General features: G+C 41.0%; 2 protein-coding genes, 1 long non-coding RNA gene and 1 other non-coding gene across 8 annotated transcripts; 1 reads left to right on the top strand and 3 right to left on the bottom strand.

Annotated features, from left to right (window-relative positions):
* Nucleotides 1-2,341: 2,341 nt before the first annotated feature.
* On the bottom strand, nucleotides 2,342-12,863 carry RBMX (RNA binding motif protein X-linked). 5 transcript variants are annotated; one of them, XM_054641149.2, is made up of 9 exons: nucleotides 12,757-12,863; nucleotides 11,390-11,519; nucleotides 11,086-11,192; nucleotides 5,482-5,653; nucleotides 4,285-4,401; nucleotides 3,819-3,933; nucleotides 3,577-3,702; nucleotides 3,397-3,500; nucleotides 2,342-2,891 (listed from the first exon to the last, which is right to left on the bottom strand). In XM_054641149.2, exons 2-9 carry the CDS (start codon nucleotides 11,496-11,498, stop codon nucleotides 2,584-2,586), a joined length of 1,158 nt encoding a protein of 385 aa, XP_054497124.1. In that variant the 5' UTR covers nucleotides 11,499-11,519; nucleotides 12,757-12,863; the 3' UTR covers nucleotides 2,342-2,583. The 5 variants fall into 5 exon arrangements, with proteins under 5 accessions (XP_054497124.1, XP_077042348.1, XP_054497125.1 ...); XM_077186233.1 differs by having other exon boundaries at nucleotides 3,397-3,485; XM_054641150.2 differs by having other exon boundaries at nucleotides 11,390-11,516; nucleotides 12,757-12,856.
* On the bottom strand, nucleotides 6,828-9,281 carry LOC143695243 (uncharacterized). Its single transcript, XR_013184334.1, has 2 exons — nucleotides 9,133-9,281; nucleotides 6,828-8,555 (listed from the first exon to the last, which is right to left on the bottom strand). It is a non-coding gene; the product is annotated as an uncharacterized LOC143695243 (long non-coding RNA).
* On the bottom strand, nucleotides 11,266-11,337 carry LOC129126052 (small nucleolar RNA SNORD61). Its single transcript, XR_008535038.1, has one exon. It is a non-coding gene; the product is annotated as a small nucleolar RNA SNORD61 (small nucleolar RNA).
* Nucleotides 12,864-15,865: 3,002 nt separating the features above from the next.
* LOC129125675 (transmembrane 9 superfamily member 2-like) lies at nucleotides 15,866-43,550 on the top strand. The gene is made up of 17 exons (XM_054641228.2): nucleotides 15,866-16,086; nucleotides 16,461-16,528; nucleotides 17,822-17,915; nucleotides 19,499-19,626; nucleotides 19,851-19,980; nucleotides 20,935-21,062; nucleotides 22,254-22,365; nucleotides 24,490-24,569; nucleotides 25,430-25,538; nucleotides 28,711-28,843; nucleotides 29,839-29,958; nucleotides 30,136-30,193; nucleotides 33,033-33,192; nucleotides 33,836-33,987; nucleotides 34,946-35,057; nucleotides 35,473-35,644; nucleotides 42,911-43,550. The coding sequence occupies exons 1-17, from the start codon at nucleotides 15,970-15,972 to the stop codon at nucleotides 42,976-42,978; spliced, it is 1,941 nt and encodes a 646-aa protein (XP_054497203.2). The 5' UTR covers nucleotides 15,866-15,969; the 3' UTR covers nucleotides 42,979-43,550.
* The last annotated feature ends 17,398 nt before the right edge of the window (nucleotides 43,551-60,948 follow it).

The following is a 60,948-nucleotide window of genomic DNA, read 5'->3' as shown; positions in this document are numbered from 1 at the left end:
GCTAGATTAACATGACAGCCACTACCACCTTTTTTCTTCTGAGTTTTCAGAGAAATAGGAGCAAGTCACACTTTCACATAAAATCCAAAGACTACTGCTCTTCAATCTTCTTGAAAAATTATTTTAATTATTTTAATTTTAAAATTAATTAATTTTAATTAATATTAAAATAATAGGATTTAGAGCCAAGAAACACAGCTGTTCTACAGTCTCAAACCATTCTGGAGGCACCTGAAGTCTGCAGCTTAATCCCAGGACCTCTGCAGAGATCAATTCCTAATCCAAGATTATACTCACTTTAATTGTTAATCCTGCCCATTTAACAAGACTGATTAAATGTAAATACTAACATTTATTATTACAACTCTGATTTTTATGATCTGCTCTTATAAAAATTCATGCTCAGCACTTTCTGCCACATGACTTGAAGTTCAGTTGTAAACATGTTTTTCTTTGGCCGTACCCAAATTGGCCCCGTTTTTGCAGACAAGTGGTGTCTTGCTGCCATTCCCAAACTGGCCGGTTTACAAAGCCTTCTCAAGCCTCTTCCTCCAAAACTTAACCAGAAGTCAAAACAACACTTAGCCATGAAGAACATCCATTCAAACCTACGAACACAATGACCAGGGAACTTCCTTGCAGCTATTACACTGCTCTAATATTTACCTTACGTATTGGTACAGGCACCACTCACATCTGCAGTCAACAGATGAACCAGCACTATTTCAGTGGTATCTTCTAGAAGTTATCCCCCTGCAATTAAGAGAAGAGACAACAAATTGAGAAAAATATGTTTTACAGCACAAGCTAACCTACAGTAATTGCCCCCATTTCAAAAAAATGGCACAAGTTTCGTTTGCAGATTATTCAGTTGCAAGTTCTTACTACTTCTTTAAATGGTGGAGGATTCACTCACTGGCTTGGAATGAACTGAAATGGCTTAGAGAAAGGTTGCATGGCTTATGGATTCTCATTCCTTTTCAATGGTGCACTGCCATGTTAAATCCATAAGTTGAACGACAAAATTTACTGAGGACTAAACAGTAGTACAAAGGTTTTGGGTTTGTGGTTTGGTTTTTTAGTTGGAGGTCTTCATGTTTACTATATTCAAGAGTATCTTTTGAACTTCATGGCTTCACCCAAGTTATAACAACTTGCCACAGACTGTGCCACATGCATCCCTGGGTATCCCTGCAACGCAGTGTCAAACTAAACAGAGTTAGGCATCCAACTAAACATCAAGTCTGCATTTCTTGCTTCCAACTCCCAATAGTTGAGCTGATATGTCTCAACCTAAACCAATTCCTCACTTCACAAGGCTTAAATTTTGTTAATATGCTGCATATGCAGCCTTTTTAAGCATCTTCACTGAGAGATACTGGTCACAAAATACCCCCTCCCCACACTACATGGCAATACTGCGTCTACAGTGAGCTGCATTACAGCTTTCGTTTCAAAACTGGTGCCATAAATGCTTTTATCCAAGGATTGTTGAATTTGGAGAATTTCTAATGCATTGGGGAATTTATTTTCCTTTTTTTCTTTAATCTATACAGCACTTCCATTGCCATGACATGCAGCTTGTCTTACTGTACTAGAAGAAGGTAACTTGTTTCAATTTTGACTTAGACTGAAAAACTAGTTTGCTTTGCTTACCATCTTTGCTGTTTCACAGGCATTTGATGCTCTTAATCAGCTGTGGAATGCTGAAAGATTCACTTATTTTAGGAAGCCATAAGCCTTTCAGAAGTTGGAGAGAAAGACTTCTTTGCTTATCTTATTTTCTCCTTTGGAATCAAAGATGTTCCTTTAAAAGTGAAACACTACAGAGTTGCAAAAATTTGAAACAGTGTGAGTAAGCATCGATTTGCAGCTTCTTTGATGGAATTGGTCAATGGTTTGCGGATTGTTGTTTAACAGTATTTTGTAGCTGACTTACATGAACATGATTTTTTTGCAGGGGAGATCTTTTTAAACTCCCCATGAAACAGTAGGAAGGCAGAATATAGTATTATCCACTTGCTTTTTTGGCTTAAGTGAATGAAATCCTCTATTTTTCTTTACACAAGGATCTGAAGGCATTTTGTACTGGGAATACTGTGACTTCAAATTCTAGGCATAACTGAGCTTTATGTGGAATCATCCCCACCACCCTCCAAATCACAAGCAATACTTTCAGAATGAGATGCTGAACATGTAGAGCAATCCATCTCCATGTTAGATGGTTGGATGTTGTGCGGAAGATCTTAAGAACAGCTTGTTCCATTCATGACGAAAATCAGATGGAAGTGTGGCATTTCAGGGAAACTTTACTTTGAAAATTACAACACTAGTACACAGCTCAAGCTTATACATTTAACATCTGCTTTCTGAAAGAAATGTTAACAATTTTGAAATGATATTAAACATTGTTTCAACTGTTTCTCACAAAAGCATAAAAGTCATGGAGGGAAAAACTTAACAGGCAACAATAAAAAAAGGTTAAAAACAACTTTTCCTTTTAGTAGTCCTCTGGTAGTAAAGATAGAACAGCTTCCACATTTGAGAAATAATCTGTCTTGGTCCAAAAGTTTAAGAGTGTTTTTAGTATCTGCTTCTGCCTCCACCTCTATCGGATCTGCTTCCACCACGGCCACCACCTCTGGGCGCCCCGCGGCTTGAACTACTGTAAGAATCCCGAGGAGGTGGATAGCCCCTTTCCATGGATGGGGGAAGACCCCTGTCCTGTCTTCCAACACGATCACGGCCACTTGAGTAGACATCACTTCTGCTGCTTGAGTAACTTTCTCGGCTTCCATATCCATCTCGTGTGCTGCCGTAATCATCATAGCGACTGCTTCCACCATAAGATGGCGGGGGCCCTCGAGCAGGTGGAGCACTACGTGAGTTACCTGCAGGGTCAACGGTCAGGTCATATGGCAACACCGTAAGTTATATAGAACAATTTCAAATCTGAATTTACAGAATTGCTGTATTAAAATGTTTACTGCTACTCTTTTTATATGTATTGAGATGGTCTTAATATAATCTGCCACACTAATGGTATTTTTAAGTGGGGATTGCATATCAGGCAGTGAGTGGATTTAGAGATTTTGAAGGAATGAAGACGGTGTTTGTTTATTCAGGCAGGCTCTTTAACTGGGTATTCCAGTACAGCTTGTTATTTTAGAGAAGAAACTCAGCCATATTTTCCAGAGATAGCTGTCATTCTGAACTGTAGACTTTGCTTCTTTAGCTTACAGCTTATTACAAAGACGTTCAAATGTTAACCAACAACTGCACTTTCACTGTAGGGGAAAAAAATTGCGCCACTTCCCCCTAAAACACAAGCAACCTAGTCAAAGTCAGATGTTATGACATCTGTACGTTTATATGGTCCTCAAAATGGATTCTTACCGTAACTCTCATATGAATCTCTGTAGGAGCCTCCACTTGGATGATCCGAGTAGTCTCTGTCACGTCCACCACCGTATCCATCACGATCGCTATAGGAGGAAAGACTACTAAGACTTAGTACAAATCACTAACATTACAGCAAAAATAAAGTGACAGGGAGAAAACTCCAACAGTAGGTACCTATATCCCCTGGAGGGGTATTCATCACGTGAACTGGAATGACCATAATCACGATATGCGTAGTCTCGTGGAGGTGGTGCGTAGTCCCGGGTATCCCTGGAACTGGGATAATCTCTGCTTGAATAACTACAAAGAACAAAAACTGAGATGTTAGCCACATGTCCTACCACAGAAGGTCTGGAATCAAGATCCTTCTCCAAACAAAAACCACTTCACTAAAATAAAACAGTAGAAGAATTTACCCGTCTTTAGTGCTGTAGCCATCATCTCTTGGAGACATGTAGACATCTCTCCGTGATGGCATTGGCTCTCTGCGCGGAGGACCACCGTAACCATCTCTTCCACGTGACACAGGAGCTTCAAAGAAACAGTCCATTTAATTAGCATTTAGCCATGCAGAACATTCAAGGCAAGTGCTAGCAAATAGCTTAAAGCAATTTAATAATATCTCCAGAGCCTACATTTAGAGCACTTTACATTTCTGCAAGTACAGTTTGAAAGCAGCACTAGACAAAACATATCCAAATTGCACCAAATTGTTCCCAACAGCTACAAAATTATACTGGTCTGAAAGGAACCAAAGCTTAGAGAAACAGTACACCATCCCACAGCTGACTGAAGTTCGAATCAATGATTTGCACCAGTTCCTAAGGGAAGACTAAGGTTCTAGAGCTGACCAAGTCAGGAATTTAGTCAGGAAGTCCTTACCTCTTCCTCCCATGCTACTGCTACGCACTGGTCCTGAAGGTGCAGATCTTTTAGGTGGAGGGCCTCCACTTCGTGGAGGTGGACCCCTCTTCATGGGAAGTGGCCCTCGAGAAGACCCTAGAAGGAGAAGCCACGAACCAATTATTATTTCTGTGATACTCACCTGCATTTTCTTAAAGCCTGAACTACGACAACCTAAACGTGCCATTATTACCACTACATGATCAACAGTAAACCTCTAAAACTAGACCTCTCCTGTCTAAATCTCTAAAACTAGACCTTCTCCTGTTTTCTAGCCACTTTAAATGCTACTGGCAGAATTGAGAGCCAAACTTCCCACAGCCTAAATTCCTGTCAAGAACTGTCTTTTAGAACTTATCCAAAAGCTACAGGGTGTGACACAAAGGAAAAAAGACAGCTGATACCTGTAATCAGTCACAGCTTAAATGCTTAACAAGTTACTGTTCTCAGAAGAGCCACTTGGGAGGATGTACTAGAGAAGAGCCTACAGAGAGGAAACAGAGGTACTACTACCGAGTCTGCAGAACCTACTATTACAGACTCTTCAAGACAGAAGTTTCACTATTTCCAGGGTTTTTTTTCCAGCATTACAAGCTTTTACTGTTACACCTCAGGTACTGTTTGCTAGTTAAGTGAGTTTTGTTTTGATACTGAAAAGTCTGAATAAATAGCTGTATCTTAATGAATATCCAGTATCAAGTAATGTACTTTAGAAGGCTTCAACAACTTAACAAAAACGGTTTAGCTGCCCTCTCACTCTGATCTGGAAGGATCAGCCCTACAATTTTCTCAGTTTAGACCTCTTGCTATAAAGAATGAAAGGCAGTTCCCTTTCCCTGGCGGTAGCGAATCACTTTTTCAACTTGAATACCAGAAAGCTTCCTTTCTCACGTGCAAGGCAGGAGTTCTGCTTTTCTTTCATAGGCAAAAGTCAAGTGGAGTGTTAGTTGTAGAAAGGAATCTTCACATCTGAAAGCCTTTTCTTAAGGTGTACTTGCCTAATCAAAACTTTGACTAAACTGCCGAGATCGTATTTCATCATTTTAATAAAGAACAAGGAGTGCACTATTCAGGTGTTTGACTTTTTTTTTTTTTTTTTCCAGTAGGATTATTGTCATCTTCCAATGGGATTGTCTTGTGTTGTCGAAGTGTATAATGAGAGAGGTCAATACATACCCAAGTGACTCCCTCTTGAAGGTGGTCCTCTCGCGCCACTTCCGCCTCTTGCGCCTCTAAGGCCCCTGGGAGGACCTCTGCTTCGGGGAGGGGGCGGTGGCCCACGCCTACCACCACTTTCAAAGGATGGCTTGGTTGCTTGTTCCACTTTAATTGCCTTCCCATCTAATGACTAAAGAAGAAGCTGCTTTACTTACTGCTCAGTCATGTTTGTATTTCTTAAATCAAGCCCCTCTTGCTTCATTATTTATAGGGCTTCCATTTTATAAGTTAGAGCAATTCTAGAACTGATTTCAGTCTTCAGTATTAGTCCCCAAGTACTCAGCAGCATGTTGGGCCTAATTTCAATTTCTACAGTACTTCATTCTTGTGGTATTGATGGCAAAAAACCCACAGAGCAGCATCAGAAAGGACTTTCAGTGAAAACACAAGTGTCCAATGATTACGGCAGCCCCACGTCATTTATTCTGTAAATGAAACATGATATATGATCTACAATTTACTTTCAATTGCCATGTACTTTTGTACCAAACTAGGAGTGCACCTGTAGTTACAAGATTAAGCTGAAGGTAACTTAGCTTCAGTCGGAATTTCTGGCAATGGGGAGGCCGTTTAGCACATTTTCTTGACGTCCTGATAAAACGGTGATCGCTGAAGTATTTAGAAGCTATTTCAGCATCTACACAGCAGACTGAGTATGACAATTCACCCCTTTTTTCTAGTGTTTCAAGCTGGGTTTTCAATCAAGGTGACTGTCACAATTTACTCTATTACTTGCTTTTCCACAGGGAAGGTGCTTTGTGGTATTTTTGTTTGTGGGTTCTGTTGTGTGGTTGTGTTTTTTTTTGTGGTATGAAAAAAGTAGAAGCTTTTGCTGGAATACAGATCTGCAATACCAGGAACTCTGCAGCCAATATACCTCAAACATGAGCAGGTACTAACAAGCTGAGTAATTCAACCTAGTTAATCAAATTTCTGGATGATCTTTAGATGCCGCACGTTTGGCTATTATAGCGGAATCAAGACCACAAGCCCTGCTAAAATTAGGTTATTCCATGCCTATCCTGGCAAACATGGTTTATTTGCCTTTTTCAGCAGTTAAATATTTAACTCTGCCATGACAACTAATTAATTATCAGGCAGAAAGTGTTGTTCATTGCACTTCTTTGCTGCAATAAATGAACAAATGTAACTGCTAGACTGCTAGTAATGTCTTTATCTACACTGGTATTAGTATTTTATAGAAGCACTGAGCATTTTTTGTTCTCTGTCAAAATCTAGCTCTCTGAAAATTCACTGTAATGGTGGATGTATTTTGCCAGCTCAGAGTTGTAGTGATTGTTTAAAAAAACCTGAGTGTACATACACAGGTTCAACTTGATCCATTGTGAGGGACAAAAAGTAAGACATACCAGCAAAATCATATTGGTCTTGGCTTGACTTAATGAAATATTTTACTTATGGAAGGTTTCTCAAAAAGCCTTTTGGCATGACAAACTGAAATATCCACTCTAATGACTGGAACTTCTCAGTTTGCATCATATTGATTTGCCATTGTAATTAATCTCTAAGTTTCATCCTTCTGAAGCATGAACAGAGGGCGTGAAGCCTTAAGCTTTGCTATGGCCACTGCTGTCCTTCATTTCATGGAAGGTCTTGACAGCTTGTTGTAAGTTTAGAAAGCAAACACTGTCCCCTTCTGCTAGCATGGGTTCTGAAAACCTGGATGCTAGGTTTAAATTCTTTCATTTGTGTTAGGTAGGAGGTACAGTTTTCCTTGTAATTTCTCCTCCTGTTTTCTTCTGCCTTGCACTTAAGCATCTTACCTTGGCAAAAGATTGTTTCCTTCCAGACTGCTTTACAGAAGTAGTCTTAAAAAGCTATTCCATAGGTCCAGAAAGACCTTTCACTAGATACAAGAATGTATTTTTTGCTAACCAGAAAATATTTGTCAAAGTTAGTCCTATTTCAAAGCAGAGGGGACGTTTTATGATTTCTTAGCTCAAAGAAAGGTCTTACCTCACCAAACATAAAAGTCACACAACCCATCTCAGAATAAGGAAGTTTTTTCAATGAGCTCAAAGCACAAGCTGTCAACATGAACACTCATTAGCTTCTTTTTATAACCTCGATTCAGAGTGTTATAGAAGCATTTTTAATATGGTATGAGCACCAGAAAGTGAAGTCACCCTGGTGCTAAAAAGCATGAAAATAATTTAAGCTACAAGTAATTTAGGACAGTAATAGTTTGGCAATCAAAGTCTCCTATGTGTGGAATGAATAATCTGTACATATTTGTAAAGTGAGACAGGGAATTTTAACCAAACACAATTAGAGAACTATCCTGCAAGCTGTTCCACATTTCAACAGAAAAGATGAATGAAATTTGTTTAATTTTGGGAGCGGGGCAAGAAATCAAGTATTTCAAAGAAACTGTCACAGTAACTTGCATGAAGCTGGTCCTAGCACCGCACAGGGCTTTCCTCTTCAATGGATCACTTCGCTGTTGATGCTGCAATGACTCCATTGCTCCATGTTCCTTGATGGCACATTAAGTGAGTTTCATTTTGCCATATATATCCAAGAAATGAAGATCCATTTCTCAAGAGGCCAAGCTTCTGTACATTGTATCACTTCTTCCCCAAAGAACAGGAAGCACTTTCTGTCAATTAGACAATCTTCTACAGTGCTGAGTACAGTTTACACTGGAGGGATTGTAGCATCTGCTTCCATCCTCTTAACACAGACCAGCTGGCCTGGCAGGTCTACACTGGGATAAAATCTTTGTTTTGTCCTGACCCTTTGCCTAAGGTCATATCCTCTCTTTAATTATCCATTTCATCTTAAGGATGTAGAATCAGAAGGTCATGAGAACAGCCCACTGCACCAAACAACCATTACAGACTGGAGAGTATCCACATTTATGTCCAGGTAAGCATGTGCATTTTGTGGCATCAGGATGTAGACTTGACAGCCATGAATTAAGATTCTTCTTAATTCTTCAGCTGGTAAGCTGCTATTAAGTAGTTCTACATTTCTTTTGCACTGCTCAGACATCATAGCATTGATTCAATCTAGAAGACAAAGTGACTGAAGTGAGAAATCTCCATCCCAACTCTAAAATAATTATCTTGTGATCTCTTTCTGCAGGACAAACTGATCTTCAACAAGCACGCTTTGACTAGTCTATGCTTGTCCCAGTATAGAGTGAAATATAGCTGTTCACATACAACCCCTCACCCAAACTGGTGCAAAACTCTGCATATATTTTCATAAACATTTGCAAAATAAAAATCAAATGCAAATTCATTCTTGCAGAATCTATTGGAGTCAGCCTCTTCTACTGGCTACAACTTCAAATTCCTTTGGGATGACAGAATGAGCAACAGACAGGCAGTGCAGAACTCTTCCCCCGGCCAGACAGATCACCTAACTCCTTACAGACTGCTTGAACTGCAGTCTGCACAGTGCTTCTGCTGCTGCTTCTCAGTGGCATTAAAATCTCAAGAATGCTCCAATCCATCTTTTCCAAATGGACAAAGAGACCTTCAAATTGTGATTTATGATAATTGCCTCTTCTCACACCAGGCTTTAAACACTGCTCTTCCCTCACACCTTGAATGCAGAGTCTTTTTGGAATACAAGCAGTACCTGTTGTCCAGAAGGCTTCCTGAAGATGAGCATGAGAGACCACCGCATGAATATCTTTCATATCCATGGTCAAAGCAAGTTGGACCAGAAGACATTCTAGAGCAAATCCCATCTGTGAATGTTCTTTTCATATACTATTTGCCGTTCCAATTTCAAAGCAGATGATGGTACTTCTAGATTTATAGTGAAGACAAACCCATGAGAACGATGATCCACAAGGCCGTCCTTTCTAGCATTTCTTGCCAAAAATGCAGATTGTGCATTCCAGAACAAGTAGACATAACCTCAGCCACAAACATTGCCTCATTTAGCTACTTTACCAAGCAGTATTCTCCCAAATATTTCCAATGTGACTAAACACAGGCCTCAACATTCAAGATGTAGAACAGTTGGTGATTATTTTCAGAGGGATTTTGATTTGCAAGCTGCACTCCACAAACACACGATTAGTGACCGAATTCCTTTCGGTCTGACAATTGCCTATTGGTCCTTGAAATTACCTTATGTGAGGATTCAATGACCATTTCAGAGAAAATAAATTATTTAAGCACGGCAGTAAACAAGTCTTCAGAACTGTGGCAAACTAGACAGTGGAGAAATAAAATTCAATAAAAGGAGCACCCTGACAGATGTTTAGGCTGGTATAGAAAGAACGTCATCTGAATTTGCCACTCTCTGCCTTGACAAAACTACTAGCTTGCTTAAAAGGGAAGGAAGTCTTCTAAGAGAATAACCCTAATTGTGACAAGATTGTCATGAAGCATCCAGAAACATCAGTCCATGGAGTAGAAAACCCACTATCCTTCTATAACACATACCCTGCTACAACACAAAAAACAAGAGGTTTTACAAACCTTGTGTTCACGAACACTACACAAAGCTCACTTTCTTATTCCTAAAGTTGTTTTACTTACTGACTGCAATAACTGACATTTTTCTCTCACTTCAACTTCTTAAACTAACAAGACAAACATACCAAAATCCCAAGTGTCAATTAATCACAATCACTTGATGTTTCTTCACTTTACTTGAATGGCATCTCAAGAGACGCTGCTTACAAGGCCAGTGCAGTGTGACCTAAACACAACCATTCACACAACGCAGGAAAACCAGAGTCTGCAATTCAAGAGACCCAAGATGGCTTTCACTGCCTGAAGAGACAGCACCTCCATAAAGATAAGCAGCTGTTCACCAAAAAATTGCCAACTTACATCTACCTTTGCAAACACATGCCACAACAGATAGAGATTACAGCAGTCTACAATTCTCTGACAAACTATCCTGGTATTATCTTGGAACTTGTGCTGCAAACGCCTATAGTTTTAGTTTTAAAAACATTACACGTCTTATTGCTCTTAAAGCTAGACCATTGCGTTTTAGGGCGTAAATGAACAAATTCGGTTGCCGGCTAACTGCAAAGCCAGTGCACATAAACTAGAAAGATGCCCCTCACACAGACCAAGCAGATCAATGATGCAAGTCACAAATGCAGGAGATTAAACTCAGAATACCGGATAGCTCATCAGTGCTCCAGCATTCAAGGGAAATCACAGTTACCCATGCTAAAGAACAGTTACTAATTTTCAGGTAAGATACTTCCCTGAAGTGTAATTTACACAATCCTGCATTCAAATATCATCAAAAAGGAAAATTAACCCAAAAATCATTATTGAAACATGCAAGAATGAAGAGCTGATTCCTCCATCACCGATTAAGGAACAATAAGAAAAGAGAGCATAGCTGATTGCCAGCCAGACTTCCATTTTCTATTAGCAAATCCATGAACAGGAGAAACATGAAGACAGAGACATTTTGTCAAATTTAAAGTTACAACTTGTCTCCACGATCTTCTAATCCATTCTCTTTCCAACTTTTATTACCAGTTGATTTACCCCGAAGATTAATTGTCCTGGTCAGTAGCAACTGCAACATATAAACAGTCTTAATTCCTACCTTTCCATTCATATCTCTGGCAGCATCTTTTGCATCTGCTGGACTCTCAAACGTGACGAATGCAAATCCTCTGGACTTGTTTGTTTCCCGATCTTTCATCAAAAGGACTGCAGAAACAAAGTCACATCAGCCTTCCCTGTAATTCCCTGTAAGGAACACTTAACCTTTATTTAACCTTTTAAGCTCAGAACTTCTTAGAGGACACGTAAGCACCATCATTTCAGATGATCAACGCCAAAAAGTCATCACAGCTATGCTGTTGTTTGTTTTATACTATTGCTATCTAAAGAAAAGTTGTCTTTACCTTCCACAATGCGTCCATATTTGCCGAATACAGCCTCAAGGGCTTTTTCATTAGTCTCTGTGTTCAGGCCCCCAATGAACAGCTTCCCAGGACGATCTGCTTCAACCATTTTGATTCTGTAAATGACCTACTAAAAAGAATGAGGCCGTTATTAACAAAACATCAGACTGCAATAGGGACTTCATGGTATATAAATTACTTCTGTCCTCAAACGTACAAGCAAATTATCTTTAGAAAGATACTAGGTAAGAAATATGAGGTATAAAAAAAAAATCAAGTAATTACAATTTTTTGCAGTGGAAGCAACTCGAAGTAGTATTAACAGTTATTTCTTCACATTATATAGTGTATTTAAAAGACATTAAATAGAACTTGGAATAGTGGAACAAGGCACTGTTAAAATGAAGCAATATTGGTGAATGTGAAAATTCTTCCAGAAATGCTGTTCCTTTTGTCCTGGACGTTTCAAGTAATTTGCTTAATATGTCAACGTAATACTCAACTGTTAACTCTTCAGAGCATCTTAGGTCAGTGTTTTTAAATTAAGTTCATTCTTTGTATTATTTAAAGTACATGAAGCCTATGCTAAAGTCCTGGCCTACACAACATGAGAGACTGAACTGACACCAGACCACCACTGCAGTTCTACACAGCAATGTCACACTTACAGTCGCGGGGGCGGGAGGGCTCAAAAAGAAAAAAGCCCAAGAGCCGAAGACAAAGCCAAACCCCCCGTGGCTGGCAGGCCGCCCGGCGCCTGCGGACAAGCGCTGCCCGCGTGTCTCCAGCGCGATGGCGGGAAGGCCCGCGCCAGCTCCGGCACACGCGGGAGCGCGGACAAAGCACCCCCGAGGGAGCCGCGGCGGGGCCGGGCCGGGCCGCACGGGGCGCGGGTTCAGCCGCGCTCCGGGCACGGTGATCACGGGGGGCGTCGGACCCTCCGCGGGCTCAGGCACCGCCACAAAATGGCGGCCACCTCTGGCAGCGGCTCCGCTCCGGCCCCGCGCCGGCGGCCTGCTCGGCACTCACCCACCGCGCGACTCAAGCCCGTCCGGACACATCGGCGCGGCGCGCCCGCCATGCTCCCTTCGTCCTCCCCCGGGATGCTCAAGAACCCCCGCACATAAAATGGCGGACACCGCGCCTCACACCGCCAGGACCCTCCTCGCCCCACCGCAACGGCGCGGGTCCCGCCGTCCTAACCGGAGCCGGGCAGGGAGCGATTGCGGGCCGGGCCCGGCTCCGCCGTGCCTCCGCTCTGCCGCGAGCGGCGCGCCACGCGGCCCCCACCCCGCGGACCTTTCGCCGCGGGTCTCCGCAGCGTCCTGCGGTGCCGCCCGCAGAGCCCTACCCGCAGCAGCGCTCACCTCCGCCCGCGCCGATCTGCAACTGCGCAATGGGGGCGAACAAAGGCGCTGCGGGCCTTTATAGCTTTACGTCACCCGCCGGACGGAGCCCCGGATGCGGCGGCACGGCAGCGCCGAGCCCGGTAGGGGGCGCCCGAGACCCCCCCAAGGCCCGCGCGAGGCTTCCGCCGCGGCCGAGGGGCAATGGGGCCCGGATGGGACGGGGCCACGGGGGCGGAGAGTCCCGTCCCGCCAGGAGGGGGGAGCGGGCCGCGAGCGGCGGGAAAACAGCGGGAGCGGGCCGTGGGAAAGGAGGGGTAGAGCTTTGTTTGCCGCTGTGCCTCGTCCCGAAGGATTGAGGCCCCATGTGTAGTGCTGTGTCGTTCTGGACTCCTCAGCACGACAAAGGAGCTACTGGAGATAGTAATCATCACAATAATGATTAGATGTCTGGAGCGTCCCTCTTACGAGGAGAGACATGGAAGCTGGGGCTGTTCAGTCTAGAGAAGAGAAGAATGAGAGGGGATCTCACTGATGCATATAAAAATCCCAAAGCCAGGTGTCAAGGGGATGGTGCCAGAGTCTTTTCAATGATGCCTAGTGACAGGAGCAATGGTCATAAACTAAAATACTAGAAGTTCCACCTCAACATGAGAAAGAACTTTGGATTGAGGGTACCACAACCCTGGAACAGCTGCCCAGTGAGGTCATGAGACATTCCTGTGTCACCTGCTCCAGGTGACCCTGCCTTGTCAGGGGGATTGGACTGGATGATCTCCCAGAGATCCCTTCCAATGCTAACTGATTTTGTGAAGCAGCAGATCTATCACTTCTTTGGAAGGAAAATCACAGTAACTCCAGGCTTCATTTTAGTAACATTTTGTTAACATGTACTGAACATGTGGTTAGGTGGGATTAGCATGAACATAATGACATTTGAAATAGCATTTGAACATAAATGCTGTAATTGTATCAGGGCCACCCATTGTTCTAAAAATTCTTCTGCCCGTTGTTCTAAAAAGTATCTTCATGAGGCTTCTCATCAGAACTTAGTTGCATCTTCATTGCAAACTGGAATGGTATTTTACAGTCTCTCACTACACAGTGTATGTATGGTCTTGCTCCAAATTCAGTCAGATCTTTTCCTAGAGGATTAAAGGGTATATAATTCTTTGTCACTTTCTTAAATGAATCTCTGCATGTTTAACAGTGCTATTGAATTTACACTGCAAACTTGTTTATGCAAGTACTATGTACCATGCTCCATATTTTCATCAAAAATATTGGCCTTTTACCAAGTTCATCATGCTTTGGTTTTAAACTGGATAAAAAGTTTAGGAGAGCTGAGGGATGGGGACTAATGAATACATAAATAATCTGATCACAAAAGATTCATTCAGAATTTATAAAAAAGGGAATGTTATTCACTCTAGATATGCAATCAAAAACTAATAACTGAAAAATGAGTTTTTAAAAATAATAATAAAAATTATTTTTAAAAAATAATAATTTTATAACAAGGAGCAATTTTCTAGGCACTGTCAGTTGATGGGTGTTTATAGAAATTCAGGAATTTTCCTCTGTAAAACTCAGACTAGAGTAGATGAGAACAGCACAAAATAACTGTTTCTGGCATGGACTTTATCAGCCATTTCTAAACTGGAACTCCTTAATGTGCTTCTCCCAAATCACCTATTTGGGATCTCATTTTGGCTCCTTTCAGCTGAGCCATACAAGGTGGAACATAGGTCCCTAAGACATAGCTGGACCTGCCTGAAATGACAACTCTAATTTCCAGGCTCAGCTGAAAAAACACGAGAATTCCTGTGCTCCCCTTTATTCTTTTTTCTTTTGCCTGTTGCTTTTCTATGGTAAGGGCAATTCACTACAGATTGATGAATTGGTTAAAATTAATGGACATGGATGTTTTGCAGGGCAATACAAATGTAGTGTCACTCTCCGGAAACATGAGTGGCAACAGCTTGCCAAAATGGAAAATACAGAGAGATTGAGGTGTTTGCTACTCAGTGATAGTTTCTGTATCATTGACAGGAATGCCTTTAGCACAATGTCTCAGCTGTGAGTACCCATCTTGCCATGGTAGCACAGAGCTTGCAGCCATCACTTGTACTTACCCTGCTCCTCAGACATGTTTTGCAGCTGTCCCGGAGCACTGCTCCTGCCATCACCACCTAAACAGCTGACACTGGAGCTTGGCATCATGTTTGTGGTGACCATGTTGTACCAAGAGGCCGTGTTGTGGCTGCAAACATTACAGGCTACATCAAGAAAACCACCAAATATAATTCTTCCAGATTGCTATATGAAAACTTGGATTTCAACCCCTTATTTCTGAGCTTTTCTTAAGCCCTTCTCACTCACTCTCTACAACTCCCTGAAAGGAGGATGTAGCCAGGTGAAGAAGATCTGACTGCTCTCAGTAACAAGTGACAGGATGAGAGGACATAGACTCGAGTCGTGCAGGGGGAGGTTTAGGTTGGACATTAGCAGGAATTTCTTCACAAAAAGGGTACTTAGACATTGGAATGGGCTAGCCAGGGAGGTGGTGGAATCACTGTCTCTGGGGGTGTTTAGAAAGACTGGATGTAGCACCTAGTGCTGTGGTGTGGTTAACGTGGTGGTGTTCAGTCCTGTGTTAAATTCGATGATCTGAGGTATTTTCCAATCGAATTGATTCTGTGCTTTTTGCTGGCGGCTAAAACTTGAAAAGAGATTCTGGTATCATAGAATCCTGCAATGGTTTGGGTTGGAAGGGACGTTCAAAATCACCTGATTTCACTACCCCCATCCTGCTCGCTATGGGCAGGGACACCTTCCCCTAGACCAGGATGCTCCAAGCCCCCTTCAATCTGGCCTTGAACACTTCCAGTGATGGGGCATCCACAGCTTCTCTGTGCAACCTGCGCCAGGGCCCCAGGCCGCACACCCATCCTCGCAGGGAGGAATTTCTCCCCAGTGTCCCGCCTAAGCCCGCCCTCTGGCAGCGGGAATCTGTTCCCCCTTGTCCTGTCGCCTCCGGTTCTTCAGAGTGCCCTCCCCCAAGATGGCGCCCGGCGCTTCCCCCTTCACCGCGCAGCCGCTGTGGCCCCGACCCGGCCGTGACGCGGCTGCCGCCGCCTCCGACTGTGCTGGGGCCGCCTCCGCAAGGCGCTGCCCGGGGCGGTCGGGGCTGCCGCTGCGCCTCATGGTGCCTTTGCCCGTCCAGGCTGCAAGATGAGGCTGCTGGTTGCTGCACTCTTGCTGGCGGCGCCTCTCGGCGCCGCCTTCTACCTGCCTGGCTTGGCGCCTGTCAGCTTCTGTGAGGAGAACGAGCAGACCGAGAGCTGCAAGGTGAGAACCCGCACGGGAGGGCCCGACGTGGGCCATCCCCTCGCTCTGCCCCACGCGGGGCTCCCACGGCGAGGGGACTCCGCGGGGCATTCCCAATCCCGCTGCTCGTAGCTGTCCTCCCGCGGGCGGCAGCCTCTGTCCCGGAAGACAGGCACCCCTAGCTGGTATTCCCTTTTCCCGCTGAACTTTACAGCCTAGCGCTGGGAGGACCCTTAGCTCCTTCTTCCTGCCGTGGCCGGGGCCTGTCAGCAGCCAAGGGTAACTCCGCCATGGGATAGCAGCATTTGCTAGTTAGCCTCGCGTTTCATACCGGCCGCACGTTTGTTTCTGAAAGTCCGTATTTTCATACTTTTTCTCCTTCTTTCCCGTTTCAGTCACTCATTGAGCTCTTCGTGAACCGGCTGGACTCTGTTGAATCAGTTCTGCCATACGAATATGATGCGTAAGTACATCCCAATACTTTTCCAGAAGTGTTTGGAAAGACGATTTTCTGTTACTGTAAGGGTGTCAGTATTGTGGCTGTAGGAATGGAAGAGTGAATCCGGTGCTCAGTGGCAGGAATTAAGTACAAGAGGGTGGGAGGGATGAAGGCCACACCCGTGCCACCTGACCGTCCTAAGTTACTGTTTAAAAAAAGGCTGCAGGGTTTCTTATGGGTGCATTTTTTTGAGCTGAGTACAAGATTTAGTGTTGACTGTTTGACATAGTTTGAAAGTTCTTTCCTGCTAGGCAAATCTAGGACATAAGATGCTTTGAGTTCCTTTTTTCCCCCTGATAATTGAAAGAAACTCAGAAACCAGTCACTGTTAACTTTCCTTTTTTTTTTTTTTTGCCAAAGCTCTGTAGCTAATTCTTGGTTTGTTGGTTTTGGTTTTGTTTAATTTTGATTCTTTTATATGAAAATTTCTACCTGCTTTTGCAGATATTTATAGGCCTACAAAGCAATGATAAACAATATGATTTGCAGTCTTGCTGCTGGGCACAGAAAAGAAAACTTGCAGGTATTTTAGTTCTTTCCTTGGGCAGTGCAGCAGTAGAAGTAAGATGAAAGACTAGCTAAGAAATCCCCCGTCTCTATTTCCTTTAAACTTTATGGAAGCCAGTGAATTAAGACCATTGATTGAGGAAATGGTTATGTTCCAAAGATAAGTATGGGTTTGTTTGTTGTTATGTTGGGGTTTTTTAACATAATGTGCTGCTACCTGTGTTTAATGCAAAGCCAGAATGGTTACATTCTCCCGTATTCAGCAGTTTCGAGCTGTATGTAGCTGAAAAGAATTGGTGAATGCTGTTTGGTGGTGTGGCACTGTAAGACTAAAACCACTTTCCTTCTGTGAAATGTGTTTTGTGTTAAATGCTATTTGTAAATATTCCTTTAAGAAAGGAGTGTGGTTTTTCAGAAACTTTCTGCGTGAGAAAAGTCTGTAGCACAGTGCCTTTTTTCCCACAAAATGAAACATTCTATTGTTTGTTTAAATTGCCATTTGAAAAGGGTGGGTGAATTAACCATCGTCCATTTTGTTAAAGATATGCTGGAATATGTATTGGTTGAAATTGATATTAAAATAAATATCACCTTTCTTTGCAAAGGCTCTCAGATTTTTAACTACCAGTGGCTAAACTGTTAAAAATCATGAAAACTACTAAGGACATAATTTAAGAATTTGTTTTAGGCTGGCATTTACAGTTATATGTCAATTCAAAATAAAAGGGAACCTTTGCTACTTTTTTCCAGTTTTGACTTCTGTCAAGATAAGGAAGAGAAAAGACCATCAGAAAATCTTGGACAAGTGCTGTTTGGGGAGAGAATAGCATCGTCTCCATATAAGGTTATTTTGTCCCTTGAAGTTGATCCTGTTTAAATTTGATAGTAGTTGTTCTGATGGCTGTAATCCATAGACATAGCTGAAGATTTGATGACTGGGTGATTATTTTTGTTTATATTTTTTAATATAACCACTATGGAGTTTGTGTAATAAAACCCAATAAAACTCCTCCCAACCCGAAGGCATCTTAGGTTGGTTAATTACAGTTAGGAAACTAGTGATCACCCTTCTTGCCTGTTGCTCTGTGATAGAGAAGTCCAGAAACTATATCTTAGGTAGTTATTTAATAGCTGGATGTAAGGTGTGCTAGATGATGTGAAATAATTGGTTTATTAAATGTAACATTGGAGACTATAAAGTGATAGTTCAGGAACTGTTTTGTATACTTGGTTGTAGTATTGGGCAACTTCCAGATGGGAAGGGGAAATTAGGTTATGGCTCTCTTGGAGCTTTTCTCTGCTTGTACATACTTATCATCTGCTGTTGGAAACCAAATTTTTCAGGGTTGATGCATATCACTTGGAACCTTCTGTAAAACAAATGCATGGAAATATTTTGTGGGTTGGGTATGTGGTATTTTTCTGTATCATGCCCTGCATTAGCAATGACCAAATGTAGCATATCTAAAAAGCTGTGCCATCAGCTTGGGACAGTTATTAGCAGCGGAGGAGCTGTGGTCAAGCAGTGGCTCTTGGTGTTTGAGAGCTGTATGGGGTTCAAATACAGTTTCCAGACTTGGATTTGCCAGTCAAGCTGAAGACTGTGCTACGTGTGTCTGTGACGATTGCTAGATAATCCACATCCCTGTGAGAAAAAGGGGCAGCAGTTTCTGAGTCTGCTGCTATTCAGTCTTAAGGGACCTGATCACATCTTTTCATTAGTCTGTTAAGTAGGTGATGCCCTCTCCCTTACATGAACTGCCCTTAGAAATCTCCTTGATTGTCTGAGCTAATGTAATTTTAAGTCTTATGACTAGTGGTCACAAGAAGCTTTTAAATATGTAGCATGATGGGTCATTTGGACTGGATATATAATGAATAGATTAGGTGTTCTAACAGCTGTTTGAAATGGCTGTACACAACAGTAATTAAGAAGTGCTGTTCCTGGTTAGCATTTGGGCCTTAATAATATTAGAATTTTCAGTCATGCTTTAAGCTCACTAACAGGTAAATACTAACCGGGTTAGAAGTTGGAGATGCAAATTTGAGTGTGTTTGTGTTAGGTGATGTCTATGCTTGAAGCTTAGATATTGTGCAACTTGTGTTTTTGGCAGCCTTATCTGACTTGGTTGTCATGGAGAAAGCCAGCTAAAGTTAACATGAAACATTGAAGAATGGTGTAGTGAAAGTCTGTTTTAGCCCATGATGAAATTATCAAAATAAAGCAAACTGGTAAAAGAAAAAGCATTACCTTTTCTACTAATTTTCAGTTTTCAGTCCTCAGGGTTTATCCTTCAGAAACTTACAGTAAGGAGCTAAAGTAATTTAAAAAACCACTTCCCTAATTTATCTGAAAATAACCCAAAGTGCTAAAAGATCTTTCAAGCAAAATTGAAGTGACTTTTTTATGTGTGCTTTTTCTAACAGTTCACTTTTAAAAAGCAAGAAACTTGCAAGAAGGTTTGTACAAGATCATATGACCCAGGAAACAGTGCTGATAAAAGCAAACTGGCTTTTTTGAAGAAAGGAATGCAATTGAATTATCAGCATCACTGGTAAGCCAAGACATATGCTTGAGATTGGGTTTATTTTCTGCTTTTTGACATTTGTTACCTATGTTTTAAGTTGTTGCTTTCTTCCTTTTGTGTGATAATTGTCTCTCTACTGTGCGTCTTGTAGGCATTACTGAAAATTGTGTGCATTACATGAATGTGAAATGTCACTGTGAAGTGAGGTGCACCCCTTTCTGAGGACGTGTTCTTTGATGATTTCTGTCTAGGATTATCGATAACATGCCTGTAACGTGGTGTTATGATGTGGAAGATGGACAAAAATACTGTAATCCAGGATTTCCAATAGGATGTTTTGTTACTCCAGATGGTAGAGTTAAAGATGCTTGTGTTATAAATGTAAGTGGTGGAACTTTCTTTGTTAGTATAGGGTGGTTTCATTTGTGGTTTTACTTTCAAGCTTTGTTTTCCTGAGAAAGAACAGATGTGTTTGTAAACATGCTTAATGTTCAGACTGTGGGCACTGACAGAGCTGAGTGCTGCTTGTGTGTGCAGTGACTCACTGATACAGTTTTCAAATAAAATGTTCTTAGAGGTCTTTGACTAATATATGTTTAATAAAGGTAAAAGAATGGTGTGGGCGTTTAAAAGTCTTAAAAAATTTGAGGTTTTATTCTGAAATTTCATGTGTTTCCATCCTAGTACCTATTTAATTTTTGTCTGTCATGTTCATATGCAAGATGTTCTTTTATCAGTATCAGATAGAGGCTTTCTAGTGAAGTCCTAGAAATGAGCTCTGTGTTCTAGTTGCAAAAGTCACGTCTAGCACAGTTTACAAGTTAAATGTGTCAGGGTTTTTCCAGGTGGCTGAAGGTTTATAAACACAGCTGTGACAGAGAAAATTATGTTGACAGTTGGAAATGTGTCAGTCATCCTGCGAGATCCATTGTGAGCTAGTACAATTACAGATCGTAGTGATAGTTTTGTCCCTCCTGGGTGAGGGACAGCACTCCTCTTGGTGAGGAGAGAGCTTCCCATGACTCTGCTCTACCACTTGACCTCCTGCTTTTGTGCAGTGCAGTCAGTTAATTTGTATGCAGCAGGTCTGATGCTTCTTTGAAGTGTTGCATTTATCATGCACGTTCAGTTTACTCTGCCTACAGTGACCTTCCAACTCAGTTGCTCCTCAGGCTCCCCAGACTGTTGAAAGTGGTCTTTTATACAGGTATATTAATGTTGAAGCGTTTGCCTTTGTTGCTCCTTCATGCAACACCAGTCTCATGATAAAGTTCTTGACTTCTTGCGCCCTCTCCTGTTGGAGAAGTTGCTCAGTCTCCTGATCATGTTTTATAGTCAGAGTTTAACAAGAAGAACACTTTCTACCTCTTCAACCACGTTGACATAACAATCATGTACCACAGCGGGAAGGATGAAAACTGGCCTGGTGCAAGACTGGTGATGGCAAGACTGAGACCACAAAGGTAATTGTGCATTAAAGCATCAGGTTCTGGTACTCTGGAGTCCTAACAGCAGTTCCAGACAGAACAGTTCCTTAGAGATGTTATTGGAGTTAATAAATTCTGAGTAACTTGTTATTCTGACTTCTGGTAAAGTTTTCAGTGTGCTGGTTTATGCCTGGAGCTGTTTACAAGGACAGTTCCACCACTGTAAATGTCATTTAACTTTGCTTTTATAGTGTTTCCCGAAGTCCCTTGTGATGGAAAAGCTACTTATACAGACTTTTAGAACCTGACCCAAACAACAGAGCCTTTTTCATGTTTTGCTTGATTTGTATCTGGGTGTGTATGTTTTCAGATATACTGAGAAACACCCTTTCACTGAGTAACAGTTTCCCATGTCAGATCTGTTATCTGTCATCCAAATGTACTTTGGATGAATGTACAGGTGTACTTTTTCCTGTGTAAGTTTGTATAAGAGGTATAGTTGAAATACCACAAATTAACACTGCTATTCAGAATTGAATGACAACAACTAATTTCCTAGGAAGACTAACTGATTTCCTCAAACAGTACCTGATTAGTTTTTGTGTTGACCAGAGTGGAGGTGCAACAACGCAGAGGTCAGGAGAACACTGGAGCAGCTACTTTGGCTTCTGGTCAATCTGTTCATACACAGTTCATATTTATCTATATTTGGCAATTGCAGCCCAGTTAAAAAATTTCAAACCAGGTAGTTTTTTTATAGCTAAACTTTTCTCTCTTTTCTGTAGAGATTAAGTAAGTTAAGAAATTACACTACTACAGTTTCTGAAGTCATACAGACATGCTTGGTACAACATGACTTGATTGTACTTGGTTTTTGTCTTGCAAAGGTACAGTGGTTTTTTAGTGAATTATACTTGCTATACAAGTTTATTCCTTCCATGAGTGCCGGGAAGATTCTACCAATCTTATTAATTTTTTCATAAATGCTTTATCAGTAGCATCCTGAATGGCTGAAAAATGAGAATTTCCCTTTTCCCTGGCAGTGCAGACCACGAGGGGGCAGTTAGGTTGCACATAACCTTAATTTTGTCATTCTCTGACCAGGTGCTTTGCTTCAACATTGAAGCTCTCCTTATGGGGAGTATTTGTGGTTGGAGCACAATGTTAAATTTTTTTAAAGAAAATTGAAGTTTTTAAAAATTTTATTTAACTTCTTTTCCTTGTTAGCTACAAGCATACAGATGAGAACAACTTAAGCTGTGAAGGCCCACCTATGGAGATTCCTGGAGAATTCACCAATAAACTGAATTTGGTTTACACCTACTCTGTGACATTTGAAGTAAGTATTAAATCTGTTACATGAATATGTAATTCCACAAAAGAATGAAATCAGAGCAATTGGATAACTTTCTAATAGCTGTAAGTGGATTACAGCAGTGTAAATTCTGTAAGGATGGTCTTGTGAAGTATTTTTCTGAAAATCTTAACAGGTTTTTTGTTCTTGTAACTTAATTGACACTATGAAAATATAAAGGAAGGCCTTTCCCCCCCTGAGTTTTATTACTAATAGAAAATTAGCAGATTGTATAACTGGAAGAGTTGTCTTCTTTGAGGTAAACTCTGCTTTCAGATTTCAGTCAGGCTGCTGAGAGTCTTATGTTAAAGAACAGTTTATATTTGGGAACATTTTCTTTGTTAAATGTTGACTGTGAAGTTTTATCTCATGAAGTTGAAGGGTTTGTCTCATTTTGTGTGGTGTTTATTTTTTCACTGGCTTTTTCTTGAGTAGGTGATCATTTATTTTTTACAATTAATACTCTAATGTATACTAATATACTAATGCTTTATTCAGCCTGTAAGGAGTTAGGGGGAAGTTTCTTTCTGGCAAATGGGTCTTTACCCCAGCATGGAAAGTGAGCCTCCTGTAGGTGTGACTATAATTTGATTCAAGGTACTTCAAATCTTGGTACCTCTGTTTCAGTCTGTCCTGAAAGCGTGGCTGTTTTTCTGATGTAACACACCAGTCTTAAAAGGTTTGGCTTGAGACCACAAGCTTGTTTTGTACAGACAGTGAAGCAGCCATGATATGGCAACAGCTTTCATCCTGCCAAATTGAATTTGATTTGAACCAGTGACCTTGAGGTGCAAGGCTCAGTAGCCTGTTACTTTTCCGTTGAAACACCCAATCCTCTTTCAACTCTGATTTTCCTACATGAATGAGCCTTCTTTCATTAACATTTGTGTTTACATCTTGAGGTAAATTGTGATTCAGAACTTCGGTATGAACTTTGGTTACACAATGGGTGAGGTGTTTGGGTACCCACACTCTTTTTCCCTGACATGGAGCAGATAAGGCTCACATCCAGTGGGTTTGGATACTTCCAGCAGGTGGCACTTCAAAACTGCTTATTCTCTCTGTCATCCATAAGCCTTGGTTTGAAATAATACCTTGTGTGGTTTACTTTTTATTAGTAGTTTCAAAATAACTTGAAAGTGGAGTGTTTATCAGTGAGAAGCGTTTTTAAATAGGAAAGCATCAGTTTAAGCAAGCCTGACTACATAAAGCATAAATATATAACTGTTTTGTGGTCCTTCTTAATATACTTCTGATGAAAAAGTTAGCATGTCTGCTTTAATTAACTGACATGGACAAGGCATTTAGCACTATGTGAAAAGTATGCATCGTCATGGCTCTAATGTTTAGTACACATGTGTACAAAAATAAAAGTATGAGAGCAGTTTGGTTCTTAGCTGTGCAAACTTAGCACCTTGTGAGTAAATGAAGAAATTCAGCAGAACTTCGTGCCAGTCAGGGGATAGAATTTAGTAGCAGGACAACATATGTGTTCATCCAAAGAAAACAAATAAAAATAAATAAATGGGGAGGACAAGGCTTGTGAGTAAGAGTCCTCAGTTGTAGACATGAAGGTCCATCACAGGAATATCACAGGAAATGAAAGTTGTGTGCCAGGAATCAGACTAGAAAATAGTCTGTGTCAGCCAACACTCTGGCAGAGAGCAAAGAAGCCTGTGCTAAATCCATTAAAAGTGATTAGAAAAACATATTTCTAGCTTCCCTTGGAATTTTTCTCTGGAGTATGTTTGACAAAGTTGAAATTTCAAGATCAGTGTGCTATGCTGGGAAAATCTCGTAGTGATATTATAATTGTTTTTCAGCTGTTGGGATCTGCAGGCAGCTACATCCCAAATCATGGAAAGATGAGGCTTAGTGAAGCCTAATTTAAAGGTAGAAGATGATGATAGGAGATTTCAATGAAAATTCACTCTTAGAATCTCTAGAGATGAATTAATGCAAGAGAGATCTTACATCCAGGGTTGATACCAAGCTTAGAAGTGAATGCTGACTGGAAGGTTTGGGAAGAGATGTGGTATGCTTATTTCCTCTTGAGACTTCAACAAACTTGTACTGGCTTCTATTAATTACTGTTTCATTTCCTTATAGGAAAAGAATAATATTAAGTGGGCTTCCAGGTGGGACTACATTTTGGAGTCCATGCCACATACAAACATCCAGTGGTTTAGGTAAGATTTGCATTTATTCAGTGAGTAACCTTGCAGGGGAGCACAAAGATTTCTTAATTGTACTTTCATATGTGAATTAAGTTTTCATCTCTTGGGAGCAAATGTATTACTGCATTTTGTGAAAGGAATGCATCAACAGTATCCAAAAGGAAAACAGCTTGTATTTTTTTACTTTATCATCTCCATTCTGGAGAAGTTTTGAGTCATTGCAGCTCTGCAGTGTTCTTTATGTTACTGTCTGGCTTTGACTGCCAAGTGAGAGGTACATATATATACTGCATGTTTTGTACTCAGCAGCTGCTTACAGTGAAAAGGTCTTTTTTTACGAGTAAAAGATGTATGTGAAAAGCTCTTGCTTATTTTATTTCCCTCCATAGCATGGGAATTATACTAAGTAAGTATATAATTTGTGTTGAAGTGTTAATGTTTTGCAATGTAAATCTTGAAAAGGCTAATCCAAATAAATTGTTCTCTACAAAATATTAAATGGCACAAAATCAGTTTCATTGGTTGATAGATATAAAACCTACTTGACAGTCTGCTTTAAGAACTGTAGCTATTTCACCAGGGAAATTACTTCTCAGTTATATAAGGAGGAAAATAAAGAAAAGCAATATGTAACTGTGTTCAGAATTAGCAAGGTATCATGAAATACTGTTTTACTCACTTGTGTCTCCTAAGAAGTCACAGACTTTTAAGTCGTGTACCTTTATTTTCCCCTTCTCTGAATGGGATAATACTGAAAGGTCTGAATATCTAAGGCTTTTCCTCAGATCTGAGCTGTACATCTAGTATGAACTGATACATCTCCTGAAGCCTGAATTACTGGATTCAAAGTTTGACATTTTCTTTATCTGCAGTATCATGAATTCCCTCGTAATTGTTCTGTTCTTATCTGGCATGGTGGCTATGATCATTCTGAGGACTCTTCATAAAGATATTGCAAGATATAACCAGATCGACTCTTCTGTGAGTAAAATTTACAGTTTTTACATGAGTACATTTGTCTGTCCATAGTGATGTCTGTCTCTTAGTTTTGAGTACAGTCTAGAGAGATGTATAACTATGATGAGTTTGATACATGCTGATATCTCTGGGGGTTAAAAATTGTTGGAGATACTCTGATTAACATAGGCTGATACAAGTTGATGTTACCTGTGGCTGGAAACTGTGGTGGAATTACTTTGTTTAGTTAGGAGATCATAATGCAGTTCATGGGCAACACAACTTCTGACCTGTAGCTGTGTTAGAGCTACTTGGTATGGGCATAAATGATATTTTATTTTATTTGTAAATACAATTCCCATGGTAATCGCTGTTTTAAACTGAGTCTAGTTTGTTTAAGTTACTATCCAACTGAACCTGTTGTGAGTTCTTTTGAGATATGTACTCCTTAAAATGGAAAAGCTGCAGGTTTCCATAATGGAAGTGAATATAACTGATTGTGAGTTGGAAAGACTTGACCAGTAGATGGAGAGTAATTTTTACTCAGTCTTTTTCTCATTGGTAAAAGTGGTATCTGCAACTCAAAGATGAGAAGTAATGTCAGATGCAAGAAGGGTTTGAATTTTCACTTTTGTTGCTCTCTATCTGGTTAAAGAAATACTTCAAAATGCACAAAAATGTTTCATACTGACTGTGAATTCTGTGTGAAAGTACTTCTGTTCTTCTTTGTGGTTTTAATATTGAATGTCTTTTGTTAATGGAAATCCAGACAGTGATTTAAAGTGGAATGATTTTTCTCACATCCTTTAACTGATAGTTTTTGTGAGGCTTCTATTTGATCTCTCAATTAAATCGTGTTCAGTATTTTATACTGTCTTGTCTTTATTAGTTGATCATTCTTAATGTGATAAAGAGCAAGACTTGTAGAAACTTGATTAGTTTTTATAAGTAACATCAGGGATAGGTGTGACTTTCAGAAAGCCACAGTTTTTTATTTTCTTGCCAGGTGTGAGAGACTTAAAAATGTGTTGCAGCTCAAGGAGCTTATTTAAAAGGTGTGAAACAATTGTGCAAAAGAGGACATTGGCTGAAGAAGATGCAGAGAAGCAAAGGAGTATCTCACATTTAGGGGATGCTGGTGATTGTACTTCAGAAGAGATCGATGCACCAGCCAGTGACTGTGCTCTTAGAATGTGCATTTCATGTTTCAGCTGATGCTAGCTGGCTTTCAGTGTGATGTGGATTTAGTGAGACATTCATTAACGAAGTGTTCAGAAATCATTAGATTACTTTTAGGGTCTTATGACTAAGAGAGGATTCCTGAACTGAAGAGAACTCATGTCAGTATGTTTTCACCTTTCAGTGAGAGGTAAAGTGGTTTTTTTGTTTGCTTGGTTTTGTTTTTTTTTCCCTAAAATCTTTGTAATCACTGCTTGAATGTAGGGGACTTGAATCTTTGTTAGAATGTTTTGAGCACTAAGCTAAATTAATGGGTGAGATGAGGATTACAGCACCTTTGAAAAGTTTAGAGTAATTTTGCTCTGATATTGTTTGAAACTCTGAAATACAGTTTACTACTTGGTTTAGCTGTATATTTCTTATCATTATGTTGTAAGGTTAGCAGTATGAAATACTGCTGAATTTTTTGAATAGAAGTCTGAAAAATACTTTGACTCTTAGCTAATTAGCCAGTAATAAAAGAACTTAATTAAAAACAAAACTTTGAGACAAACTGTGGCACATATGCTTATATAGGATAAATCAAGGGTCTCAATCTGCCATACGTGGTTTCCCTTGATTTCTTAAATGAAAATAATTACCACGTAGCTCTTTGTTTTAAAGTTCACATTAGAACCAGAAGGTGTATTTTGAGTGCATTTCCCAGATGAGTTGTTGACAAGGATTCTTTACGAGTCATTTCAGATCTGTAAACGTATTCTGTGTTCTATCAGGAAGTGACGTACTAAGCGTTTATTCCTGCTCAGTGTTTACCATTTTGGAAACAGAGATTTGCTTCAGGTGGTAACCTTTGCAACTCTTCCATTCCTTACTTACAACTACCTGGGAAAAGCCTTTATTTTGTCTTACCTCAACGATTTTCTTGTTATTATCACAATTAGTTCAAGTTCAGACTTCAGTTTTGTATTTATGCTTCTTTGACCAAACAAATCTTTCTTTGCTGGAAGAACACTGATGTGTTGGAATTATACCTGGATATCTGGTATAATTTTCTATCAGGTATAGGCTGTGGTTTTGTATTTTAATCAGTGTTATCTTGTGTTTAATAGTTTTCAATTTTTGTATTCATATATCAGCCTTCTGAGAGTAATTCTAACAAGCAGAGGTATCAGTGTGGGGAAAGCAAAGACAGTCTTCCAGAAAAAGAAAAGTTACATCATCTGTATGTCATTCACTAGTGTGATCTCCTTTCTTTCTTTTTTTCTTCCCCTGTTTTTTGGCAAGCTTTAATTCTAGTGATAAGCAGACCTTTGAACTGAACTCAGTATTACACTGAATGGAACTTGTAGCTTTTAACTTTATGAGGAGTAGAGGGTCTTCTTGTGGGGTTGATTATCTGGTTGTGTGCGTTAGTTTTGTTGTTTGGTTGTTTTTTGTGAGGGGAGGTGTCTGTTTTGAGTGACTTTATTGAAAAGTTTTGTTCTTCAGCAGTGGTTCCTTAGAGCCACTGGACCGAGGCTTCCCCCTACCACTTCCATCCTTTCATCCATTCACATCTGGCAGTGGGCCAGAGTGTTTGTACTTGTCCCTCATGATTCCAGGATGCAAACTTCCTTCTGGAGTACAGAGACAGTTTCATTCTTTTCCAGTATTGTCATTGAGACCAATGGACTTGGAAATGAAAACAGAAAAAAATAAATGCATGAACTAGATTGAAGTTAAAACTAAACTAAATGCTTCGTTTTAGTTTAAATTTAGAATGATTTTCTATGGTTTGACTAATTACATTTGCTTTTTCTTGCTTTAGGAGATGAGAATTTTCTTCATAAATCTTGCCTTTTTCACTGAACCATTAGGGGGTTATAAAATCAATGAGTGATGAATCATATGCAATTAGTCTGGCTTTGGATCTTAACTGGAAGCTAATCAAAATTTAAATATGTATTTTGCATCTTGTTTGTGTTAATTCACTACTGCATTATGTATTGCTGCTAAAGACATTGTTGATTTTATACAGGAAGATGCCCAAGAGGAATTTGGCTGGAAGCTGGTTCATGGAGATGTGTTTAGACCTCCAAGGAAGGGAATGTTACTGTCTGTCTTTTTGGGCCAAGGAACCCAAATTTTCATTATGACATTTATTACTTTATGTAAGTAACTTCATTAAGATGATGTGTATGTAGTGTAATAGTAGTAAGAAAGATGCAATATTATTATATAGAAGCCTTCCTTTGGAAATAGAGTTCTTCCTTTAGTAGGATAAAATATTAAGGCAATTTCATAACAGTAATTAGATAGCTTTAGTAAGGCTGTTGTAAGCGTTGTCATTGAAAACTTTGTGATATCTGGGCTAATGCTGATTCTTCATGAATTCAGAAATCAAACTTCCTTCTTACAAGTTTCTTTGTTCTGGGAACCCTTTCTGTCCAATATGTTTGACATGAGGCTGCAGCCATACAGAAATATGAGCAAGAGTGCACGCCAGTGAAATAGTACTGACACAATGTTGAGATAATGATAGCCTGCCATAAATAGCTGTATATGCATGGGAACTGTTACTTGATTCTATTTTATTATTGGTTATCTGTAAATTTTATGAGCATTCCTTTTTTTACTATACAGTAGAATTGGAAAGTACACTGATACTTAGTACAAAAGAAGAATCTTTCAAATTTTGTTCTCCAGGTTTAACTCAGATTTTGGTCTTTCATAGGGGAGCTGCTTTTTTCTATTTATTGCATGATACTGTAAGATTACTAGAATTTTCTTGAAAGGCTTGTCGGTCATTGTTGATCACAACTGTGTATGTTGCTTAGCAATGATAGTTTCCTGCACAATCAGTTTAGTAGTATAGAAAGAAATTGGTGGCAAGAGAAAATGCTTTTGATGGATGGTGGCATTTTATTTTTCAGCGTTTTGGCTATGAGAAGTTTTCTACTTAAGAGATGAGGTGAAAATAATGCTTTTGAACGAAACAGTACCATTAGGGGTATGTTTATGTGATGAGGTTGTACAAGAGCTTAGGCACTCAGCCTTCATTTAAATATGTGGTAGTGAAAGGGATAAACCTTCACAGGTTTATCCCTGTGTTACAGGGATATTTTGACATGTGTCCACAAATAACTAAATCTTTTTGTTTCTTTAGTTCTAGCTTGCCTTGGTTTCCTTTCTCCTGCCAACCGTGGTGCTCTGATGACTTGTGCAGTTGTATTGTGGGTCTTACTTGGAACTCCAGCTGGTTATGTGTCTGCTAGAATGTACAAGAGTAAGTACATGCATTTATTTAATGTGACACAAAGTGTTAAATTCAGAATTGCTGGGCTGAATATATACCTCCAGTTGGAGCTGGTGTCTCAGACAGTGTATCTGCTTTATGCTGCCATTCTGCAAAACAGTTGGAAAAAGTCTTGACATTGAAATTGTTTTTGCTTTTTCTCTTCAGCATTCAGAGGTGAGAAGTGGAAGACCAATGTCTTGCTTACAGCTCTGCTGTGCCCTGGGTCAGTATTGTTTCCCTTCATTCTTTCTTTTATTCTTAAGTATAAACGAATCAGAAGTGGGAAGGAGTTGGGGAAAAGCCAATTGTTATGATGCTTGTCTGTGTGACTTTGTGTATGGTACTTTTGTGCATTGCCTATCTGTGACTATAAAGAAAAGTGAATTCTGAGGAGCTGGAGCTTGGTACAGCTGGAACACAGCTTCTTGGCTTCTTGCTTTGTTGTCAGGTGCGGGGGTAGGAGGAATGGGGCAACTCTCTCACAAGGTTGTGTCACAGCCTTTGGGAATCACTGCACCAGAACATTGGGCACAGTGCTGGGGTCATTCCAGTTTGGTACTGCAGTACTGGGTGATTCTGGTTATAATCTTCTTACATGTGAAAAACATGGTTCACTCTCCTGGAAACATTTAGAGTTTAATAGATGACAATAGGAGACAAAGACAATAAAGCAAAGATGTTATGGCTGGATGTGTCTTGGCACTCAGCCAAGAGCACACCTGCTATTTTTGAAAACACCCTTTATATACCATTTCTATCGCATCAGCTTGTTACATATTCATAAACAATTATGCATAGTAAACTTTTCCTCCAACTAGTTCACAGATTCCAGGAGCTGTTTTACATAGCCCCTCCACCTTTTTAGAGCATGTCTATTTCTTGGCTCTGGTTTTGGCTCCTTCTCTTTATCACTTCCAGTTTGGGCCTTGGTCCATGCTCTCTTCAGACTGTGAGTGCTGATAGTTGGCATATCTGTAGCAGGTGTCCTTATCCTGTGTTCATTGGATGTTATCCCATCCAAGCAGGCATTTTAACACAAGCATACTTATATCAGCTATTTCACTACTGTGTCTAAGCTTAATTAAAACAGAAATAAAAACGATATCTTTATAGCAAAGTTACTTTAGCACCACACATATAGAATCCATTTTAATATTTGCAAAAAGCCAATATTATAATATGTATCTATAATGTTACATGAATGTAGGTGGTGTCCAGTTTGGGATGTGGCTGTAGTGTGTATCATACTATATATAATGTGGGCAATACTGTCCTGCTTGGGAAGGGCAATAGCACTTCAACCTTTTGTTTTCTCATAGCTCTTATGACCTTTTTTTGAGAATTAGTGGGGAGAGGGAGCAGAAATTCATTTCTTCTGCAAGTCTTCCATGTTTATTGGTTGCAACTTTGAGTACATGAAGTCATCCCTTGGCAAGTATTTTTGGCAAAAGTGGAAGAAAGTTTCTTAAGGTATTTCTTCCCCCCCAAAGCCTCAGAATGAATAAAACATGACTTGGCTTCAAGTAAAGCAGAATTTCATCAAATTAAACAAGTTAAAAATCAAGTCTAGTATTTCCATGAGAAGTCTTACTTCTTAACAGAATGTGCTTCAGTCTCCCTGCTGTCATTTAGATGTTATCAGGAGAAAGAAGAAAATATATATCAATGGAAAGAATACTGTGCTAGTCAGTTACACTCCCAAATAAATTGAGTTTCACAGAGGAAGTAAAATGACTGAGGCTGACAGAATCTGAACAGATGCCCTGATTACACTGTGCTAGTTCAGTGAATTTGCATAATATCATAAACAGCCCAAGTTCTTTTTAATCTCGGTAGACTGATGGGAGCTCATATTTGCAGTATTTTTTATAATTGTGGAGGGGGTAAGTGAAGTCTATGTTATGAGTCTGGGTAAATGATAAAGATTAGAAAGACTTTTAAAATGGATTTGATTTTTATTTTTTGTTCAAACAAGATGCTTACACCAGGGGTCGCTTGGGTGTGCTTATTGAACAAGTCTGTTCCCCCAAGCAGTTTTGGCAAGTGTCAGGCCTCTCCTAGGAAAAAAAGGAGCCTGTCTATTGCTCTAATCCTTCCTCCTTCCTTTTTCAATTAAATACAGGGTGCATGTTCACTTTGGGGTAGCTTAAATTCTGCCTCAGGAACACTTTTTTTTAACAAAACCCCGACAGTGGTGCACTGTACAGCACCCTTTCTGAGGTGTTATATTTGAATCCAGAAATAACGGCAGTCAGCACAAGTTTTTTTAATATGGAGTTCCTTTGCAGAATGAACATTCTGCTTTGTTTTCAGAATGGGATATTTGAAATCTTCATCTCACCTTGATTCAGCAACACCTTGATTCTTGTCTCTGAGTTGTTTCTAACTTTTGTCCAGGATGTTTAGAAAATGAGGCAGATGTGTTTAAGGGGAGAGGGAAAAGCAGGTCTGGAGACAAATCATGGTGCAGTCTTTATTTAAATTCTCCAGAAGCACAGGCTACTTAGTATGTGTAACTCCGTGCTTATAGAAATATTTCTGTTGTAGAGCAGAGCCCTCTTTAATCCCCCCTTCCCCTTGTGACACAAACTGCAGCAGCACATTAGAGTCCATGTAGTGAGAGTCCATGGGGCTTCCTAATAGGAGATTTTGCTATCACTATATTTATTCAGAAGGAATTTACTATTTATAAGGGACATAAATAAAAAAAAAAATTATGGTTTTAATTGGAAAGAAGGTCCAGATAAGGAGTTTTTACATTTATTCTGTATTTTTCCATTTTTTGTATAGATTTTTCAATGGCATGTTTCTGTTACTCTTTGGTGTTATGTACAGAGTCTTTATTTAAATAATGGCTTTACCTACATTACCTACATTACAAATATTGGATGGTGCAGACATTTTTACTTTACCTGCACCAGTGGTGAAAGAAATTGGGACTGTTGGGAAATTGGAAAATTGAAAGAAGCTACATTTATTTTAAATAATTTACATTTTGTAATACTAAGTGATATTTATTCTTTCTTGAATATTGTAATATATTTTCTGAACTTATTTTTCAGGATTGTCTTTGCTGATTTCTTCATTATGAATCTCATTCTGTGGGTGAAAGGCTCCTCAGCTGCCATCCCTTTTGGCACTTTAGTTGCTATCCTTGCTATGTGGTTTGGAATTTCAGTCCCACTAACCTTTGTTGGTGCCTATTTTGGCTTCAAAGAGAAGGTAGGGTCCTTTGATTACAGATTTGAAATACACCTGTCCTCTGTAATTGAGCCATTGAAGCAAGAGTTCTAGGCAGGATCTGGTTGGATCGAAACATCTGTAATCCCATGATTGTAAAAGGATATTTTACTTCCTTGATATTGAAACAGAGTGTGCATTTGTAATGTCATACCAAACTGGTTTGCTCTGTCCATTCACTAGAATCGGGTTTTAATTATGGTCTTGGAGCCCTTACTTGCTTTTTGTGCTCCAGCAATAGTAGTAGTATTGCTGAGTTTGGAAGTAGTACTTCAGAGAGGCTTCAGTTTTGTACTTCACTAGTTTGAAGTAATGCCAGACAGCTAAGAAAAAGGCGATCTTATTGGATTTTTTTAAATTTTACTTTGTTTTGAGTTAAGGACTGAACAGATTTATTTTGTGTTCTGCTTTGATTACTGGCCCATAGTTGGAATGTCTAAAGCACATGTGCTTTTTTCCTAGTGATGGATATCAAGTATGTAGGTTTTTTTGTTTGATAACGTGTGATGGCTTATGAATGAAAATATAGTTATGTTTATAAATCTTTATATGCTAATGCTAGGGACAAGTAATCTTATTTATGATGTAATAATTAATCTTTTATCTCTATTATTTTTTTCTGCAGCCTATTGAGCATCCAGTGCGTACAAACCAGATTCCTCGCCAAATCCCAGAGCAGTCATTTTTCACAAAGCCATTGCCTGGTATCATCATGGGTGGTATCTTGCCTTTTGGCTGTATTTTTATTCAACTTTTTTTCATTCTGAATAGCATTTGGTGAGTATCACTTTTTTTTCCCTCTATTTATACAGGTTTGATAATACACATGGTGATTTTGAACATCCCAAAGCACATAATATAAGGAATAAACCAATTTTGAAAGTTTTTGATAGTTTTGCAAATTTTATGGAATTTCTGGAGCTTTTATATTTATTTCTGTGCTTAGAATTTACAAAACTAATTCTTCTTAAGGAGAACTTGATAGTATTATCTGAGAGTCCTATTGCCTTGTTTTATCTTTTACATCTGGCTCTGTACAGCACAAATGTGGTTGGATGCTGTTGTGGTTAGGTAGAGCCTAATCCATTGTGTAACTATATTATGATTTATGAAACTAATGTGATCTAACAGTTTCAAATGTGTAGATCAGAATCAGGTCAAGATCTTGGGATTCCATGTTCTGCAAAACAAAAAATCTGCTCCCCATGAACAATCCACTCCACTCCTGAATCTTGTAAAACCCAATCAAGCCGTGTGTGAAAATTTAAACCAGTGCAGTCTTTCATTACTTTCACAATGTAAACGTGAAATGTCTAATACATTGTTGTTCAATGGGAAATATTATCCTGAAGGTGCCGGGTTTTTACAGTGTCATCAATCTACACATTTATGGTGTATAGGTTGAGAGATCTTACAGAACAGTTTTCTAAACCAGTTCTTAAATGCAAGTACATTAGATTAACTTTTTATATCAGTCTTCAAAAAATGTGGAATGTAACTGCTGAAAAATATAATCACCTGACAAACAGGTACATTGTGGACTTTCACTTCCCTTTATCCTATGAAAGGGAAGCATGGAGGGAATATGCAACTAATACTCCCTCTGTCAAATCCTGTACTGCAGTAATTGTCACCTCCACTCAATAGACTCAGAATCTGGTAATGTGACACTGTGAATTAACTCAGAACTACAACCAAAAATGAGACTCGTGTTTTTATTTGTTTTTAATTTTAGGTCTCATCAGATGTATTATATGTTTGGATTCCTGTTCCTAGTTTTTATAATTCTTCTAATTACATGTTCAGAGGCTACAGTTTTGCTGTGCTACTTCCACCTGTGTGCAGAGGTAAAAGTTGCAGTTCTGATGTAGATATGACTTGTAACTGGAAGATGTTAGAAATACAGGTGAGGTATTCACATACACTGTGAAATGCTGGACACTATGAACTGATTGCATTTTCAGTCTTGGCATGCCTGTCTTAGCCACTCTTCTGAAATGTGCCTTCTGCTTCAAAATCATCTGCTGGCAACAGATAAGCAAAACCAAACAGGTTTGATCTTAGAGTAGTTTCATCTTCGTAGTGGAAGCAATACGGCTGACTTTGAAAAAAGAAAATATCTACATGCCATGTTGGAATTTTACTGAGCTACGTTTTACAGAATTAAATGTGTTCATAAGACAATGCTAATTTTTCACCATCTTATCTATACTCCATTTCCTACATGGTGATTCTTAGCAAGCGGTTTATTGTTTCTTTCAGGACTATCACTGGTGGTGGAGGTCGTTCTTGACCAGCAGCTTTACAGCAGTTTATCTCTTTATCTATGCAGTCCATTACTTCTTCTCCAAACTCCAGATAACAGGAACTGCCAGCACCATTTTATACTTTGGTTACACAATGATCATGGTCTTGATTTTTTTCCTTTTCACAGGTAAGTACAATGCTCAAACTAAAATTAATATAGAGGGCTCTGGTTTTGAAATGAGAAACATTAGGTGACATTTAGATTACATGAAATATTAAATACAATTTATGACTCTTTAGGTGGTGTTACTTACATGGTTTGTTACACCACACAGCACAGTAAGATTTTTTACATTTTCTTCCTGACTTGAAATTACATTTATTTATGATAGAATTAATTTTCCTTTACTGAATATCAAGCCATTATATTTTCAAAGGCCTGTTTTTGTTAATTTTATCAAGTATTATCATTTTATGTAATATCGAGTATTTTGTTCATTTCATTGATATCGAGTATTAACTTGACTCTGGATTTCATAATTGGTTCTAGAAGTTCTGTAGTTAAAGATAATTTCTCTCTGCATATGGAGTATGAAAGATATTTTCAGCTTTCACTATCAGCAAGTGAAGGAGGCTGGTGCTGGGGAAGAAGTGAATGTTGACAAGATAGAGTTTTAGTACTGTTAGAATTGTCTTACTTGCTCGTTAAACCACTTCATAATGATGGAAATGTACCTTAACTGGAGGAACCAATTTGAAATATGGCTCTCCAGTGTTAATTGTCCAACTTTTCTGATGTAGCTCATGCAAACAAAGTATCTTCCAGAGGATTATTTTAATGTTCATAGTCACTTGACTGAAACAATAATTTTGAGGCTGATTTGATGAGAAATTTGTGCCAAATATACTATGTGTTGGTGAAATAAGAAGCTCTTTGAAGGGGTACTGGCCTTGAAAAATAGCCATGAGTGTTTTATCTTGGCGTTCATCATACTGCTGCTGTTGTATATGTAGATTTAACACATGAAGTCAGATCTTTTAGGTGTCACTGCTTGGCTTCATGAAATACTGCAATGACAGAACTAGAGAAAATGCTTGTTCGCGTATGATGGGCTGTTGATAAAACAGCCATGACAGTCACTCCAAAGATTTGTAATAGAGGATTTCTCTGCGGATGGCGTGGTAGTTTATATTGGTACTTTTTAACTTCTTCTGCCTGTTTGTTGAAAGCTGCTCTGATTACATTGTGTTCACTTTGTGAAATGCATCTTTTAGTTAATTGCAGTTGAAAAAGAGTGGCTGAAATAGGTAATGAAGGTAAGTCTTAACATCAGACTTCAAGTTTGTCAGTGTAACGGGGAGAAGGACCTCTTTCATCCTTATGTATTTAATTTTCCTAGTACTGGTTGGCACAAGGCAAAAAAACCCACTCTTCATAAAAACCTGAAGAAAATTCCTGTATGTGTTTGAAAAAAGCAGTTATGCTGTAGAAATTATATTAAATAACAGTAGCTGTTGCTTATTGCTGGTTTTTGTTCTTTAGAAATGTCTCTCTCCTAAGAAGAACAATAAAAGTTCTAAAAAAAAAAAGCAGGGAAAAAAACTAGGAGGATTTAACTTTTCTGGTTTTTAATTGTTAGAAAGCAAACTTGGAAGTTTGCATATTACCAGTTGAACCTCTGCTTAAATTGTAGTGAAACAGACAAGCTCCAGATGTCTTCTATAATATCTATCTGTCTGTCTATCTATCTGTCTTTTGAAAACCCCAAAAATGATAGTCTAGAATGTTTTAATTACTTTTATGCTAAAGCAATATGTTAATATGTGTCTGAGTTTTAGCATAGGTTAGTTGCTATCCTGCCAATTTCAATATCACTTACAATATGCAAATTGGTAGAATTAAAAATGTCCCTTTCATATATAAAATGATAATTGAGGTTGTCGTGCCAGCTGCTGAAATGGTATTCAAAGCTTCAGATATGCTCATCCTGGAGTTCTTGATATGAAGGCCAGTGAGACCCTGAAGTACAATAATAAACTGTGCTGCAGTTATTTTTGCAGCGTCGTCTTTTTCTTTTGAAAAAAACCCTCAATGGTGCTCCCTGTGCTGTTTTTGTAGCTCATGAGGGAAGCTACTACATGGCCCTCCTTTTTTTTTACATTTAATAGAATAGCTAGTCACTAGAAGGCTAATTAGTACAACAGATGCATGGAGTACATAATAAATCCTTGCTAATGTAAAATGCTGTGGTAACTTTCTTTTCCATATTTAGTTAGGTGATAGATTTTGGACCTGAAGTGTAAACTGTTCTAGACAAATGGCACAAACAGTAGACACCTAACTTTGCTTTGTTTTGTAAAATAATCCTTAGCAGGCATAGTTTTAGAAAATAAGGGTTCCGTTTTTCACAGTTTCTGGAGGTGAAGGAGTTTGCTAATGTAATGTTACACATGCCTTGCATTAATAGCCTTGCAAAAATGGGACCATGATCTGTTCCACTTAAGTTAGCGCCAGGTATCTTGTTTTTTTCTATTCTTGCCCACTAGGTCTCAGCAACTGTGACAGAAATACAAGGGGCAACGTATTGCGTTACCCAGGGCATTTCAAAAGAGATCATGAATAAGTAAATAGGAACTGAATGCTTGTATACCAACACTGACAGTAATAAAATCTGACCAGGGAAATCTGATGGTGTGCACACCTAAACCAGACAATTTAATTTTAATGTACAAAGTGCAGCTAATCTTTGAAGAAATAACAAGTGCGGTTGGATGGGGGTAGCTACATTATTACATGTATTTTATTTGTGGAGGCAAAAAAATCCTGAACATAGTCAAAGCATGTTTCTTTACAGTGACCTCTATTTTTGAACATCATTTTCACTTGTGAGTTAATGCCATTTTCAAAATTGAGTTTTGATCTTCTGGGTAGATTGTGTTTAGAATCTGAGATTCTGAAGCACCCACCACTGTGCGGTGATTGAAACCAGTATGATACAGAGAGCTTTTAAGGTACATGAGAAGTATCAGCCAAGTGCAGAGTGCTTTTCTATTTGCTTTCTTACAATCTGCTCGTGCTTTGAATTCTTCTTTCTTCATTAAACAATAAAGCTAGAAGAGATGAGTAGAGTCTGCTTAATGTATTTTGACATTATTCTTTGCAATAATCCTTGTTTTTAATTTTGAATTTAACCTGGTTTACTAATAACTGTCCCTTACTCAGTTAGATGCTGGCTTTGTGTATAGCATCTTGTTTCTGTGTACCAGAAAGTGAGAGTATATCTTTACAGACCAGACTATTCAGTAGAATATAAAGCAGAGGACAAGATCATCAAAAAACAAAGACAGTGTCAGTGTCTCCCCACTACATATAAAGGGATTTTTGGACATATCTTGCTTCTTGGCTAAAGAAGTGTCTTGAGTCACCTTCATGTCTGGATTTGTGAGTTTTAAATGGCTCCTGCAAAAGATCCTTTACCTGTACCTCTCTAGAATGGTAAATGACATGCAGTGAGCTGCTGTACACTGGGATGGCATCACTTTCCTAGGATAGTAGGGATTATTTTAAAAGGTAGAATCTTAAAATATGCAGGTCATCTGCTTAGGGGAAAAATAAGGATCTATCCCACAACAGTGAGTTCTTCAATGCAGACCATTCAGGTGTTTTTTCATGCAGTTTAAGTTGGTGAATGGTTAGGCTTGGGTAAAGTAAACACTAGCCAACTAATTTGTTATATTGGATTAAACCAAACAAACGGATTAGAAAGGCTCATTTGAGGAATTGGTGTTAGGCTTGGTGCTGGGTCATTTGATAGACATGTGCATGTGAAAGATGTAAAAAACCTCAAAATGTGAAGGAGTTCTGACTAATCAGAAAATAAATGTAATGGTCTCAACTCTTGCAACTAGCGGGGTATTTTACACATTTGTTTGTAGTTTTAGTTTGTTTGTTGCTTTGTTTGGGTCTTTTTTGTTGTGGTTTTTTGGTGTTTTTTTTTAAGTACTTAGTGTTAGAATTTTTTTTAACAGCTTTTCCAAAAACGCCTTTAGGTACCTGTTCTCTGTCATGTTGTGTTCATTGGTGTCTTGAGAAAAGCCTGAGCTGCAGAGGTGTGCATCTTGTTGATAGTGCTTCAAAACTTGGGTTTCAGTTTGAATCTGTTTTGAAAGAGACAAATAAAAGCAACATCCTGGTATGGTCTTATCTAATCCTTACCTAAATACTTCTCCTGTTCTAATGAGAGGCTCATTTTAATAAGGGATGATTTTCATTTTGGTGCAAGATGAGCTTAGAAAAATGGTCAAGATTAAAGTGCTACCTTTACCTATGCTCTTCAAGAAAATACATTTCAAGGGATGCAATGTGATATGGCAAGGTTGGATTTTAACTAGTGCCAGTAATAATAGCAGTTCTACTGGGTAGAGGTACAGGTGTAGGAAACAGAGTGTGCAGTTGTCTGTGTTTTAAGATTGGCTTTAGACAAAGTAGTTAAAAGGAGAATCTGAAAACCTGTGGTACTTGTCAGCACCAGCCTAAAGATCCAGTATGAAGTGCTCAAATCTGGAACAAGTGGCAAATTTGTGAAATGGGTTAAAATGCAGAAAATGTGGAAAACATCCTGGCTAGAATTTTCAAACAAGCCACGCTAGTTCAGAAGTGTTTTTTTCCCCAGTTGCTACTCCTTTGCAGATCCCTTTGACTGGAATATTTATTGCTATGTAGGAAATCAGAAACATTTTTACTGCTTTACCTTTTTTGGGCCTTGTAGTGTTCATGGAATCACAAACATCCCAAGGGTTGAGGGGGAAAACACTGAATTTCAGTGGAACCAGGCACTGTGCTGTGGTTCATGTTCTTAAAAATAGAGGCCAAAATTGAGCTTTTTTTTTTTTTTTTTTTTTTTTTGCACTAACATAAGCAATCATGTAGGTAAAGCTACTGTTCAGGAGAACCTTATAAATAATGTTCTCTTACCTTATATTAATTTCTGTCCAGTAATACTGGTTGCAATGTCAACACAACTCTGCTGACCTGAGCCTTTAGAAGCTTCCAGTCTATTTGGCCCATGTTATTAAAAAAAAAAAGGCACTAAAACCACCTAGTTGATTTGGTGTGATTCATTTGCACTCCTAAATCTGCAGTTGGATTTTTAACTTAGTTGATAACCAGTTTTCAACCTAGTTTGTGCCACTACCTTTAAACTGATCTTAGAGCATCAAGCGGCTCTTTAGGAGAGGTACCTTTGATAGATGATGGGGTCTTTAGTTTGATGTTCTGGTTTTGATATTTCTGCTCCTTAGAGCTATCCACATATGGAGTTTGTAGGATATATTTGTTCATGGGAGGGAAGAAGAAATTACAGTGCTGGTTAGCCCCAATTATTGATGTAGAGGTAGCAACAGAAGGAATCTGTGCTCACCAGAGAAGGTTCTGACTACCTAAGTCTGTGTCTTGGTGATGAGTGTTGCCTTTCTCTCCTGAATTTATTATTCAAATCTGATATCTGACAAACATCACCACTTAAAAAGTGTCTTACTCTGCTTCTAGTACATTGGCAGAATTTTTGATAAAGTTTGAAAAATAAGCAGGGTGTACTTCATCTTTGATCTGCTAAACAGACTTTTTAGGAGGGGGAGTTGAAAATCAATGTTACTGAAACTTGTGTAAATCTGTTTATAGATAAAATGCTTGTTCACAGTATGAAGTCTTCAAGTTCTGTTATAACTGAGGCAATGTCTTATAGAAAACTGATGTGTTATAAAGATTCAGACTAACAAGGATCAGAGGAAAATATGTGGATTTAGAGTGTATTCCCATATTAAGTTGTGGCATGCTCAGAAAACTACAGTAGCTGTCATTCTTGGGACAGTTGTAATTATGATAGTACACTTTTGTTCTAGAACACAATTTTTAAGGTATCTAATGTGTTAAACATTTGGAAGAAACTGCTTTCAAAGCCATAAAAGGCTTGGAGAGAGTTATTTTATAAAAACCAGGAAGCAGAGACTGAGAACCGTTATTAGAACAAAACGATGAGAGTAAGGTTTAGAGTAACAATGCTGGTATTAGAATATTTGGCACAGTAGGAAGGAGCAGGATATGACCGTGAACTGCAAAGACTTAGTGATGTCAAGCCTACAAAGGAATCGCATTCTTTGTGCGGCTGCTGTCTCATCTCCTATCAACGGCCATAAATCTGCTGTCTCCTACTGTTCCAGAGAACAACAACTGCAAACTTCGAAGGAAAGGGTAATCTGTGGCATATAATAATAGTCTGTCAAAAAGCCTGTAACTGAAAATATACATGGTAGCATGAGGAATGTAAGAATTGGCATACAGATAATAAGCATCCCAAGATGGGTTGTTCGCTTGGGAAATGTGAAGATATAGTTTGAAAGATAGAAATGTAACTCGTAAAAAACCCGAATGCTTCATAAAGAATCTTCTAGTTATTAAGTCAGTCACAATAGTGAAAGAGATTGGATGTTAAACATGGGCTGTACAGACAGAAAAGGATAATATGAAACTGGAGGGAGCTGAGTGCATGATCTTGCGAATGCCTGCAGTGGAGCTGGGAAGGGCTGTCCCAGGGCTGGCTTGTAGCTGTGTTTTTGAGAGGGAACTCTGTGCAATTGAGATCTTCCCCTTTTTTGTCTGTTAAGGGTTAACATCTCTGTGGCAGTTTGCAACTAGTAAAAGTGTGACGAGTAATAAATTGCTTCCTTTAGAGACTGAAGACTAAATTTGAACTCTGTCTCCTTGCATATGAAATTCTTAAAGTAATTTAAAAGTAAATGTGATGGACAGTGTCTTTGCAGTTGCCCAATAAAAGTGACTGCTGGTGAAAACGACAAATTTCTTCATCAGTTTAAAAATAGAAAATTGTTATATACTAATCTCATTCAGTGTTTTGGTTTGTCACTGCTGCTTTCACTTGCTGCTTACTTCCAGCTGCTGTAGCACTCAGAGCATTCCTTTGCCAAAAGGAAGTAACAGGATACACAGAAGAAGAAATTTCTATTCTCAAGTATAAATAGAGCACAATGAATATAAAACTGGGATGGGTGGATTTTTTCAAGGCCTAGTTGTGTGTCATAATTCATGGGTGGCAGTGAAGTATTGTAGACCTAAAAAAATCAGGCGGGAGCTGGCTTGGCATGTTTATAAAAGTCAGTTTCTGAATTGGTGCTTGTGCCCCTGCTCATAGTGGTGGCAACACGGTCATCGGTGGCTTAAATGTACGTGAAGCAGCCTGGACCCTAAAAGTCATCTTTGATCTAAATCAATAACCTAGCTTGAGGATGAAAGTGTGTTGTTAAATTTAAGAAGTGTTTTTCTGGGTAGTTAGCTGGATTACAGTGTTATATTCTGTCCTGCTGGGAAGTACATGTTAGATTTTTCTCTCAGGGCAAGCTGGAAGATAAACTAACCATTATTATTTTCTTGTTTCAGGGACTATTGGATTTTTTGCCTGCTTCTGGTTTGTAAGTAAGATTTACAGTGTTGTGAAGGTGGACTGAAAAACTTCAAAGTGTCTTTTGAACATATCCTCCTTGCTGTTTGATAGTTTTTACCATGTATTGAGAAACATCCTGTGTAATTATTCTAATTTGTAAAAGTGGAAGACCAGACCACAACAAAAAATGCGTATTTTTATTGAAGAAAATGGCACCGTTGCCATTTTGATATAAACAAAAATGTTTACATCAATATACTCATTGAACATGTTAATTATAGTAGTTCAAAAATTATATCCAAAATTTGATTTAGGATGAATAAAAATTCTGTGAAACAGTTTATTTGAAAAATTGAGTGCATTATGCAGTCCTCCAGCTGAATTTCCTTGTGACTGGAGTTTGGGTTTTTTTGTTACCTCTTTTGGTTACCATTTATATGCCATGAAAGCCTAGGACTGTCAAGTAAATCTATGTAAAATGTGAATTTTTTAAACTAAACTATGATTGTACATATTATCCTGCACCTTCTTTACAACTAGGTTATCTTCTTACAAATGTACATGCATTTAGTGTAATGTAGACTTTATTAAAAATATCGACACTGGTTTTTGTTCAAATAAAACTGCACAACTCTAGCTGATGTGTTTCCTTTCTTGTTGATTAGGTCTTCACTACTTGGACACAGATCATATTATTTGGACCAGTTGATTGGTTTTGAGTTTTATATTGTTCATAAGCAGTTTGATTATGTCTTTGGTGCAGATTGTGCGAGCACTGGTGGGTTGCTTGAATCTGTGGTTGTAGGATGGGCACGGGCTTCTGGACCTGTGTGTCATCTCTGTGCTTTCTCCAGCTTACCCCAAAATACCTTTTGCTGGGCAAACCATTGCCTTCTATCAAAGATTAACCCCCTATTTCTTCTTGTAGCCATTTGCCACATCTGTCTCCTTAGTTTTCATCCTGTGAAGATTAATTGAGCTTGTTGGGAAGTTTAGACATGAATCTAGGGGGCTTGGAAATGGGTATTTCATAAAGGTGAAGCCTTTTCCTTCCTATGCAGAGCTTAGCTTCAGTGCTGGATTGCGTGAGATGGAACATCTTAATAGCCTCTTCAGCTATAAGATGGCAAAGGCTCTTCTCTAAGGAATGTCAAAGTTTTAAAGAGGCTCCCCAAAATCTTGAATGGCCCTGGAAGCTGAGCAGAGTCATTGCAGACGTGTAATTCCAATGGCTGTGTTACAGATGCTGTTGGAGATGAGTAGGGGGATATTCACTCAGATTAATGGGTGAAATACTCAAAGCTTATTAAATGGCATATGGAAACATTCATCACTGGAAGCTACTTTTCAGCACCTAAACCCACAATTTAACAAGACCCAAAATGACTCTGTATTTTTTCATAGTCATGTAAACACCAGGTGTCTGCAGTTAATGTTTATTATCCTTTCAGTAGTGTAATCTTTGGTATGAGGATTTCAAGCCTCTATGGAAGCTGTTCCTTCAAGGTTACTGAAATGTTGGGACAGATCACCTAGCTCAGGTGGGATCACTGCCAGGCCACATCTTTTGAACGGTGCCCGAGGAATAAAAATGAAGCTTTACACAACTTAAAAAGTGTCAAGCATTGGCATACCAGGAGGAGCTGGCTACAGTAAACATAGTTCCCAATGAGGTTCAGATATGCTCTTGATGGCAACTTGGCCTCACAAGTATTTTCCCCTCCTACCAAGAAAAACCTCTGTTTCCCTTCTGTTCCCTTGCAGAGGTGGGAAACAACAGTGTTGCTCTCAGAGAAATCAGGTTGTGGTTGGTTATCAGCTGGTTCAAGAGCACCACTCTAGAGATTTCATGCTCTTGGAATCGGTGCTGGTCTGTTTATATGGGCCCTTCCTATTAAATTTTATATTTAAAGTTGGGGGGATTTTATTGGATACTTATGTTGCATGAAGCTGCTTTTAAATTTTACATGTTCAAAGGGAAATTAATTGATGAAAGAATTTGGAGCTACAATTGCCATAAACTCCCAGCAGGAAATTTTTCCAGATTAATAAATATGCAGTTCACAAGAGGCAAGGTAAAATGGGTTGTAAAATTGTATTTGTGGTGCTTTTACTGTGACTACTACTGAGCTAAAACATAGAAAGTGTGTTGAACAGGTTTCTGAAGCTTGCCAGTCAGTCCAGAGCCAAAGTCGTGAAGTAAAATTGATTGTTCTTAAACTGTTATCAGTGAACTTTGGTGTGCATGTGTGTGAGATTTGCTACTGCTGCTGCACTCCCCCTGCCAAAGAGACAACCACCCATTTTTCATCCTGAGGTCCTCTACATCTAAATACTTGTCCTGTATACTTTCCCCATATCACTGATTTGTGCTGTTTTGTAGGGAATCTGAATACATCCCCTCAGGATTTTCTGGCATCTTTTTTTGACTACAGAAAAGGAGCCAGCTGTCATTTGGCTTTGTGCTTATAGAGAAAGCCCCTTGGCTGTCAGCTAAATACGAATGGTTCTGAGCGCGTGTCATTTAAAGGTGGTGTAAGCCCTAGCCAGAAAATAATAGACAGATGTTAGGGGGATAGAATATAAGAAAATGAAGATAGTGTAGAAAGTAATCTTACCCCTAAGGAGTTGCAGCTGGGCCAATTATCAAAGATTAGGAACAGGCCTGACTTTACCAGGCCACAGCTGTATCCAATGAGAAGAAGAGGGCTATAAAGAGTGGGTGGCTGGTTAAGAAGGGAGCTGGAGTCAGTGGCTGCTTTGTGAAGAAGAAAGAGTCAGTGCTCTGAGGAGCTGCCCATGAGAAAACACCGAGAAGGTATGAAATTTTTGCAATAAGGAGACAACAGTATGGAATCCCTGCAATAAGATGGCAACAGACAAAATTCTTGATTTTAATTTTATTGAGCACAGAATGGACTGTAATGTGATTTTTTTTCTAATGAGTCTTAGCACTCTTTGGGAGGTTTTCAAGCATGATGGAAGGTCTTTTCCACTTAGTGTTGAATCAGTGATGGGTTTTGAAGATGAAATGGTCATTATGGGGTCATTTTGAGTACTTAGATACCAGCAACTGATTCCTTGATATCCCTTTCATATTAATTTATGAATAATAGCTGTCACATGGAAATAACCATTCTTCATCTACTCCTGTGAGAACAATAGACTTAGTAAAGCATTCCCTACCTTGTGTTTTTGTGATGCTTTCAGCAACAGATGAGGTAAAGCATCTCCAGTGTGAGATTCTCCTGGTAATAACCACCCAAATCCAGCACACTTTGTAGAATGACAATTTTGTCGTATTTTTAAGTAAAACTTGACAAGTTACAACAGAACCTCAAAGGAAGGGGGATTTCAGTGGTGATGTTTTACATTTCATTCCACTTGCTTGAACAGTGTTGAACAGCTACAGCATCATTCCTGAGAGGAAATGCCAACAAGGTGCACGTGTGCAGCAAGGGAGGGGAGTTGGGGCTGGTGTGTACATGGGATACGTGCACACACCTGTGTGAACGTTTCTGAGGACCAATTTCAATGACTGCTGAAGCAAATGGAAACATTTGGGTTGTGCTGGTCACAAGCTGTAAAGAGAAGGGTGATTCTTGGGTGTGCAGTGTCTTCTGTAGTCTTACACCAGATGTTTGGCTGCCCAGTCTTATCCCCATGAGTTGTATCACCAAATCTAATGGAAATGAAGCGGTAAATTTCAGCATGGGTGGTGTTGTTTCTCTGCTGAGTGTGATACCAACTTTGCATTTTCACTTGCAAAGTAGGACTAAAATAATTTCTACAGAGCAGCTGCTGGTGCTTCCAGGCTTAAGATTGGAGAGATGAAGCTGTGCTCTTCACCTACAACCATGATGTTTCTGAATCATAAAATAATCTAAGTTTTAAAATAGTGTCAGCTAAACTTATGTTGTGGAGATGAGTTATTTCAATATTTCTATTTTTTTATTAAATATGAATTGTGTGCACTACATTATTTTTAGGAAAGATATTTAGGGCCGTGTGGGTGGAATTGGGTTTGTGGCCTCCATTTTCCCTTTCACTTTCATGCAACTCCTTTGCCTTGAGAAGAGCTCCTTTTGCCAGAAAAATGTGAAAAAGGGGATCTGACTTCATTTCCCAGAGTTCTCCAGTGCACTGCTGCAGGAACCAAGCCCAGAGCAGTTCCTGGAGGGCACAGCCCCTGCAGGTGTTGCAGGGCTCGTGCACATGAGAAGAGGTCAAACTGTTTTGGCTTCTTCATTAATGTTGAAGTCATAATTTGCCCACAGTGTGATTTCCTTGTGGAGAGTGGACTTTTTTATGGCAGAAAGTACGAAAAGGTTTAACAACAGTCTAGTCTTTTCCTGAGATAATAAGCAGTAATGCAGCCCTCCAAGAGGCACAGTTCATCCTTCTTAGAATGGTTTCTTTGCCTCTGGGTGGGATATCTTTAACTTTGCTGGGATAAAAGCAGGATGGATTTCTTTTGTGTTCTGTTGAGATGCTACAGCTCCCAACCAAAAACTTCAGGTCAGGGTCACCATCTGTTTTGGTATCCAAAGTAGCTGCAATTCAGGAGTTCCCAGTTTGGTGCTTCATCTTCCTAATCTTGATACCTCTGAGTTACAGGCTGCACACGCTAATTAGCTTTGCTCATACAAACAGGGAGCCTGCAGACTTTCTGTGAAGTTATTAGTGCCAGGATTTTATAGACAACATTAGTGTCTGCAGAGTTTACCCAATGTAATTTATGTTCTATTTGCAACTTGGGGAAAGCTCTTAGGTGTTTTACATCACAAAACAGTAAAACTGGGAGATTTATTACAGGGACAGAGACAAGAGGGCACTTGAGCTGCTCTGTTTATCATAGAAAGTTGGGTTATTCAGACATGCACACCTGTCTCCTGTATTTTCTGGGTTTGTTTCCCTGCTGCTCTTTGACAAGCTCAGCTGTAGAGGAAAAGTCCTGGGTGCTTTGGCAAAAGGTTTTGTAGTCTATGGGAGAAGAATTATATTTGTATGTCCAGTGGATGTCTATCTCCCTCTGTTCATAGAGGAGTGACAATGTACAACTGAGCTCTTGATCAGGCTGCAACTTTGGGAGAAAGGCAATACAAGAAATCCCAGTGGGTGGATTGAGAGGGTGCTCCCAGACTGTGCTGGAGCTCTCAGCGGGATGTCAGCACCTCAGAAACGCTCATCCCAAAGGATGATGGTTGCAGGTAAAAAGAGATAAACTAAAGAAACTGTTTAGAAGGCAGCTAGGAATGGCTCTACAGGGCAAGCTGGAGCTTCGTGGCTCACGTCAGACCCCAGCTGTTAGAAGCAATAGGCCAGTGGAATGGACCTGGGGAGGATATCCCAGAGCTAAGTGTCCTGGTTGTTTTGGTTGGCTCAGTAAGACATTCCCTCTGCCTGGAGACCTCTTCCTACCACTGTCCTGAGATCCCTGTGGCTGCCACAGCCCTGCCTCTTGGCGGTTTCTGCAATACCAGTCCAAGTAACATCTGAGCATTTTGGGAGGGGTTGTAGGGAAAAACTGTGTCTTTGGAGGTGCAGTGACCAGCAGAAAGGGGTTTTCCCAAACTGCAGAACTGTGGCTGCACTTAAAGGCATGAGCAGCATCTGCCAGATGAGCAAATATACAGCCTGGATGTGCCCTTGGGGTTAGACTTTGTCCCAATAAGGAGACAATCCATCAGAATGGAAGGAACCAAAGTGTGGTTTTCCCTGAGCTTAGCATGGAGTACTTTTTCCAACAAATTTCCTGCTGTTACTGGCACTGGGTGTCTCAGGACCATCTCCATCCTGCCTGTTATAGCTACTCTTTCTAGACCAGTCATCCATAGACCATGGACATGTGGGATGCAGCAAATCGAGTTTTTCTGATTCTCCCAGGCCAGCAGCAGGAGAATCCCTCCAGGTTTCTTAGTGGCAGTGGTCTGTGAACAGAAAGAGAAGGACTGTTAGCTTTGCAAGGCTCCTGTGATGTTCAAGCAGGGTGAAATGTCTGCATCTGTCCAGGCATGCCTCTGGCACAGGTGTGGAAGGGATGGCAGTGGGAGGCTCCCTGCCAGACCCAGGGAAGTGGGGTCACTCAGCTGACTGGTTCCTTGGCCTCCATACAGCCTCAGCTGGCTTCCAGCTTCCTCCTGTCTCTCCTCTCCAAACACCTCCTTTGGAGGCTGCATCAGCAGGAAAGCTTTGGTTAAGAAGGAAGAAAACAAAAAGGCAGATGCCTTCTCCAAAACAGCAGCCCTGCAGGGTGAGCTCATGCTCAGGGAAGAAGTCCTATGGGGACTGGAGAAGCTGAAGCAGATCTAGCATGTGTCTCAGGAGCATGCATGGGCAGCTTCCTGCAGGACAGGCTGGGGAGATCCACTAGCCTCAGCATCAGTGAGAAAGGAGGGAACTGAGTGAACTGGTGTTGCCTGTGCAGCTGAGCGTAGTTAAGCAGCAAAACCGGTGACTTGATGGGATTGTTAGGGCTTTCAGGTGTGGTGAAGAGGGAGCTGGGGGAAGGAGTGTGTTCTGGATTGTTGGCTGGAGTGTCTGCTGCTTCTCGATCCCAAACAGCAGGAAAAGATGTGAGTTAAACAATCCACAGGTTTTGAACTTCCCCTCTCTGAGGGCAAAGGGGGAAAAGGGAGGTGTTTGTGGCAGTAATTGTTATGCCATTGACTTGGGGCAGAGGTTTTCTGGGCAGAAGTGGGCTGGCTTCTGAGGCTCTCTTGGGGCAGGGAGTGTCTCTAGGCAGGATGGTGGCTGTGCCCCTAGGCTGTGATGCTGCTGTCACAGCAAACTTGTTGTTCTCCACAGACCATGTACCTCCCCAAGAACTGGCAAATAAATGTTCTCTGGAAAACAGCAGGGCTCTGGTGCTGCATGTGGGGCAATGACTTGTCCAGTGCTTGAGACCAAAGTGTTTTATGGTGAATTGGGACATTTAAAGCAGGGAATTAGACCCTGCCATGTTTCCATCAGCTGGGGTTTTTCTTGCCTTGGGTATAAAACCAGGAGAGTGGTCCCTGTCTCCTGGTTGCTATGTTTATCCCTCAGAGATGGAAGGACAGGCCTGTCCCTGCCATGGGTGACCAGCCTATGATTGCCCAAGAAAGGCTCTTGGGGCATGTATTCTGTTCAGCTGCTCTGCTGTCACCCAGTGGCCTGTGCTGTGGCTGGGGCAGACATGTCTGTATTGTTTGGAGTTTGTGAAAGGGCTGACTGGGGTGGCTGTGGCCACAAAGAACTCCTACAGACCTTGTAAGATAGCATTGTGTTGTGTGATGTAGGGAGGAGGGTGCCTTCTGCCCCCCCAGATGAGGGTCTGAATAGCTCCATGGCATGGATCAGATTCAGTGGGTAGCTTTTCTCTTCAGGTTGCTCTTTGAGTGGCAGGTACTTCAGTGGGTAGTTTGTAAGCCCAACCATGCTTTCCTGGCCCAATGCCAGTATCCTTTAGGAAGCACAGGGTGCCTTCCCGCATTGTTAACAACCTTAAACCACTGTTCCCGTGTACTATGTCCAATATTCCTTACATACTGTCCAGAGACGACCAGGCTTCAGACACATGCTTCCTGGGTAGAAAACCACATACCCCTGTGATCCAGTTACCCAGCTCCTCAGAATCTTGCCACAGGATGTGTGGAACCAGGTGTGTCTGCCTCTTTACTTCCCTCTTGTTCCAGCCCTGAATAACTCCCGAGTTTCCTCCTGCTCTTTCTCTTAATGAGTTGTGCTGCACTGGGACAGACATCTTGGCTGAAAGAGTCTAGTTGCTGGAATAAGGACCAAGTACCCATCAGAGTGTTTGCTGCTAATTAATTATTGCCTGTCACTGCTGAGAAGCAGAAGGGCTCAATTGCAGTCTAACAGGCTTACTGGGGCTAAATGATCTTGTTATTTACCTGCAGGTTGGTGGTTGCTCTCTGCTTGTAGGGCTGCTCTTCTGGGGACACAGGAGGCATAAGCCCCTGTCTGTATTACGCTTTTTTTTGTTCCCCTTTTCCTCCATTGGTTGGGGTTTTTTTCTGCAAAATCTTGGGGTTTCTTGCTCATCCTCACTGTCTTTAGTTGGTTTAAATGGATGGTGTGTCCCTTACCAGCCAAACCTTGTTCTCTAGGATACCTCAGAGAACTAATTAACCTGCCAGACTGCTCAACAACATTACAAAAACATTTATTCTAACTAAATACAGGACATATCTGCTGCCTAGTTTGCTTGTTTTAAATTTAGAAAAGGTGCAAAGCTGGTGGGGAGAAGAGGAGAATTCTGTGCATCCAAGTGGAGAACTTGGTTGACAACCACACGGTGGTGATTCCCGGCCGGGTAATTTTCCAGCTGCCATAATTTGTGTCAGCTCAAATGAGACCTGATGGCAGTCTGAGTTAATAGCTGATGCAGTGAGGACCTGGCACACGTAGCTTTGATCTCCTCAGCCAAGGACCAGGCGCTTCTCAAATCACCCAGGCTTCGCTGCCAAAGCTGAGAGGAGCGGGTGGGCTCCAGCTGCGTGGGGGGACGGGGCTGTGGGAGGAAGGAGGGAAAGTGTGAACGCATCCAGACGAGACCCAGGTTTGTGTGTGGGGCCCTCAGACTGGGTGTTACACTCTATATAAGGTGCTATTTTTTCACTGAATTATTTTCTGTTTTAACACTGATAAAAAGAGGCTTTTATTCTGATGTTTGTTTTTCATGATTAAGAGGTATAATAAGACAATTGCTGGTAAAGTGCATTGCTTATAGCAGAAATAATCTTTGTTTTGAGGCTTTCCTGTGTCAAGGTTCTTCAGTTGCTCTCATTAGGAATTGCAGTACCTGCCAGCCTTTCACAAGCAGCAGCAGGAGGAGTGTAGCCTCGCAAGAAAAGTCTAAAATATTTATATTTAAATAACTTGCCTTAAAAGTTTACTCTCTGAATGTTTCTTGCCATAGTACCTGACCAATTATCATGTTATCAAAGGAGTGTGCAAACCTATAAGCTGTAGGCCTGGAATGGCTTGACAGATAAGCCTTCCTGATGGGAATATGGGAATAGCTGTAACTTCACTATTATCAGTCGGGTTCACTTTTGAATTTTGAATTACTTTTTTTTTTTAACTAATAGTCAATTTTATGCAAACTGCTCAGCGATTAGGAGGTAATTTCAAAGATCATCCTCCATAAAGTCTCTTGATCATATTTTATGCTTCCTGTGACTCATGGATGTAATCTTGTATCCCTGGGATATTCATGGCATGCTTGTCTAATTCCCTATGGTAGCTAATCTCACTTCTCTACCTTAAAAAAATATTAAAATATCTTTAAAGCATGACTGGTAAGAAGGCAACTTTTACAGCCAATCTCCAGCTCCAATTGCTCCTGCTGGGGAAGTCATAATGATGAATTTGTGACATAATTTCTACGGCAACATGCTGGGATTTCATAAATGGGGATGGTGATTATAGAGCAGGATCAGGTGAAGCTGGATTGTGATAGAAAAAGCCCTGATTCAAATGCAAATTGTTCAATAATGGCATAGGGGATACCAGAAATTACTGGCAATTTATTTTATTTGGGTTAAGCTCTTCATTCAATCTTCTTTAGTTGGAAGTTGCTTTTCCAAGGATGTGGCTGGAAAAAATATTTTTCTCCTCTCAAGAGAACAAAGTTGTTCTAATTTAATAATAATTAATCAGTTAGTGTAATTAATAAGGATGTTCTCTATTTCGATAATTTCTCCAATTCAAGACTCTCCAAGTGCTTCACAAACCTTAATTGATTCCACCTTAGTACTCCCTGTAGCAGGACCACATAATTTACCTCATTTTCTGGAGACAGAGAGGTGTGTGAGCCAGGCAAATTGATTTAACCAGGTTAAATGATTTGCCCAAGGCCAGACAAAGAGCTGAAGTCAGGAAAGAACAGTGTTTCAGAGAGCAGCCTCTGCCCAGCTGGGTTTGGCTGTGGGAGAGTGGGTGCAGCTATTGCACAGCCACGGGAGTGGGGGCCATGCAGTTGCAGCCTCCGAATAAATCTGCTGGATTTGTGTTGTCCAGCGTATGAAGCTGGAAATAGGAACAAGCCCCATGAGCACACACTGGTGGTGAAACCAGCTGAATTGGCTGTTCATTAGTTATTCTCACTGAAAGTGGAAACAACTTGGTTTGTTTTCTGGATTTTCTTTTCCTCAAACCACTTGGAATTTAAACTGTTTATCTGAGGATTAAACTAATTGCTTCTGCAAAATGCCATTCCCACACCATCTAGTGTACATCTGTTAAGTGGGGAGGGATAACTGAACCAGTTGCCAGATGGTCTCTTGGATTTGGGTGGCGAGGAGCCAAGGAGCTGCCAGTTGGTGGTTTGTGGGGTTCTAGCAAAGCAGTCACGCTACATGCACATTCCCCTCAGTTACTCTTTTCTGCCTTAATGAAGATATTGCCTAATGCAATAAAGCAGCCATTAGCCCCCTCTCTGCACTCCCTCCTTCCCAAAAGGGGTGAGTTTATAAGCCTGATTTGTCTGACTGAGGCAGGCTTTTCCAGGAGCTCGGTTCTCTGCACGCTATGTGTGCAAAGGCACTTTCTCAAGTATTCAGTCCCGTGTCTGCCGGCTGCCTCTTTCTATGCCATAGTGGAAAGATGCTGTACTGACAAAGCTGCTCTTTGAAAGATGTTTTTATAGCTAGAAACTCAAAAAATCATTACTTAGTCTTGATTATCAAATGACACATGTACATCTAAATGCAGTACATACTGGCCCACATCATACTGACTATTTTAAAAACTTCAGCCTGAGGGCTGGATGCTGTACTTTGCATTTTAAAAGCATGTACTATTTGCCAGTGCTCGGAGTAGGGCACAGCCCCTGCTGTGCTGAAAGAAGTGTTACATCAGAGCCTGAAGAGACTGTTCCTGTAGGGGTAATACAGGTGTCTTTGCCAACACTCAGAGCATCTTTTCCAGGATGGGACCAGAACTTGGGATCCTCAGGGCTGACAAGTAGGTGGTGTGCTTTGCATGGGACAGCCGGGGCAGCCGGAACCCAGCCTGTTTCTGACAATGCCCTGGCATGGGCTGTGGTGCCCATTAGCTGTCACAATGCGTTGTGGAGTGAAAACCACCCATCTTGAAATGACAAAGTGACAAGTGACAAAGCAGCTTTCATCTAGTTGAGGAGGTCTGGGGTGGTGCAAGTTTTTTTTACCCCTTCTTACACCAGCAAAGTCTTCCCTGCTGTAAACTCACAGGAGGGAGGAATTTATGGCTTCAGCATTAAAAAAAAATAACAGTTTGGCAGCTGAGATTTTGGTTTGTTGTCAGAAAGGTGGTGGACATCAACAAAATTCAACCAAAACAATTTGTTAGAGGGAAGTCAAATCAATGTTTTTTTCTCCATTCTGTGAAGTGAGGCAGCAGCATCTCCAAACTCACCAGTGCTGGGGCCAGGCTGTGGGGCTGCACTCCCAGCCACACCATTTGGCTACATTAAAGATAGTTAGATGCACTGCTAAGCAACTCCTTGTACTTTGAGAGGTGAATTTTATTTTTTTTTTCTTTAAAGGAGGAGTTTGGCAAGGGGCAGAAGTGGTGTGTGCTCCCAGGGCTGGTCTTACACCACTTGCAAAGCTCCCAGGGTGGGTTCTGCTGGTGAACAAATCTCCTGGCATTGCAAAGCAATGACTGTTCCCAGATATGGCCAGTGCTGAAGGGCAGAGCTGAGACTCCATCTGTGGGGAGCTGCCCGGGGTGTGTGCAAGTCAAAAAGCTCTTTGCTTTTTCTTGGAGAAATGCTTGGCCAAGTTGTGCACAATCTTTATTGCGACAATGTCCATGTGGCATCGCTTAGTGAACAGCTCTTGGTGGAAGCAGGGCTGGAGTCTGTGGGACAGCTTGCATGGGCATGGGAAGCAGTCCTGGCCCTGTGGAGCTTTCTCACAGGTCACTATGGGGCCCTGGGCACGCTCCTGGGTTCCCTGGCTGTGCCTGGTGCAGCACATGAGCACAGGGTGGGCAGGGGCTGTGTGTGGTGAGAACAGCATCTGGCTCTACAGGGAGGTACCTGTGCTACTGTTCCAGCCCACATCCCTCTGCTGCTCCTCTGGAGGAACAGCACGGTCCCTGCCAAGCCCTATTCTCTGGGGGAATAACGCCCTGTCCTAAGGCTGCTGGGAGCAAGCAGCTGCCTAGCCAGAGACTCAGGAGATCTGAGGTACCTATGCCTTTTCCTTTTGCTCCAGCTTTAGTGTGACAATTCCTGTAGAAAAATACACCTGAATACTTCCCTGGGCAGGAGCAGGGAAGGGAGGGAAAAGTCTCTGAGGGAGCTCCCTTTAAGTTCCAGTTTAAGTTTCATCTGCCCCAGCCCTGGGAGTGCCACAAAACGGGCTTGCAGATGCAACTACCACTGCTGTCTGTGTGTCCATTGTCCCTTGACTGCTGCAGCTCTCCTGGGACCACAAACCTGCTCCCAGTCCTCCTGCTGAGGCCTCTGTTGCCCATTTGGCTTTGTGCCTGCTTGGCTTCTTATGTGCGTGCAACACTGACGGAGGACAGAATTTGCATGTGGCACTGGAGAAAGAAGATGAATGGAGACTTGGGCTCCAAAGGAGTTTTGTCTGCTGTCCACATGCAATGATGTGGTTAAGACCTTGTCTGGAATTGCCAAGGGATATAAAGTAGAAAATAGCACACTTTCTTGGGAGTGGAGAAAGCAAAAAGATGTCCTGAACGTGATCCATCAGGAGCACAGTGCTGCTGCCTGGATGCTCAAGGAGAAGGGGCCCCGAAGCTGCCCTTGGATATATCACCAGGAGCAGATATGGCAATGTGCAAGCCCCATCAGAGGAGTCACACACTGCCCATTTTTGAGAAGGGAGCTGGTGCTTTCTCAGCTGCTTCTGAGAAACAGAGGATGGAATGTGACACAAGACTTTATAGCTGTTTTTAAGGATGAATCAAAGAGATAAAGGCCAACTGGGATGCTGAGAAGGTGCACATATGGAAGAAGCTCCTTTATTGAAATTACAGGCACACAAATCCAGAAAAGCCTTGTGGGTTAGGTCTAGGTGCTGATTTTGGTAAGCTTCTTAATTGGCATGATCCCTCCTTGCCCGGGTTATGGGTGAACTGACCTTCAGAAACCTGGTTTGGGGATGAGCACTGGCAATCCCTGAGGCTGGGTGGTGGCATGCAAGGGCCCCACTCCACGGGGCTCTGACACAGGGTAGAAGACTGAAGGAAATGGCCAAGGGCACAGGGCAAATCCCTACTCCGACTCCCAATTTCCCAAGACAATACTGATCTGGAATGCTTAAAGAGGAACCTTTGAAAATGACTGGTGGTGAAACATCAGCTTTGGTTTCTGTACTCATCCATTGCACTTTTAGGAGGGTAGATGTTTAATGTGGTCTTGAAGCTCAGGTTTATTGCAGCCCTTGTGCAGAGAGGATCCTTGGAGGCAACAAAAGCCGTGGGCAGCTTGGGAATGCCAGGCTGGCTTTCGGATGGCGTGGGGCTGTGCAGGAGCCATCCTGCTGCGGGGCCTGCGTCACTGCTTCGCGCGTCCCGGTCCCTGCAAGGACACTCAGGGCATCATCACTCAAAACTCTGTGTCTCTCACACAACAGGATTGGTTTCTCCAAGCTCATTTGGAACGTGTTTGGGGGTCAGATGAGAAATGAAGCAGGATCAGAGCCAGCCTGAGGGAAGCTTCCATTTATGTGCATTTCTCTTTTTTCCAAAAGAGGTCTCCAGCATATGTATGTTCAGCAGGGAGAGGTCTGGGCAAGGAGCACGCCCTCAAAGCAATTCCAGTTCTGCCTTTGGGATATGCCTTCCATTTCACACAAACTGAACTGGGTCCAATATGCTCTGCATGATAGAATATGGCTTTGTGAGCACGTTCATATGTGAGACTAGCATTAGTAGGCATTTGCGCTTCAATTTGTGCTAAAAGCCAACAGATGGGGAAAGTAAATGCCAGGAAACCAGGCCCTGATCAGGTGACTTGAGCTGTGCTCACACTGTATTTAGACAATAGGCTGTGTTGTGTATTTGGAGTCTGATCTTGTGAAAATGAAACCCTGCTGGTGCTAACCCACAGAGGCTTTGCACACTGGGAAAATGGCCAAATTCCTCTGGAAAATGGTGAAGCTCCAGCTGGGAGAATTAATGAAAGTTCACTTTTGCCAAAAATGCAGAATTTCATCTCTTTGCATGAAAAAAAGTGGCTGTCATTGATGGAGATTCCCCCTCTCCTGCCACCCCATCTCACACATATACACAAGAGGAACATGGCAGTCAAATACCCAGACCTGCTGCAGGGATCACAAGTAATTTGTTCCCTGTATCTGAAAGGGGTAAGGTGAGAAGTCAGGGTTTGGGCTGCAGCAGGAATGGGCAGACTTCATGCTGAGAAACCCTTCCTAAGTGTAAAGGGTGGGATTGCCCGGGACATCTGTGGCACTGTGGGGTGAGAGCAGCGTGGTGAGCGCGTCTGCAGCCATGCAGGTTTATACAGTCTGCGTTGAACTGGGGGAAGAGACTCAGGCATCTTTTCTAGCTCAATTTCCTATGATTTCTGGCACCTTCCAACCTGTCTATTGGGCAACTTGGACCCAGGTGCTGGAGGAAGGTGTGCAGCTCTCCTGCTCCCAGCACTGGCCTCCTGGAGTTTTACTGTTTTTTGGGAAGCTTCATAAGGGTTTGGCTGTTCATCAGTTGAATCTGGCTTTGTTTGCATGCTTCTTTAAGTCTCTCCCTCCAAAGGGAAAGCAAGCTTTTTCTCTTTGTACCAGCTATGTAAGTGAGCTCCCAAAAATGCTCTGCCCTCTCCCACTGCCCAGACTGACTGCAGGGAGGCCAAATTCACAAGGGTTGCGTGTATGGGGCAAGGTCTCTAGAGGGCAACAACTCCTCAGACCTCTGTGGTTCAAGACTTTCAGAGAATTTTGACCTAAATTACCTTCCCAGGCCGCTTTTTTCAAGTTTCCTTCTCTAGCTTCCCACCCACAGTTCCTGCAGTGGGCCTGCGGTTCGCCTCCACAAGGCAGCTCTTCCCCTCGCCTGGCACGGACTGGGGGATCTCTGCTGGTAGCACAGGCAAGGTGACCACCTCAGGTGAGCAATCAGGCATTAGTTTAGTCTTTAAAGTGCAGTGAAGAGCATTTCAAGGATTTTGCTCTTCTGGCAGAGCTGTCTGCCTGTTTCTGAACAGAAACCTGATCCAACTGCTCTTGTAAAGCTCTTATTTTCTTCAGTAGTCCAGTGGTTAAGTTCCTTGACAATAACTCTGAGCCAAACTGGCTGATAATCACAACCTGACCAAGCAAGGACAGTTTATCTTAAAATACAACAATTATACAGAAGAAAAAACCCCTGAGCATGGTGCTCTGCTGTATGTTGCTGCCCTGCTTAAGGAGGATGGGCTGCAGGATGACCTGAAGGATGGGCTGCTGCTGTACTAGGCTTGTCTGAAATCCAACCTTTGACCTTGCTCCGCTGGATTTTTGCTTGTCGGGGGGAAAGGGGACAATTCAGGATATTTACAAATTTCTAATGTGGAAGGAAAAAGAATTATCTGGGATCACTTATCAGGTATTATTTGAATGACCTTCAATGAGTTGCATTTACGGAAATTTGACTAACTTTAAAAAAAACGGTATTTGGGTGTAAATTTTTAGCCTCCTTGAACAATATTGCTGCAGTTCCTAAGAATAACCTGTAGAAGGATTTTTCTCCTTTGGGGAAAGGCAGGTCACAGTGCTGTTGGAGCTGGGGGTAAGGGAATTCATTGCTTCTAGTGCAGGTGTGGAGCCATCACCCACTCCTTGCTTGGCTCCAGCAGGTTGAGTTTGCCCAGGTACGTATTTTTTGCTTAAAAGCTGAGGGTTGCAGATTTCTGGCAGTGGCTGGAAAGGGGTTTTTGGAGCCGGGGCTGTTGGCATGCAGAGCAATGGAGGGTGTGTGCGACACTCGTGGAGGTCAGGGTGGCCAGGTGGGAGCTGCCCAAGCTGTCTCCCTCCACCCCCGAGAGCTTCCCTGCTGCGGGAGGGGCGGCCCGAGTGGAGGTGCAGCTCCTTTGCCCCGGCTCCTTTGCAGGCCCTCGGCCACCCGGGGCTCTGGGGTCGCAGCGTGGGTGCAGCTGCGGCCCTGGCTCTGGCTGCCCCCTCCCCAGGGCCTGGCATCCCTCTCTCAGCTGAAGCACTGGCCTCGGGAACTGCCCCGCTGGATTTAACAAATGTGGACTGTAGGGAGAAATGAGAACATCTTTAACGTCCTCAGAGAGATTGGGGTCATGCTTATGACTTGAATGTTTACTTGATAAAGAGTGAATTGCTTCAGTCCCCTTGCAGCCCTTGGGAACCACTTGTGAAAGGAATAGCAATTGTTCTCTGCTCAATTATTCTTATATAAGTGAATGCCTTGTGGTGGACATCCCCAGAATGGTGCATAATTGATGCACTTAACTGATGATTACACCAGAAGGATCTCACTTTGCGTGGCAAAGTACGGGAAAAGACACAATGCTGGAGGAGCTGTCCTGGCCTCTGGGAGAGCGAGTGTGCATGGCTGTATGGGAAGCTATTGTGCCCAGGGCGGTGACCTTGAAACAGATTGAGCTTATTAGGAGAGCATGATGACTGAGATTTCAGTGTGACTGCGGCAAGGCAGTCAGGCCAACGAATATGTGATAATATTTTTTATAAATGTGATAATTAGATAAAAGAAGAGGGAGTTGGAGTTTAGACTCCAAGACACTAATTAAATTCACATTGACAAATCAGCATATTGGTCTTGTATGGATTAAAGCAGCTCTGAAATGCTTCTTTTGTTTAGATTACACTAATTAAATTCACACGTTTTGCCAAGCCATAACAGTTACCTTGAAACACAGAAGGCTGAACCTAAAGCTTCAAAATGCATGTCAATGAATGTGCCAAAGTCAGAGCATTTTTGCAGAGGAAATAGCTGACGATTTTAAGAAATTTTGGGACTAACGTTTGTGAAGTTTTTATACCCTCACAACTGAACACTGTCAGAATGATGCATGCTCTTACTTAAATGCTGAGTGCTTAACTGCAGTTTTAAATTATGCTCAGTGATGAGGTAATAAAGTATTTCAGCAAATATGTCTCAGAGGAGAACTTGAGAAAGAAAAAAACCACATCTATTCCCAGCAGCCAGTCTTTTCAGGTCAGTATTTAAAAACCATAGGTCACACGTCAGAGAATTATGAGCTGCTGCTGGCAATATTTTTGGAAGTTAGGACTTCATAAATATATCAACTACTTGATGCAGGGCTGCCCCACAGCAGCCACCACTGAGCCAAAGCCAGAGGATGGGAATTTTGAAATTTAAGCCGATATTTGTGTTCTTTCTGCTGGGTTAAATCTGAAAAAAATGAGCTTGTTGATGTGCACATTGCCGAGAAATGGGAGAGGTGCTGTCAAACTGGAGCACCCTGCTCTGGGCTGGTGGAGCCCCTTCCCTGCAGGGCAGGGAGCTGCCTTGGGAAGATGCAGGGCTGCAAGGTGCTGTTCCAGCATCCCCTGCCTGGAGAGGAACCCAGTGGCGTCACAGGGTTGTGTTTTGTGCTGTACAGTCCACGCAAAAGCCTCTCTGTCATCTTTAAGGACAAAAATCTCAATGTAAGCATTACTGCCTCATTGCCGAAGCCTTAGGTGTGAGGGCCCCACAGTAATCCTGAGTCATCACCATCTCATCATTAGTGAATATTCTATTTTCTGTCAGTAAACACAGTTTACCCTCTTTACAGTTAAGCTTCTTAAGATTCATAGCTGATGAGGGAGCAATTAGGACAGAATTTAAATGAATACACACAAACTGGGGAGTTCCTGCTGGGGGAAAGGAGAGGCTCAGGCTCTGCCTAGAAAAGTGCTCAAGGCACATGGCAGTAAAATGCACTTAACAAGAAACTCGTTACTTTGGGGCTAATTCGGTGAAACTTTGCTGTGTTATCTGCTTCAAATCCGTCTGTTGAATGGACAACCGGACCTGAAAATCTCTGAGGTGGGGAGGTTTCTACTGAAACTCATCCTGT

The sequence above is a fragment of the Agelaius phoeniceus genome, chromosome 14 (assembly GCF_051311805.1).
Source record: "Agelaius phoeniceus isolate bAgePho1 chromosome 14, bAgePho1.hap1, whole genome shotgun sequence".
Lineage (NCBI taxonomy): Eukaryota > Metazoa > Chordata > Aves > Passeriformes > Icteridae > Agelaius > Agelaius phoeniceus.
The sequence above is the reverse complement of the archived record's forward strand: the minus strand, read 5'-3'. Positions and strand labels throughout refer to the sequence as shown.

Coding starts and splice junctions, on each gene's coding strand:
- RBMX (XM_054641149.2), bottom strand. CDS start 11,498: ATGGTTGAAGCAGATCGTCCTGGGAAGCTGTTCATTGGGGGCCTGAAC. Junction 3,501..3,576: donor TACCCCTCCAGGGGATATAG/GTACCTACTGTT, acceptor AAGTCTTAGTAG/TCTTTCCTCCTATAGCGATC. Junction 2,892..3,396: donor AGATTCATATGAGAGTTACG/GTAAGAATCCAT, acceptor TTGACCCTGCAG/GTAACTCACGTAGTGCTCCA.
- LOC129125675 (XM_054641228.2), top strand. CDS start 15,970: ATGAGGCTGCTGGTTGCTGCACTCTTGCTGGCGGCGCCTCTCGGCGCC. Junction 28,844..29,838: donor TATGACATTTATTACTTTAT/GTAAGTAACTTC, acceptor TTGTTTCTTTAG/TTCTAGCTTGCCTTGGTTTC. Junction 33,193..33,835: donor ATTTTGGCTTCAAAGAGAAG/GTAGGGTCCTTT, acceptor TTTTTTCTGCAG/CCTATTGAGCATCCAGTGCG.